Source organism: Columba livia, unplaced genomic scaffold (assembly GCF_036013475.1).
Source record: "Columba livia isolate bColLiv1 breed racing homer unplaced genomic scaffold, bColLiv1.pat.W.v2 Scaffold_140, whole genome shotgun sequence".
NCBI classification, from domain to species: Eukaryota; Metazoa; Chordata; class Aves; order Columbiformes; family Columbidae; genus Columba; species Columba livia.
The window spans coordinates 442,243-512,528 of NW_027043036.1; the positions used below are offsets into that span (position 1 = coordinate 442,243).

At 50.5% G+C, this 70,286-nt stretch overlaps 6 protein-coding genes across 6 annotated transcripts; 3 read left to right on the top strand and 3 right to left on the bottom strand.

Annotated features, from left to right (window-relative positions):
- Positions 1-3,183: 3,183 nt before the first annotated feature.
- LOC135577814 (olfactory receptor 14J1-like) lies at positions 3,184-4,019 on the bottom strand (the record flags this gene model as incomplete). The annotated part of the gene is made up of 1 exon (XM_065047935.1): positions 3,184-4,019. A coding segment is annotated over one exon (561 nt), but the record flags the coding sequence as incomplete, so codon positions are not given.
- Positions 4,020-15,581: 11,562 nt separating this feature from the next.
- LOC135577786 (olfactory receptor 14J1-like) lies at positions 15,582-16,505 on the top strand. Its single transcript, XM_065047908.1, has one exon. The coding sequence runs from the start codon at positions 15,582-15,584 to the stop codon at positions 16,503-16,505; it is 924 nt and encodes a 307-aa protein (XP_064903980.1).
- Positions 16,506-28,579: 12,074 nt separating this feature from the next.
- Positions 28,580-29,512, bottom strand: LOC135577787 (olfactory receptor 14A16-like). The gene has a single exon (XM_065047909.1). The coding sequence runs from the start codon at positions 29,510-29,512 to the stop codon at positions 28,580-28,582; it is 933 nt and encodes a 310-aa protein (XP_064903981.1).
- A 12,050-nt stretch (positions 29,513-41,562) lies between these two features.
- LOC135577788 (olfactory receptor 14C36-like) lies at positions 41,563-42,515 on the top strand. The gene has a single exon (XM_065047910.1). The coding sequence runs from the start codon at positions 41,583-41,585 to the stop codon at positions 42,513-42,515; it is 933 nt and encodes a 310-aa protein (XP_064903982.1). The 5' UTR covers positions 41,563-41,582.
- A 4,368-nt stretch (positions 42,516-46,883) lies between these two features.
- On the top strand, positions 46,884-47,534 carry LOC135577789 (olfactory receptor 14A16-like). The gene has a single exon (XM_065047911.1). It carries the CDS (start codon positions 46,884-46,886, stop codon positions 47,532-47,534), a length of 651 nt encoding a protein of 216 aa, XP_064903983.1.
- A 21,450-nt stretch (positions 47,535-68,984) lies between these two features.
- On the bottom strand, positions 68,985-69,539 carry LOC135577790 (olfactory receptor 14J1-like; the record flags this gene model as incomplete). Its single annotated transcript, XM_065047912.1, has 1 exon — positions 68,985-69,539. A coding segment is annotated over one exon (555 nt), but the record flags the coding sequence as incomplete, so codon positions are not given.
- Positions 69,540-70,286: the final 747 nt, after the last annotated feature.

The window sequence follows — 70,286 nt, forward strand, 5'->3', positions numbered from 1 at the left end:
CTTCTAAATCCCATGAGTGCTGCTGGCCTTTCAGCATCTCTGACAGACACGACCATGTCCCTGCCCATGTCCCGTCATGTTCTCTGGTGGGATGGACATGACAACCCATCTCCAAGGTCTCTTCCTGGGTAGGGCCTGTGGGTACCTTGGCAGAGGTTCTTTCCCAGCCATGTCCCTGCTGCTGGGCTGTCACCTCCAGAGACAGAACTGACCCCACTGTCCCCTTCACAGCCACAGGATTCTGACTGGATTATGAGTGTCTGAGACTCAGCTGACCTCATAATACCGAACCCATTAATCCCCCTCCCATTCATCCCATAGCCCAGTGCCTGACCAGATAATAGTATGCTTGTTGTACCAAATTAAACAAATGTATTTCCCTCTAAATGTTTGAGTGGAGAAACTTTCTCTGCAGTAACTGTTTTTTCTATGTTGACATCATTTCTATCTCCTCTTCTGCCTCTTTTTTTCTTTTTTTTTCTTTTCTGCAGATATTCTATATTCAAAAACGTGTCCAGGGGAAAGATTTGTTGAATCATAGAGTCAGTCAGGTTTGAAGAGAGCCCTGAACATCTTGTTTCACTCTCCTTCCCAAAGCAGGGTGACCAGGTAAGGTTGTTCAAGGTCTTTGCTGAGCTTTGCATCATCTCCATCACAGCACAGAAGGGAGAATAAAGACCTTCAGCAGTTTTGGCCCAAATGCTGGTCACTGGGGGATGACACACTAACTGCACAGAGGACACTGCATCGCAGATGATATTTGGGCTTGATGTTTCAGTGAACTTCCCACCAAGCATCGACTTCTTCAGCCCAAACAGCATCAATTGGGCTGTAAGGACACCACTGGAGACCATGTCCAAGGCCTGGCACAATTGTATACACACAACGTGCCTGTCTTTCCCCTGCCCAGTTTGGTTCACAAGTCTCTTTCTTGTCCTTCAAGTGCCTGCAGATGGCTGCAGGACGACTTGTCCCGTCACCTTCCCAGGGACACAGACAAGCTGACCAGCCTGTGATTCTCCCCATTCTCCTTCCTGCCTTTCTTGAAGATGGGTTTGACGGATGCCAGGGCCTCCTCGGTTGCACTGTCATTTTGAAAACACAATCCAGAATCACAGGGCAACTGCGGTGAATCTCACTGGGTCAGTGGGGTTTGTTCCCAGAGTTACACACAGAAATGTCAGGGTTGTGCCAGGTGTCCATAACTGAGTTGGCTTTGTGGACCCTCATCTGAGGCAGAATCATAGAATCATAGAATACTCTGATAGGAAGAGAGCCTTGGGATCATTGAGTCCAACCACAGCCCAGCTCTCGCACTAAACCATGTCCCTGAGAACCTCGTCTAAACACCTTTAAACCCCTCCAGGGGTGGTGACTCCCCCACTGCCCTGGGCAGCCTGTTCCAATGCCTGACAACCCTTTCCGGGAAATACTTTTTTCCTAATATCCAATCTAAACCTCCCCTGGTGCAAATTGCAGCCAATTCCTCTTGTCCTATCACTTGCTACTTGGGAGAAGAGACCAAGACCCGCCATATTGCAACCTCCTGTCAGGCAGCTGTGGACAGTGAGAAGGTCTCCCCTCAACCTCCTGTTCTCCAGGCTGAACAGCCCCAGCTCCTCATCACACTTGTGCTCCAGCAACTCAGCAGCTTCGTCACCTCATCTGCACTCTCTCTAGTACCTCAATGTCCTTCTTGAGATGAGGGGCCCCAAACTGAACACAGGATTCAAGGTGCGGCCTCACCAGTGCCAAGAGCAGTGGCACAATCACTTCTCTAGTCCTGCTGGCCACACTATTCCTGATACGAGCCAAGATGCTGGTGGCCTTTTTGGCCACCTGGAAACATTCTGGCTCATATTCAGCCAGCTATCACTCAACACCCGCACATCCCTTTCCACCAGGCAGCTTTACAGACACTCCTCCCTGAGCCTCTAGCGCTGCCTGGGGTTGTTGTGACCCAAGTGCAGGACCCAGCACTTGGCCTTGTTAAGCCTCAGCCAATAGGCCTCAGCCCCATGATCCAGGATGTCCACATCCTTAGGCATGGCCATCCTCATGTCCCACGTCATGAGGAATGGACATGGGGACCTCAGTTCAAGGCAGCACATCCTAGTGCTGCATTCAGGCCTTCATGGAACATGCAAGAATAGCTGATGGTGTCTGTACTGAGTCGGGTTCATCTTATGTACATGATATGCATGCTCATATCTCGTCCATGCGGTGGAAGCATTGGCTTCTGACTTACTCATTCAGTGTCCTTGTGTCGAGGGATGAACAACCTCTCTAAGAGGGGGTGAAGGGCCAGTGCAGGAAAAGGTGGTTATGAGGGGCTGGTCTGTGGTGACTGTGCTGGGCCAGTTTCCCCAGGTTGTCCCATGAACATGGGCACACACCAGCCCTGCTCTGCTGGTGCTTCAGGGCTCTCCCAGGAGGCCTGGCTGGGAGAGGGCACTGCTGTGTGCCAGCCCTGCACACTCACACACTTCAGCCGTTCACTGGTATTTTCTGCTCTGGGGCATTTGCCAGTTCAGCCCTCCCACCCCCTCCTGAATTGTGCCACCCCCCTGCCCTCTCCCCAGCCGAGCCCGCAGAGCAGCCACACTGGAACTGGAACTGGTCCCACAGCAGTGGGGACCAGTGGGAATGAAGGACAGTGAGAATGTTCATCCAGCCAGCAAGCTGAGTGGGTCTCCAGCACAGGCAGCTCCAGACCCAGGTCCAGACTGGCTCCCTAGGACAGCATGAGACATTTGGCCTAGGGGATCCTCAGGAAGGTCCTGCTGCCACAGTGCCAGGGCCACCTGCCCCAAGCTGCCACCTGCAGCAAAGGGTTTCTCGTTCCATGTCTTTCCTGCACACATACAGTGCCCCACTCTTCTCCTGGAACATCCCGTCTCCCCACAGAGCCCTTTCCCAAGAGAGCTGAGCTATGCTGACCTGGCCAGCTGTTCCTGCCCCCCCTCCCATGCTCCATACAGCCCCAACCTGGTGGTGCTGCTCTGCAGAGCAAGTGGGCTGTGGTGCCCAGGGCCATGGGGTGAGTCCGCAGATTCACGTTGGTCAGGGTGGGAGGAAGACCCAGCTCAGGGTGGCTCCTGCTCACTCCCCCTCAGCACACAGACATGGCTCCTGCAGCCCCAGAGATCCCAGAGAGAGGATTCTGGGCAAACAAGACAGTGCAGCGTCCTTTATTTCACTTTATACACATGGAGAGTATGGGTTCTTATTTACACAAAGACTATGGGACACAAAAGACAGGTAAATATGGACACAGCCATAAGAAGACAAATAATTTTGCCTATGGATAGCATTAATACAACCAAGAAAAACAAACACCAAAGAGAAAAAACAAAACAAAACAAAACAAAAACCCAAAACACAAAAGCTACAGAACTCAGGTTGAACTAGCAATGTAGCAATGCGTTATATTACAACTGACATGCAGAAGCAGGACGTCACTTCATTACAGCTTTTGAAAATCGAACAGTCATCACTTTCCTTATTGACTCCTTGAGTTCCCTGTTCCTCATGCTGTAGATGAGGGGGTTCACTGCTGGAGGCATCACCGAGTACAGAACAGACACCACCAGGTCCAGGGATGGGGAGGAAATGGATGAGGGTTTCAGGTAGGCAAACAAGCCAGTGCTGATGAACAGAGAGACCACGGCCAGGTGAGGGAGGCAGGTGGAAAAGGCTTTGTGCCGACCCTGCTCAGAGGGGATCCTCAGCACGGCCCTAAAGATCTGCACATAGGACACCACAATGAACACAAAACATCCCTCAAAAAAAAAAGCACTAAACATGAGAAGCCCAAGTTCCCTGAGGTAGGAGTGTGAGCAGGAGAGCTTGAGGATGTGGGGGATTTCACAGAAGAACTGGCCCAGGGCATTGCCCTTGCACAGGGGCAGTGAAAATGTATTGGCTGTTTGCAGCAGAGCATTGAGAAACCCAGTGGCCCAGGCAGCTGCTGCCATGTGGACACAAGCTCTGCTGCCCAGGAGGGTCCCGTAGTGCAGGGGTTTGCAGATGGCAACGTAGCGGTCATAGGACATGATGGTGAGAAGGTAAAACTCTGCTGAAGCTAAAAAGACAAACAGAAAGAGTTGTGTAGCACACCCTCCATAGGAAATGACCTTGGTGTCCCACAGAGAGTTGGCCATGGACTTGGGGACAATGGTGGAGATGGAGCCCAGGTCGAGGAGGGCGAGGTTGAGCAGGAAGAAGTACATGGGGGTGTGGAGGTGCTGGTCCCAGGCTATGGTGGTGATGATGAGGCCGTTGCCCAGGAGGGCAGCCAGGTAGATGCCCAGGAAGAGCCAGAAGTGCAAGAGCTGCAGCTCCCGTGTGTCTGTGAACGGCAGGAGGAGGAACTGGGTGATAGAGCTGCTGTTGGACATTGGCTGCCTGAGGGCATGAGGACCTGTGCAAGGAGGAAAAGGCAGCGATAAGTTAGAGGGACTTCTCTGAGGAAAGTAAACATGCTGTTTCTCAGTGAAAACCTTTTCCCTGATAGAAGGATGTTTCAGCTCATTCTCTCTTTCTACCAGCTGAGAAAAACAGCTCATCACATTTTAAAATGCAGCTTGGGCATCTGGTTTCCATGGACGCAAGTCTGGGGCAAGAGCCCCTGAGTTGGTATCAGAAAAAGAAGTGACCCACACTCCCACCCCAGCCCCAGAGAGCAAGAGCACCAGGGACAGGTGGAGAAACAGGGAAGGACACTGCAGTGCTACCAGAAAATAAAGCAAGGACAGAAAGGCAGACGGGCATGCTGTAGAACCTTCTCCTGACCCGGCTGTGCTGCTGCCACTCACATAGTGACACTGGAGAGCAAGTACTTTTAGCACCTTTTTTGAGTACCACGTTCCAGGAACCCTTCACCTGGAGGTCCAGCTGCGAGGTGGAGACTCGTGACCTGGACCCCATGGCTTTGGGGCAGAGGGTCTGCTGGGGAGGAGAGGAGACCAGGGGTTGCACTGGGAAATGTGTCTGCAACCGAGAGCATATGAGAGAGGTTCCTAAATCCCATCCCCAGCATTTCTGGTAGCAGTTAACTCTCCCTGCCCATGTCTGTGCTGCCTGCAGCTGTGTCTCTGTCCCTGGTCTGCTCCCTGTCAGTGTCACAGACCCCGTCCCACCCGCTGTGTGCTCAGCTCTGTCCTGCTCACACCTCCTGGCACTGCCCAGGGGCAGCTCTGTGTGTGCAGGGGCTCAGGAGCAGCTTAGACCAGTCCTATTGAGAACTGGGGTCTCAGTGTCTGCTCCAAAGACAGAAATAAATCTCCATCTCCCACTGCACACCCAGACGAGCAAGAGTGGAAAACTGAAAGCACAGACTCCTTCCCGTGCAGCTGTTCCTGTGTTGATGTTGTTGTTCAGAAGGCCCCTCTGCCATGTCTGTGGGGGGATCTGGAGCTCTGAGCAGCCCTGACCCACACAGCCCCCTTCAACCCCACAAGCTCCCTGCCTGCCCTGCCGGGGGTCGCTCCTTCCCCCCACAGCTGCTGCCATGGGCTCTCCCGGGCAGGCTGAGCGCTGACCCTGGCAGGCGGCAGAGTCCCTGCCCGGCACAGCCCTGGGGTGCAGGGACCCTGCTCTGCAGGACAGCCCTGGGCACCCCTGGGTGCTCCCCCTGCAATCACCCTCAGCAGAAGCTGCCATCATGCCCTGTCCCTCTGACAGTGCAGCAGGGATGTGCTGGTCTGGAGTGTGTTCTTCTCTACAACAGAGATACTGTGAGAAAGACCTTAGAGATCCTGCAAACTGTGTCTTGTGGCGGCTTTAGGAGATCCCTCCAGGAAATGCAGCTGCCTTGTCCTACAGCGAAAGTCTTACTGTGTCAGGATTCTGAAGATTTGTGTCTCATTGAGTCCATAGCAACCAACCACCTACATTGCCTTTCCCAGGAGAACAGCCCAGCTCAGCAGCTCAGGAGCAGCCCCAGGCACTTTAATGACCCCTCTGGTGGGTTTGGTGCTGAGTCCATGAACCTCAGACCCTGAGGGGAAGCTGAAGAAACTTCTCAAGAAGTCAAAGTCAGATGTAAACTCCAAAGTTTCTTGTAATGTTAATTGGTCACACTGAGGGACACAACTGAGAAACTGTTCCCAGGATCTGGTTAGAGAAGTAACTGGAGGCAATTATGACAGGTCAGGAAAAGCAAAGTAAAGGTCTCTCTGATGCTGCGTAAACCTGGATGTGTTTCACTAACCAAAGAACTAAGCCCTGACCCCCAACCCTGGGGAGTCAGATCCTGTCCCTTCCACGTTGCCCAGGGCCCTTCCTGGGACAGTGTGATGTGGGGCTGTGCAAGGCCAAGGGCAGGACTATGGTCCCACACCTCCCAGGTTCCTGGCTGGGGACAAGGAGGCCATGAGGCCCCTGTGCTGCAAGGACAAGGTGTCTCCTCACAGGCATCAGAGGTGCAGACAACAGCCACAGCCAAGGGGAGAAGGAGCTCATGTCTGGTGGGGCTTTCAGCCTCTTTCCATCCCTTGGTCATCCCCACGACAGCCTGTCCTGTGCTGTGGCATCCCCTGCACCTCTGTCCCTGCAGGCTGGAGACATCCCCGCTGCTGCCCCACCTTGCTCTTGTCTGAGCATCTTCCTTCCTTTACTGAGATCTCTCCATCCTCCCCAGCTGGTCCTTGAAGCACAAAGCCTTGGGCTGATGCAGACTCCCTCTGCTGACCTGCTCCCCCACAGCACTGCCCTTCCATCACATTCCTTTCTGCTCATGTCCAGCCTGGACCTCCCCAGCTGCACTTTGGCCATTATTTCTTTCTTATGCTCTTTCCCACTGTGGAGAAACATCCTCCATCTCTGAAACCGCCCTTCAAGCACTCTCAGGCTACTCCTGCACTGCTGCAGCCTCCCCAGCGCTGCTGGGCCAAAGCAGCCCAGGTCCCTCAGCACCCCACACCATGTGCACAAGGTGCTGAACCTGCCTTGGCACAGCCCTGCACTCTCCAGTTCCTCGCTGCTGCTCCAAACTGGGAAGCCGTGCACTGGCACACACCCGTGTGTGTGGGTCACACCAGTGCTGAACCGAATGGGATGAGAACTGCAGGTGTCTGGGTCCCCACGCTCCTCCTCATGCAGCCCCGTGTGCAGCTGCCTTGTTCATGGTGAGCGTGCACCACGGGCTGGTGTGGGGACCTTGTAGTGCCCAGGCCCTTCTCCTCAGGGTCACTGCTCAGCGTGTCAGGTCCTGCTCTGTCCTGATGGATGGGGTTGTTCTCCTGCCCCGATACAGAACTGGTCACTGACTCACTGTCTCACTGGTCATGAAGAGGAATGAGATGAGGCCTCCTTCAGACAAATGAAAGAAGCCTCATGCTTCCAGGCTGTGTCCTCGTGGCAAATCTGAGATATCCCAATATCTGCAAGGAACCAGCCATCCAGGAGGGTTTGGAGCCCATTGACAACATTTCCTGACATGGGTGACTGAGGAGTCAGTGGGCTGAGGTGCCCTGTGGGACTTCACACTTACAAACCAGAAAGAGTTGGTCAGGATGGCACAGTCAGGGATGGAAAGTGGAGCTGAGGCTCCTGGGAGATGAGAACAAGGCCAAGAGCAGGATTTCAGGAGAGCAAGCTTTGGCCTGCTGAGGGACCTGCTTGGGTCCTGTGGGATATGACCTTGGTGTCTGCAGTGCTTTTCTCTCCCATCTCCTCCCTCCTCTCTCCCACCTGCTGTTGTGCAGCATTTTTTACCCTTTCTCATATAAATTATCCTAGAGGTGCTGCCAGCATCACTGAGTGGCTCAGATTTGGCAAGGAGTGGGTCCATCTTGGAGCAGCTGAAATCGGCTCTTTCTGACATTGGTCAAACTCCTGTTGTTTTCCCAGAGAGGTGACAACTGTAGCACACCCACACTCACCCCCAGTCCCAAGAGTTTGTCATGTAAACCCAATAGAGAGTGACAATGTGTTGGGTGTTACAAACTACATGATTATGTAGAAGAAATGGACAAGATCTTATGTCAGCAACTCAAGGAGGAAGTCACCAGTCAATGAGCAGGTTCCTATGGGGAACTGTAATTGCTCTGACATTAACTGGCCTGGCAAAGTGGCAAGTGCCAACAGTCCAAAGGATCTTGGGCCAACTGCTTAATGTGTCTGCATTGTGGGCCAATGAGAGTGATGCTCAACTGGATCTGGAACTGGGAAACAAGGAATAGCTGGTGAGGGATGTGAACATCAGTGTCCACCTTGGCTGTCATGAGCAGGACACAGTGGGGTCCCAGGCACCAGAGGGGAGGGAGGAAGGCCAGCAGCAGAGCACAGGCTGGTAGAATCCAGAGGAGAAGACTTTGTCAAACTGGGGGATGGTGGGTAACATGGTGCCATGGAAGTAGATCTGCAGGGTGAAGGAGCTCAGGAAATCTGATAATCCTTACAGGACATCCTGCTCCAAGCACAAAAATGATCTCTCCAAGTACCCCTGAACAGAAGCATTTATCTTGTGAGGCTGCTCCTCTGCACTGATGGAGCTCCAGGGCAAAAGGCAGCACACAGGAGGTGGGAGCAGGGGAAGCTGCAAAGGAGGAATTTAGAAACCTTGTCCATGGATGTGGGGATGATGACAAAGCTGCCCTGGACTTGATACCTGTACCTAAAGGGCAGCAAGATGAGCTGACAGAGCTTCACTTGCAGTAAGAGAATAGACAGGGTGAACGTGGGCCTGCTGATGAACTTCGTAAGAGTAGAATCACACAGGACTGAGGTTCTTCATGGCTTCTTTGCCTCCATCTTCACCAGCAAGGTCTCCTGGGCCTTTGTTCCTGAAGGCAGGAGTCTGGAGAACACCCAGCAGTGGATGGGGCTCAAGTCAGGGGTGACCTGAGCAAACTCAGACACCGTTACAGAACAGGAGATGGGTCACTTGACCAGCTCCTGAACACAAGTATCGCTGTGCACAGCACCTGAGATTGCCAGGAACACCCACCTCTTGGTCCAGAGGAGTGTGACTCCTCTTGAGGTGTCCTGGTTTGTCTCCTCACTCATATGGTGATTTAGTTACACACTTTTCTGACATATTCAGTCTTTATCATGAGTTGCAACACATTAATATGGACTGGAGGCTGCTGATACCACCTGTTCTGGAAAGGGAGGGAAGGGCAAGCAGGGATGGAAATAGAAGAAATTTGGCTTTATTGCTATTTATCATGCAAATGCTCTCTGTTTGGCTATTCCTGAAATTTCTCTAATCATCCACACCAGACTTGAAGACTTAGGAAAACGAAGCACAGAACCTTGGCAGTTAAGAGCATTTTCGATGTTAGTGAGCCCTCTGCTGCCATGATCCTGAACTGCAGCTACTGAAACTGAACAAACCTCCAATGAAGTGAAAGGCAGAAGCAAACCCCAAGATTCTGAGGGTGTTTGGACCCCATGAAGGGCCATCACTGACACAGCTGTGAAGGAAACAACCAGTCCAGGTCCCTGTCCCTGGAGGCTGCTGAAGGAAAGACTTGGAGACACTGGTTCCAGGTGGTGAGGGCCATGTGGAGGTGGCTCTGGTGCCATGTCAGCCCTTGATGCCTGTTCATCACCAGATGGCTGAGCCCTGACCCCTGGGACCTGGTAGATTATTCTCCAATGTTTTTCAAGGCTTTTCCTGTGGTCAGTATGAGTGTTTTGTGTTTTGGGGGTGGGTTTTATGTCAAGTGCTGTTGCTTTAACTGCAAGGCTCTGGTTTTCTGTGGAGTTGGAAATGCCTGTGAGCAAAGCACAACTCATCCAGCTTCTTTCATACACCTGGCAATGGTCACCAGTCACCTCAATGTCCCAGTCCCACACTTGCTTGAATCCTCTGTTTGGATCCATACCCATCACTGCAGGAGGTTCATGGATCCACCAGGCTCAGGATGATTCCTGAGGACCATCCAAGTGTGGGCAGTGTAAGAGAGGAGCAGAGCAGGGTCAGCTCATGGGCCATGACTGAGCACAGCCACCCCAGCAGCAGCCGTTCCCCATCTCCCAGGCACAGCCATGCCCACAGCATGCAAATGGCACTGCCATACATGATTAGCCCAAGAGAGGCCTTTCTTCCTTCCGTATTCCCAGGAAAATCTTCCTCCTGTTCCTCCTCCACCTGCAGACATCAACTGCTTTCCATTTCTGGGCTCAGACATGGCTGGAAGGGTTCACTGAAGCCATCAGCCATCCCATTGCTTCTCCCTGACATGCCCTGACCCTCTCCCACACCTACAGTGGCCAATCACGGCTGCTCAGGCCTCCCGCTCTTCAGAAGAGGCCTTAAGCTTCTTGGTTCTTCCTGGTGTTTATTATAAACTTCCTCACTCTCTCCAGATTTCATGATGAGCTTTCTTGTCCATAACAGCCCCTTTATGACCATGTCTTACTAAATGGTTGTGTTTGTATGATCATTTGTGCAGAAAGGGCAGTCACAGGACAGCACCCAATATGTCAAAACTGATGCCGAGTGAAATGCCGTAAAGCCCTGATGAGTTCCCCCTGTGTCTGTGTCTCTCCTGGAAGGAGTCTGTCCCGAGAAGGGGATCCAGCTCCTGCCACTCTCTGCAGAGGCACATGAGCAGTGTCCATCACCTGGGGACACAAAGGGTGACGTTTGCCAGACACCCTTCATCTGAACCACTTAGATGTGTGCTTGTGGATGAGGTATGGAGCCTTATAGTGCAAATACCTATTTAATTGTCATTGCCTGAGGGGCGACCACAGATGCAGAGTACTATTTTATGAATATAAGCATATACGACTGATATTCCTAGACATATTACACAAACACTTGAAGGATTATTGATGCCTTTAACATGATTATCCTCAGAAGCCCCACCAGCTTTGCATCTCAGGAAATGGGATCCAGAGTCCAAGGGCAGGATGGTTTGGGCTCTGTGCTGGGATCTGGAAACTGAAACGTGCTCCCATCTCCCAGCCCCCTGCCCTCCTCAGTGAGGGTGTGAGACATTCTGCCAGCGAGGGCTGAACTCACAGCCATGACCAGTATCTTATGTCCAACTGCAGCCAGTGGTGTCCTGCCAGCTCAGGATTGGAGCTTCCATTGCGGGAGGTATTTAAAAGACGTGGACATGTGGCACTTTGGGGCATGGTTTAGTGGTGGACTGGGCAGTGTTTGATTTATGGTTGGAATCCATGTTCTTAAGGGTCTTTTCCAGCCTAAATGATTCTATGATGCTATGATTTGGGTTGAAACCATTTCAATTCCATCACCTCCAGGTTCCCTCAGAGGCTGCTGTTGTGTGGCACAACTGTCCTGGCTCTCCAGGCAGGTTGGGCACTGGGTTGGTGTCTGCATTGGCAGTTTTCCCCTTCCTGGGGTAAAAGGCTGTTGAGCAGAGACAGTTGTAGAGATTTGGGTCACAGGGGTTTGCAGCAATCCTGTCAAACTCTGAGCAGGATGAGCTTTGGAGCCCAGGAAAAATGGAGATGCTCTGAAGGATGTTTGTGAACAGAGATACTGTCACGGATAACAGTAACAGGGAACTCCTTCTTCTCACTGGTGATTATGATGATGAACTAAACCTCTTTAATTTCATTCCTAACAGTCATTCTTACTTTTCAAAACATCTCCTATATCTCAGTAGCTGTGTCTTGCAAGAAGTTCTTAGAACAAGGATTTTTCTCTCACTTTTTTTTAAAAATCATTTAAAGACTACAACTCTTGGACAGAATTACCCCAAAATCAACCTTCTTTCATAACTTTTCTCCTTTTTTTATCCTGGTGTGCAGTGGAGGTGGTGTAGGGGAATAGTTTCTTTTTGAGACAAAGAAGGCCAAGGAACAGATCCCAGGTCAGTGCAAAGGCCCAAAGGAAGCCAGAATCTTTATGTGTGTGCACTGACACACACTGTCACCTGCATTTCCAGTCTCTGCAGTCCCAACCGTGCAGCAGATTCTGGAGTTCTGAGCTCCCTTCATCTGCCCTGTGTGACACGTGTAAAATGGAACTACCCCAGTGCAATGGCTGGTTTTGATTCTCTTCACAACCTGAAGCACCACATGGGTCAGGAGACAAGCCAGGATACCCAACCAGGACTCACGTGCTCTGCTCTTACAGTTCAGGTGTTCCCAGGAGTCTCAGCAGACATGTCACGCTGATATCTGGGTGCAAGGAGCTGGTCAAGTGTCTCATCTCCATTTCTGTAACGGTGGCTTTGCTGCCTGGCTGATGTGCAGACTCTGTACATGGATGCTGACACCTCTTGAAAAACATGCTCTAAAATCATTAACAAGGTGGGTTGTTCTTTCTGCAAGGGCATTAGGAGAGCAAAAAAGACCCTGGATTGGGGCAAATGAAAAGGAATGCAAAAGTTGTGGTCAGGACTGTTTAGGGGCACTTGTAAAGCAGCCCTGCACATGTAAATTATTCCTTTGGTCAGGGAGAACCTGAGAGCTGTCCCTAAATTGAAAACATGAAGGGGAAGGAAGGACAGTGTCCTTCAGGCTCAAAGGGACCTCGGGAGGTGTCTTGACCAACCTCCTGCTCACAGCAGGGTCAGACCAGATTGCTCAGGGCTTTATCCAAACACGTCTTGGTCACTTTCTGGGACAGAGTGGGTGCGCACTCCTGGGAAACAGCTTCCAGTGCTGGACTGTCCTCAGGACTGGAAAGTTTCTCCCTTTCTACAGCACCTTGCCAAGCCCAACCATCCAGATTGGTTTTACTCATCTACTTGCACACTAACACAGACCATAATATCCTACCTTGGACACAAGAATATTGCAGGGGATGACACTGAATGTCTTGCTGACTTCCAGGTAACAGACCACCAATGTTCTCTCCCCATCCACAACCCTGTCCTTTCCTCAGAGAAAGCAAAGAGGATGGACAGGCACAACCTGTCCTGGGTAAACCCCATCACCTTTTCTTCCAGACACCCAGAAATGGGGTCCCAGTGGACATGCTCTGGGGCACAGCCCTTAGTTCCCCTGCTCACCCATTGGCCATTTTGAAAAGTGCACACACTGTGTGAGAGCTGCCAGTGGTCAGGGAGTCCCCCCAGTCTCCATGAGCTTTCCAAGATGGTGGAGAGTGGCTTCACTGTGACATCGTCCTGCTGTCCCAGCTCCTGGGATGCTGCCCCTGCTGTCCCATAGACTGGAAAGGATTGTGTTAGGTCCAGTGACCCCTGCCTTGATCCCCATGCACTGCTGGTTGTTCTGACTCCAGCCACAGAGATCTCAGAGACCTTGCTGGTGAAGAGGGAGAACGAGAGGACACAGGGATTCTCACCTCTTATTATATTCATTAGTGTCCACACAGTGTCTTTGTTTTTCCTTTAACTGTTCCTGCAGTAGGAACAGCTCATTATGGGGCCCTTCAATTGCCTTACAGGTCTAGACTGAGTTCTGATCTGGACTGTTGCTGTGCTTGGAGGCTGCTGTCCTGGCAGACCAGATGAACTCACTCCTGCCACCCTGCCTGGCAGTTCATTCCATCCGTGTCACAGCTCTGTCTGCAGCACTGACAGCTCCAGCTCCCCCAGTCAGGTCCCTGGCTGAGGACATTGCCTCACATCTGGGCTGAGCCAACCCAGCTGTGGCACCAGCCCAGCTCTGACCTGCCACAAGAAACCTGGTACCGAGTGTCCAAGAGCCCATGTGTGCAAAGGCTTTGAATCAGAGCACAGACATGACATGGCCAAAGACTGATGAATGTCTCTCTAGGACTAGGAGTGTAAAACCAGAACAAAATGCCTAAGTTCATTCAACTGAAGATATTCCTCCCCTAGCTTGGAGAAATTAGATATTTTGCTGTAATATTTCTGGTGTCCTGTCTAATGATGGGACAAGAAAATATGATTTACCGATTTATTTTTTAAAATGAAAAAAACAATGCTGGAAAGAAGTGTCTTTTCAGAGGAGAGAGAATCAACATCACTGATTACTTCAACTTTGAAGCTGTGCCATTGGAGCCCCAGAAACACCTGGAGGAGCCCAGAGGGGACAGAGAAAGGGACATCATGGGCTGCTCCTGTGCTGCTGAGCTGGGCTGGGCTCCTGGGACACAGGGAGCTCATGGCAGCGGCAGCGCTGCAGAGAGACAGCTCTGCCCAGGAGCAGCTCCTCTGCACACGCAGCAGGGCTGAGGGCTCTGCCTGGGGATCTCAGGAGACGAGCAAGGCAGAGAGAGATTAAAGGTGGTCAGGACTGGGAGGATGACTGAGAGCTCACTGGAGGAGAAACCTTTGCAGCCCTTGCCATGGTAAGTCCCTGGGTGCAGGGCAGTGCAGCTGTAGCTCCTGGAGGCATCTCCTGAAACTGGCACAGGCACAGCTTGTGGGATCTGTAAGGACGGGGCTCTTGTCAGGCCATGTTGAACAGCTGTGAAGCCGGGTGAGCACCCAGGGGTGCCCAGGGCTGTCCTGCAGAGCAGGGTCCCTGCACCCCAGGGCTGTGCCGGGCAGGGACTCTGCCGCCTGCCAGGGTCAGCGCTCAGCCTGCCCGGGAGATCCCATGGCAGCAGCTGTGGGGGGAAGGAGCGACCCCGGGCAGGGCAGGCAGGGAGCTTGTGGGGTTGAAGGGGGCTGTGTGGGTCAGGGCTGCTCAGAGCTCCAGATCCCCCCACAGACATGGCAGAGGGTCCTTCAGAACAACAACATCGAGAGAGAAACAGCTGCAAGGGAAGGAGTCTGTGCTTTCAGTTTTCCACTCTTGCTCGTCTGGGTGTGCAGTGGGAGATGGGGATTTATTTCTCTCTTTGGAGCAGACACTGAGACCCCAGTTCTCGTTAGGACTGGTCTGAGCTGCTCCTGAGCCCCTGCACACACAGAGCTGCCCCTGGGCAGTGTCAGGAGGTGTGAGCAGGACAGAGCTGAGCACACAGCGGGTGGGACGGGGTCTGTGACACTGACAGGGAGCAGACCAGGGACAGAGACACAGCTGCAGGCAGCACAGACATGGGCAGGGAGAGTTAACTGCTACCAGAAATGCTGGGGATGGGATTTAGGAACCTCTCTCATATGCTCTCGGTTGCAGACACATTTCGAAGTGCAACCCCTGGTCTCCTCTCCTCCCCAGCAGACCCTCTGCCCCAAAGCCATGGGGTCCAGGTCACGAGTCTCCACCTCAGCAGCTGGACCTCCAGGTGAAGGGTTCCTGGAACGTGGTACACAAATAAGGTGCTAAAAGTGCTTGCTCTACAGTGTCATTATGTGAGTGGCAGCAGCACAGCCGGGTCAGGAGAAGGTTCCACAGCATGCCCGTCTGCCTTTCTGTCCTTGCTTTATTTTCTGGTAGCACTGCAGTGTCCTTCCCTGTTTCTCCACCTGTCCCTGGTGCTCTTGCTCTCTGAGGTTGGGGTAGGAGTGTGGGTCACTCCTTGTTCTGACATCAACTCAGTGGGTCTTGCCCCAGGGGTATGTTCATGGAAACCAGATGCCCAAGCTGCATTTTGAACTGTGATGAACAGTTTTTAATCCCATGGTAGAAAGAGAGAATGAGCTGAAACATCCCTCCATCGGGGAGGGGGTTTTCCATGAGAAACAGCATGTTTGTTTTCCTCAGAGAAGTCTCCTCTAACTGTCACTGTCTTTCCTCCTATGACAGGTCGTCATGCCCACAGGCAGCCAATGTCCAACAGCAGCTCCATCACCCAGTTCCTCCTCCTGCCGTTCACAGACACACGGGAGCTGCAGCTCTTGCACTTCTGGCTCTTCCTGGGCATCTACCTGGCTGCCCTCCTGGGCAACGGCCTCATCATCACCACCATAGCCTGGGACCAGCACCTCCACACCCCCATGTACTTCTTCCTGCTCAACCTCGCCCTCATTGACCTGGGCTCCATCTCCACCACTGTGCCCAAATCCATGGCCAATTCCTTCTGGGACACCAGGGCCATCTCATACTCAGGATGTGTTACACAGCTCTTTTCGTTTTCCTTCTTGATAGTAGCAGAGTATTCTATGCTCACCATCATGTCCTACGACCGCTATGTTGCCATCTGCAAACCCCTGCACTACGGGACCCTCCTGGGCAGCAGAGCTTGTGTCCACATGGCAGCAGCTGCCTGGGCCACTGGGTTTCTCAGTGCTCTGCTGCACACGGCCAATACATTTTCACTGCCCCTGTGCAAGGGCAATGCCCTGGGCCAGTTCTTCTGTGAAATCCCCCAGATCCTCAAGCTCTCCTGCTCACACTCCTACCTCAGGGAACTTGGGCTTATTGTGGTTAGTGCCTGTTTGGTTTTTATGTGCTGCATTTTCATCGTGGTGTCCTATGTGCAGATCTTGAGGGCCGTGCTGAGGATCCCCTCTGAGCAGGGACGGCACAAAGCCTTTTCCACCTGCCTCCCTCACCTGGCTGACATCTCTCTGTTTGCCAGCACCTCCTTTTTTGCCTACCTGAAGCCCCCCTCCATCTCTTCCCCATCCTTGGACCTGCTGGTGTCTGTTCTATACTCGCTGATACCTCCAGCATTGAACCCCCTCATCTACAGCATGAGGAACAGGGAACTCAAGGATGCCCTGAGGAAACTAATGGAGGGATGCATTTGAAAAATAATAAAGTGTTCATCATCTTCTCTTTAACAAATAACAGTTTTAATGTAACTCATTAGAGGCCCAGACTTGTGTGTGTGTGTTGGTGGTGTTTATTTTTTAATAAATCATGATATTTTTGTCATCCCCTTTCTAATTCATTGTCAGCTTTTTTTCAAACCCACTGGCTGTATAAATATGGACCCATGCTCTCTGTGTATTAAAACAAAATAAAGGGCTCTGCAGTGATTTTTTTTTCACTGATATTCTTCCTGCAAGGCCTGTTTGGAGCTGCAGGGACAGGTCCTGTGTGCATGGGAGGAGGGAAAAGAGTCCATCCTGGCAGCCCTGCCAGGGATCAGCAGCGCTTGTTCTTCCAGAGCTGTTCTGGTTCCACTCCCACACTCTCCTTCTCATCCCTGGTGTTGGTGCAAGGCCTGAGTGCTCTGGCAGCTTGGTCACCGTCCTGCTGTGTGTCAGTGCTGTGAGCGCAGGCAGGGACAGGCAATGGGTACTGCTGTGACAGAGCTGGCCTCACAACAGCCTTTCCAGATAGAAACGTGATCTCCTATGGGCAGTGCCAAAAGGCTTATGTCTTCTTCAAGTTTCTTTCAAGAACTCTCACAAGAAAGCAGCCTGGAGGTTGAAACATCAGAGTACAGCTGAACGGTGTGTGGCTGGCACCCAGCAGTGTCCTCTCACAGCCAGGCTCCTGCCAGAGACCTGCAGGACCAGCAGAGCAGGGGCTGGGCTGTGCCCCTGTGCACTGGACACCCCACAGAAGCTGCCCCAGGGCATTGTCATGGACTGGCCCTTCACAACCACCATTTCCATCACTGGCCTCTCACCCCAGCTCAGAGTTCTTTGTCTCTTCATGGAATTACACTGAATGAGTAGGTGAGAGGTTCATGTTTGCATTGTACAGATGAGATGTGAGCATGCACATCACGTACGTGAGGTGACACAAACCCAAGTCTGAACAAACACCATCAGCTATTCCTTGTTGTTCCATGAAGGCCTGTGAGACAGACAGTTTATTGAGGTCACGTCATGTTGGGACTAATATCCCATAGGAAACCACCAGAATGCAGCACTGGGATGTGCTTCCTTGAGCCAATGTCCATTCCTAATGATGAGGGACATCAAAGATGAATGCAGAACATGGGAACACACCGTGCAGCTGAGGAGCCTCCCAATCTCTAGGAACAGAAGGCCAGAGAGACACTGTGACTTCTGCCTCTGTGTGTATAAGGGAAAGTGTCTGACCCTGAATGTTTCAATGTGTTTCACAGTCCACGAGGCCAGCTCAGATTTGGACACCTGACAGAACCCTGATATTTCTGTGTGTGACTCCACGGACAAACCCCAGTGGCCCAGTGAGATTCATCTCAGCTTACTTGGACAGGCTCACCGCAAGTGTCCCTGTTTGCTCCATTTCCTTTGCCATCTCCATCACATGCTGTTCTACACAGTCCTGCATCTGCTCCTCTTTCCCTGTGGGAAATTCTGGATTGTGGTCTCAAAAGTGCCACAGTAATCAGAGAGGTGCAGTGGTCCTTCAAAACGGCAGAGGACAAAGGCCATCTTCAAGAATAGCAGGAAGGAGAACTGGGAGAATTATGGTCTGGTCAACCTACCTCTGTCCCTGGGAGAGAGATGGGAGAGGGCCACATTCTCCTGCAGCCATGACCAGGCTGTCAAAGGACAAGGAAGGGATTGCTGAACCCAAATGGGCAGGGGAAAGAAAGGCGTGTTGTATACATGTAGTTTTGCAAGGCCCCAGACATGGTCTCCTGTGGTGCCTTAGAGCAGGTTGGGGAGATCTGGGATAAAGATGTGGATGTTGTGATGGGTGGGGAGTTGGCTGGATGACCAAGCCCAAATATCATCAGTGGTACAAAGTCCTCTGTTTAGCTGGTTTCCAGCAGCATCCCTCAGTGATGAGTACTTGGGCCAACACTGTTGAACGGCTTTATTCTGCCCCTTCATCCTGCCATGGAGCACATTTTCAGCTCCTTTGTGGATGATGCAAAGCTGGGCAGAGGCCTAGAACAACCTCACCTGGTGGACCCTGCCTTGAGCAGGAGATTGAGACAAGATGATGTTCAGGGCTCTCTTCAAACCTGAGTTATTCTATGAGTCAATGAATCTTTACCTTGGAGAGGTGTTTGAAAACAGAAGATGTAGCCCTTACAGTTAAAAGAATGAATCCTGCCTGCAATTGCAAACCTAAAACATGTAAATCCACTCAGTTTTGGTCAGTCTGCTGCTCTAACAAAGATAAAAGTGACATTTAAAACACCTAATCAGAACCTGCAAAGAATACTGTCCTTGCAGCGCAGACACTCTGGAGCCTGCACAATTAGCTGAGTCTTGTTTTAACATCTGTCTCAAGACGGTTACATAAAGTGTCCTTTAGCTGAACTGTGCTCCTTATGCGCTCATTATAGTACTAAACCACACATCCCCAGGAGGGGAGCCCCAGGCTCAGCCCGGGACCCTCTCTCAACAAGCATGTGTAGTGGTAAAATGATTATGTAACCAATATGCCAATGTGTAAGCACTTGGCTCTTTAGGACTGCCGGGAGGGTGTGAATGTAGGGATTTGTATATAATAGATGTTCCTTCTCTATCTGTTGTGCTGGTTTCATTCCAGCATCCAGACTTGCACAGCTCTGGAATAAACAAGATCTCATCTCTGGGGGTGGGATTGGCTTTGCACTTCAGGTAGCGAATTCACCATGAGCAACCAGGAAGAAGGAAAACAATAAGAAATAAAAGAGGTAGGAGAGGACATAGAAAAGGTTTCAACATTTCACATTCCTGTCAAGAATGCTTCTCCTCTCAGATCTTTAGCAGGAAATAGATTTGATCAGTTTGATAAAACAAGCATAGTTTTATTTAGTCAGGTCGCGGCCCATAAGGAGGGGGATGGATGGGTGTGGGATTATGATGTCAGTTGAGCCTCTGAAACTCATAACTGAGTGGAAAGACTTTGGCTGTGAAGGGGACAGTGGGGTCAGTTCTGTGTCTGGAGGTGACAGCCCAGCAGCAGGGACATGGCTGGGAAAGAACCTCTGCCCAAGGGCCCACAGGTCTTACCCAGGAAGAGAGACGGGTTGTCATGTCCATCCCACCTGAGAACATGATGGGACATCGGCAGGGACATGGTCGTGTCTGTCAGAGAAGCTGAAAGGCCAGCAGCAGTGCTGGGATTTGGAAGATCATGGTGAGGTTACTTGTCTTCTGTCAGGTAAAAAAACACAAGAAGCCTTGTGGTGATTGGATTCCCTGTTTGAAGGGCAGTTTCTGAGATGGTCAAACTTTCCTTGATAGTGGGAAGAACCAGGAAAGAGAGTGCAACGTGGAAGGTGAGGAATGGATATCAGGAGGAAGAAATGTCACTGGAAGGGCAGTCCTCTGGTCAGGAGATCACCCAACGGGGGCTGGATCAGCCCACAGCTTTGTGGACCGTGTAGAACAGCCTGTGGTGGAGATGGCAAAGGGCGCTGTAAGGCTGGAAGGGACCCACAGAACCCAGGTCTGTGTCCCCTTGGCCAGGGCAGTTGTCTCTGCCACTGAGGCCCAGGAGAAGACATGTTGTCCTCATGGCACTGGGGCCTCGGTGCCTCCTTGCAGCCCCATGGGGAAGCTGGAAGTTGTTGTGCCAGTGTTGTCCTTCCCTGGGCCTTGCACACCCACATCCCACGGTCCCAGGAAGAGCCCTGAGCCGTGTGTGAGGGACAGGATCCCCCTTCCCATTGCCTGGAGGTCATGGCTCCTCCTTTCTGCTTCAGAAAGCAAAGCAAGGGGTTTCCGAGCATCAGAGCTGAAGAAAAGACTCAAAGGAGACCTCATGGTGGCTACAGCTTCCTCACAAGGGGAGAAGGAGGGGAAGGTACTGATCTGTTCTCTGTGGTGACCAATGACAATACCCAATGGAATGGAAGAAGGGTCTGCCAGGGGAGGGTCAGTGGGACATGAGGAAGAGGTTCTTCACCCACACGGTGCTGGACACTGAACAGGCTCCCCAGGAAGGTGTCACAGCCCCAACCTGACAGTGTTCAAGAAGAGATTGAACAACGTCCTCAGACACACGGGGTGACCTGTGGGGTGTCCTGTGCAGGGACAGCAGTTGGACTCCATGATAATTTGGGTCCGTCCAACTCAGGACATTCCATGATTCTATGAAATACTAGGTCAAAAGTTTTCATTGTACAGATGAGATGTAAACATACACATCATGTGCATGTCCACTGTGTGCATGTGGTGAGATGAACCCAAGTGAGCACAAATGCTGTCAGCTGTTCCTTGGGCTGCCATAAATGTCAGTGGGGCAGAGATGGTGTTCAGGGGTCTCTTCCAACCTGCGTTATTGTAGGATTCCATGAATCTTTTCCTTGGAGAGCTCTTTCACATCAGAATAGACAGAGGAAGGAGAAGAAAAAATCAGAAGCAGAAGCAGAGATGTAAAATGCCCCAGAGTAAATACAGCAGCTCCTCTGAGGAACATTTCTCCACTCAAACCCTTGATAGGAAATCTATTGGATACATTTTATGAAAGCAGCTTAGTTTGATCTGCTCACACACTGGACCACAAGGAGGGTGATGGTGGGTACGATGTCATGTGGTCACATGTGTCTCAGGAACTCATAGTCCAGTAGGAACCAATGGGTGTGGAGGGGATTGTGAGGTCACTTCTGCCTCTGCAGGGGATTGGCCAACAGCAGGAACAGGGCTGGGAAAGGACTGTGAGGTCACACACACGAGACGAGCAATCGGGCCCAATCAGCATGGCTGGATGAAAGGCAGGTCCTGCTTGACCACCCTGATCTCCTTCCATGACAAGGTGACCGGCTGAGCAGATGAGGGAAAGTCTGTCGTGGGGAGTGAATCCGCCACACGGGCTGTGGGCGTTGTGTCCTTAGACTGCAGTAAAGCCTTTGACACCGTATCCCACAGCATCTCCTGGAGAAGCTGCAGCTCATGGCCTGGATGGTGTATGTGCGATGGGTAAAGCACTGGCTGGAAGGCATTTTGTCCCCTGGAGCCATTTGTCCCCTTCCTGTTCACATGGACATCCCATGAATGCATCACTGCTCTCTGCCCCAGTGTAGACAGGCACAAGGCCTTCTCCTCCTGGACCTCTCACCTCACCTGTGCCACTGGTTTCTACAGCACCCTCATCCTGGACTGTGGGATGCCCAGAACAGCCCTCCCGAGACAGTTTGACAAAGCCTTTTTTCTACTCCTTCCCCACATCCCTGCTCAATCCCCTCATGTACAGCTCAAGGACCAGAAAGGTTGGGTACAAGTGAGGCATTGAGAAAAATGGTCAGGAAAGCTTTGAGGTGCACAGAGAGCCCATCAACATGTTGGCAAGCTGCTCTCTCTGAACAAGCCCAGAAGATCAGCACAGCATTTGCTGCGTCCCAGAAACTCGCCTGGAAGGTTGGGATATGGAGAAAAGGTTTGGTCTGGGAAGGGACAGACAGGCGCTGGTGGAACTCGCTGGTGTGACCGTGAGACGTCTCTCCAACACCTCAGAAACGTCCTGGCTCTCAGGGAGGCTGCATGGTCCTCTGAGAAAGAAAATAGCAAAAATGACTTATCATGGAATCATAGAATAATTGTGGCTAGAAGAGACCCTTAGGATCACCGAGTCCAACTACAACCTAATTCTGGCACTAAACCATGTCCCTAGAGCCTCATCTGTATGTCTTTTGAACACCTTTCAGTGACAGGGACTCCACAACCTCACTGGGCAGTCTGCTCCATTGCTTCAAAACCCTTTCCCTGAAGAATTTCTTTCTAATATCCAATCTAAACCTCCCCATGTGCAACTTGAGGCCATTTCCTCTTGTCCTATCACTTGCTACTTGGGACAAGAGACCAACACCTTCCATGATAAAACCTCCTTTCAGGCAGCTGTAGAGAGTAATAAGGTCTCTCCTCAGCCTCCTGTTCTCAAGTCTGAACAGCCCCAGCTCCCTCAACCGCTCCTCGTCAGACTGGTGCTCCAGACCCTTCACCAGCCTTGTCACCTCCTCTGAACTCTCTCCAGCACCTCAATGTCTTCCTTGCCATGAGGGGCCTAAAACTGACCCCAGGATTCAAGGTGCAGCCTCACCAGTGCCCAGTACAAAGGGATGATCACTTCTCTAGTCCTGCTAAAGCTCTGATTGAATCAAGGCTTGAACACCTTGGTGTGACCCAGTTGGTGACAGGTTGGACTGCAGACTCCTGAGGTCCCTTCAACCTCAGTTCTCTCATGATCCCATTGTGATGTTGGGCTCTGTTTCAGACTGGAGCAGAGCAGGCGATGATGGGGCAGGATCCACCTGTGCTGTAGGTGACCATCTAAACCAACATCTCAGCCCGTGAACCAGCCAACCCCTCAGTGTGACTCGCTCTGGGCAATGGATATTAAAATAAGAAGAACTGAAGACAAAGATCCAAAGCAAAGGAACGTGTCAACCTTCTTTTTCTTTCTTTGTTTCTTTCTTTGTTTACTTGTTTCTTTGTTTCTTTCTTTGTTTCTTTGTTTGTTTCTTTGTTTCTTTCTTTCTTTCTATTTATTCATGTATGTATTTATGTATTTATGTATTTTAGTATTTATTTACTTATTTACTTACTTATTTACATATTTATTTACTTATTTAGTTACTTACTTACTTACTTACTGATTTATTTATTTATTTACTGATTTACTTATTTACTTATGTATTTATTTATTCATTTTAAAGTCTTTGTAGGGGAGTTTCTTTTCTTCGGAAAGGTAAGAGTTTTCCAGAACTGGGCATGGGTTTAGGACACAAATGTCTTCAGCTCCAGGGACACAAACACCTGGTGCCAGTGTAGATGCCCCGGGAACCCCTGCCCAGGCTCCACCTGCACTGCAAGGTGCTCTGGTCTCCCCAGGTCCTGTGTGAGAGATGCCAATCCCAGGCCAGCACCTCAGGTACACTGGGCCCCTAAAATGGCCCTGGCTGTTTATGGTGAGACAGCTGATGAAAGATGTACTAAGGGAAGGAGAAGAAATATTGGTCTTCCCCTGTACTTCTATTACCAACACTCTATGATTTCATCTCCCTCATCAATCAGGAGTTCCCACCTCTCCTGATTAAATGTCCCTGTCCAAGGACAACTTTCCAGCACTGTCTGGACGTTTGCCCTTCCCAGTGCTCTCAGGTTTCTCCTCCACTTGCTCTTTGGTCGTTCAGTGGCCTCTCAACTGTCTGGTTTCTGCTTTGAGCTTCAGGGAGTTACAAACTTGCCCCATTCTTCAGAGCTCTAATTAACATGGCAGTCAACATGTTCATTGTGTTTATTTCTATCCTCTCCTGTCTCTCTGTCTAAACCAGTTCTTGTGTGGGTGTCCCTTGTGGATGCTGGACCTCATCAGATCCAGCTTACACACACAGCTGAGGAAAGTGTTTTGCTGTTTATTAAACTGATGTAGGAAAAGTGATGCAATCTGTGGTGGCCAATGAGGGAACCGGCAGACTGGGGGTGGGGGTGAGGAGCCAGGTTGTCCATACAGTGTCCAGCCTCAAGGACTGTTCTCCTGCCTGTCCAGATGTCTTCAGGAGACCCTCGGGATCAATGTCCAGTGTAGAATGCTGCTGTCACTTCTTCCATACACTGAAAAATGACAGAAAACACCCTGAAAAGAAAAAACCCTCCTTTATGAAATCTTCTTTGAAGTCTTCATCAGCAAGTGTCCCATTGAAACCTCTCCAGTTAGTTCTACAAGTCTGGAAGGTTTAAAGAAAATTACAGAAAGAAACATCGCTCGTTAGGGCTTTCTGTGTTTTAATGAGCCCCGTGGCGTATTTGGTGCTGAGTCCATGAACCTCAGATACCAAGGACAGGCTGAAGAATCTGCTCAAGAAGTCCAAGTCAGAACAAACTCCAAAGTACCTTGAAGCATTAATGGGCCCACTGAGGGCTGTTACTGACAAAGCCTCCCCAGGGACTCCTTAGAGCAGATAATTGGAGGCAGTGATTGCATCAGGCAAAGGCAAAGTGCAGCAGCTCTGATGCTGAGAAAGCCCTTGGTTTGTCTGATGAAGGACAATGGCCAAGCCTTGAGCCCCTGCCCCTGGGAAGGGAGATCCTGTCCCTCACAGGTGGCTCAGGGCTCTTCCTGGGGATGTGGGGAGTGCGATGCCCAGTGCAGGGCAATGGTGTGACACCTCCTGGCCTGCATGGGGGTGCAAGGAGGCAATGGGGAGCCATGGCCATGACAATGATGTGTCTCTTCTTAGGCCTCGGTGGCAGGGACATCAGCCATAGCCAAGGGGACAAAGACCTTGGCTCTTGCAGGGACATCCAGTGTCACCCTTGGCCATCTCCACGACAGTCCATCCTACACTGTCCCATGCCTGTGGCTGTTTCCCCACAGGCTGCAGACACCCCATGTGCTTCCCCACCTTGTTCTCAGCCCAGTGTGTCCCCACCTGTGCTGCTGTCTCTCCATCCTCACCAGCTGTTCCTGGAAACACAAAGTCATGGCTGATCCAGAGTCCCTCTGAATGACCACAGCACTGCGCTCAGAATGACATTTCTTTATCCTGAGCTCCACTCTGGACATCCAGAGCTGCAGTTTCTGATGGTTTTCCTTTCTCATGCTGTTTCCCACTACAAAAAAAAAAAAGTGCCATCATCTTGGAAAGTGATTTTCAAGAGTTCTTGAGCCACTACTGTCCTTCCCTCTCAATGTTCTACCCCAGCCAGCAACTAAGACCACAACAGCTGCTCACGTAGTCCTCCAACCTATTAAGTGCTATATGGAAGATAACCGAAGGGAATGGGTTATCTGAACCCGTGGGTTCAGAAACAGCATTTTAATAAGACAATAAAAATAGTATAATATACTACTACTATGTATATAATTAAATGAAATGAAACTTAAAAATTAAAATGATTCTATGAAACACTAGGTCAAAACTCTATGTTTTCATTGTACAGATGAGATGTAAACACACGGCTCAGGGCTCTTCCTGGGACCGTGGGATGTGGGTGTGCAAGGCCCAGGGAAGGACAACACTGGGACAACAACTTCCAGCTTCCCCATGGGGCTGCAAGGAGGCACCGAGGCCCCAGTGCCATGAGGACAACATGTCTTCTGCTGGGTCTCAGTGGCAGAGACAACTGCCCTGACCAAGGGGACAGAGACCTGGGTTCAGTGGGTCCCTTCCAGCCTTACAGCGCCCTTTGCCATCTCCACCACAGGCTGTTCTACACGGTGCTACCCCTGCCCCTCTTTCCCTGCAGGCTGCAGACACCCATCTCGCTTCCCCACCTGCTCTCACCCCAGCATTTCTGCACCTTCACTGCTGTGTCTGCACCCTCACTGGCTGCTCTTTAGAACACAACCCATGGGCTGATCCAGCTCCCTCTGGGTCACCTCTTGCCCCACAGCACTGCTCTTACAGTGACATTTCTTCCTCCTGATAACCAGTCTCCACTTCCCCATCTGCACTTAGTGGCTTTGTTTTTTTTTTCTCTGCTGCTTTTTCCCACTACTTGAGAAAGCTTCACCACCTCAGAAACTGCCCCTCAAGCAGAGATCCCAACCTGTTATTCTTCTAGTCGTCTTGCAGTTGACCAGAGAGAAGTAACCTCACCATGATTTCCTAAATCCCATGAGTGCTGCTGGCCTTTCAGCTCTGATACACACGACCATGTCCCTGCTGCTGTCCCACCATGTTCTCAGGTGGGATGGATGTGACAACCTGTCTCCAAGATCTCTTCCTGAGTAGGATCTGTCATACTTAGACTGAGGTTCTTTCCCAGCCGTGTCCCTGCTGCTGGGCTGTCACCACCAGAGACAGAACTGACCTCACTGTCCCCTTTACAGCCACAGGATTCTGACTGGGTTATGAGTGTCTGAGACACAAGTGAACTCATAATAGGGTAACTATCCATCACCTTTTTTATGGCCCAGGCCCTGATCAGATAAAAGTATACTTGTTTTATCAAATTTATCAAATATATTCCCTACTAGAGATTTGAGTTGAAAAACACTCTTCAGAGCAACTGCTGTTTTTTTGTTGACAACATTTAGAACTCCTTTTCTGTCTTTTATTCTTTTTATTCTTCCTCTGCCTATTCTACCTTCAAAATCCTCTCCAAGGGAAAGACTCATTGAATCTCAGAATAACTTGAGGTTTGAAGAAAGCCCTTATCTCACTTGTCTCACTGTCCTGCTCCAGGCAGGGTGAACCAGGCGAGGTTGTTCAAGGGTTCCTCACAACTATGTCTCATCCACAGAGAAGCTGAATGTGCACTCGTCACATCATAGAGAGGGAGAATAAAGACGTTTAACAGTGTTGGTCCAAGTGCTGGTCACTAAGGGATGATACTAGTAACTGGCGGCACGGAGGGCTTTGTACCGCTGATGACATTTGGCTTGATTGTCCAGCCAACTTCCCACCCAGCTTCCAATTCTCCAGCCCAGAGATCACTGATCTGGTTACTAGGACACCAAGGAACACCATGTCTGTGACCCTGCAAAATTCCGGGTATGGTGGCAGGTTGACCAGCTGTTAATTCTCCTTCATGCTTTTCATGCAGATGGGTTTGATATCTGCCTTTCCAAAGACCTCGGAAACCCTCTTACCACTTTGTCTTGCTTTTGAGAGCACAACCCAGAATCACAGGCAAGGGTGACGGAGCAGACAGGAGCACTTGCAATGAGCCTGTCCCAGCAGCTGAGATGAATCTCACTGGGACACTGAGGTTTGTTCCTGGAGTCACACACAGAAATGCCAGGGTTCCATCAGGCATCCAGATCTGAGTTTGTCTCAGGACCCCTTCTGCACCCAGGGATGCTCAGAGACAGTCTGTCCCTTTTACACACAGAGGTAGGAGTCACATTGTCCCTCTGGCCTCCCGTTGCCACTCCAGAGGGGTGGGAGACACCTCAGCTCTGGTGTTTCACCTGCTCTGCACTAATCTGAGATGTCCCACGTCATGAGGAATGGACACGGGGAGCTCAATTAAGGAAGCACAACCCAGTGCTGCATTCAGGCAGTTTCCCATGGGGTGTTACTTCCAACAGGAAGTGACCTCAGGACCTTGTGTGTGCCACAGGTTTTCATGGAACCCCAAGGAACAGTTGATGGTGTTTGTGTTCACTCATGTTCATGTCACCTCACATACATGATGTGCGTGCTCACATCTCATCTGTACAAAGCAACACAGACTGCTGAACTATTCATTGAGTGTCCATCCATGGATGGAAGAAAAACCTCTGTGGGTGAGAAGCGAGTGCTGGAAATAGTGGTTGTGAGGGGCCAGTCCATGATGATTGACCTGGGGCTCCTTCTATAGGGTGTCCAGTGCACAGGGGCACAGCCCAGCCCCTGCTCTGCTGGTCCTGCAGATCTCTGGCAGGAGCCTGGCTGTGAGAGGACACTGCTGTGTGCCAGCCCCGCACACACACACTGTTCAGCTGCACACTGGTGTTTAATCTGTGGGTGACTTTTGTAGGAATATGACTGAGAGAAACTTTGCAAGAAGATATGAACTATCATGCCCTGCCCATAGGAGATCACCTTTCTTTATGGAAAGGCTGTTGTGAGGCCAGCTCTGTCACAGCAGTGCCCATTGCCTGTCCCTGCCTGCGCCCACAGCACTGACACACAGCAGGACGGTGACCAAGCTGCCAGAGCACTCAGGCCTTGCACCAACACCAGGGATGAGAAGGAGAGTGTGGGAGTGGAACCAGAACAGCTCTGGAAGAACAAGCGCTGCTGCTCCCTGGCAGGGCTGCCACGATGGACTCTTTTCCTCCTCCCATGAACACAAGAACTGTCCCTGCAGCTCCATAAGACTTTTCAGGAAGGATATAGTGAAAAACAAGTCACTAAAGAACCCTTTATTTTGTTTAGAGACAAGGAGAGCACGGCTCCTCATTTACACAGCCAGTGGTTATAACAGAAAAGCAGACAGTGAATTAAGAAATGGGATGACAACAACATTATCACAATAGAAAAACTACCAACAACAACAGAAAATCCAGATGACAGGCTGGGCCTGTAATTAGTTACTCTAAAACACCTATGTAGAAGCAGATGGGTAGTTTAATACTTCAGGAAATTGTAAGATATGAGTTTCCACAAGGCATCCTTGAGCTCCTGGTTCCTCATGCTGTAGATGAGGGGGTTCACTGCTGGAGGAACCACTGAGTACAGAACAGACACAACCAGATCCAGGGATGGGGAGGAGATGGAGGGGGGCTTCAGGTGGGCAAATATGGCAGTGCTGACAAACAGGGAGACCACAACCAGGTGAGGGAGGCAGGTGGAAAAGGCTTTGTGCCGTCCCTGCTCAGAGGGGATCCTCAGCACGGCCCTCAAGATCTGCACATAGGACACCACAATGAGCACAAAACACATGAAAAATAAACACACGTTGACCACAATAAGCCCAAGTTCCCTGAGGTAGGAGTGTGAGCAGGAGAGCTTGAGGATCTGGGGGATTTCACAGAAGAACTGGCCCAGGGCATTGCCCTTGCACAGGGGCAGTGAAAATGTATTGGCCGTGTGCAGCAGAGCATTGAGAAACCCAGTGGCCCAGGCAGCTGCTGCCATGTGGACACAAGCTCTGCTGCCCAGGAGGGTCCCGTAGTGCAGGGGTTTGCAGATGGCAACGTAGCGGTCGTACGACATGATGGTGAGAAGATAAATCTCTGCTGAAGCTAAAAAGACAAACAGAAAGATCTGTGCAGCACATCCTGCATAGGAAATGTCCCTGGAATCCCACAGAGAGTTGGCCATGGACTTGGGGACAATGGTGGAGATGGAGCCCAGGTCGAGGAGGGCGAGGTTGAGCAGGAAGAAGTACATGGGGGTGTGGAGGTGCTGGTCCCAGGCTATGGTGGTGATGATGAGGCCGTTGCCCAGGAGGGCAGCCAGGTAGATGCCCAGGAAGAGCCAGAAGTGCAAGAGCTGCAGCTCCCGTGTGTCTGTGAACGGCAGGAGGAGGAACTGGGTGATGGAGCTGCTGTTGGACATTGGCTGCCTGTGGGCATGAGGACCTGTGCAAGGAGGAAAGACAGTGACAAGTTAGGGGAGACTTCTCTGGAGAAAATATGTTGTTTCTCATGGAAAACCCCCTCCCTGAGGGAGGGATGTTTCAGCTCATTCTCTCTGTCTACGAAGTGGGAAAAACATTTCATCACAGTTTAAAATGCAGCTTGGGCATCTGGTTTCCATCAACACAGCTCTGGGGCAAGACCCCCTGAGTTGGTGTCAGAACAATAAGTGACCGACACTCGCACACCAACCCCAGAGAGCAAGAGCACCAGAAACAGGTGGAGAAACAGGGAAGGACACTGCAGTGCTACCAGAAGATAAAGCAAGGACAGAAAGGCAGACGGGCATGCTGTGGAACCTTCTCCTGACCTGGCTGTGCTGCTGCCACTCACATGACACTGGAGAGCAAGTACTTTTAGCACCTTTTTTGAGTACCACTTTGCAGGAACCCTTCACCTGGAGGTCCAGCTGCTGAGGTGGAGACTCGTGACCTGGACCCCATGGCTTTGGGGCAGAGGGTCTGCTGGGGAGGAGAGGAGACCAGGGGTTGCACTGGGAAATGTGTCTGCACTGCAGGGCATTGCGGGGGGGTTCCTAAATCCCGTCCCTGGCATATCTGGTAGGAGCTCCCTCTCCCTCTCCCTCTCCCTCTCCCTCTCCCTCTCCCTCTACCTCTCCCTCTCCCTCTCTCAGTGTCTTCTCCAAAGAGAGAAATAAATCCCCATCTCCCACTGCACACCCAGACAACCAAGAGTGGAAAACTGACAGCACAGACTCCTTCCCTTGCAGAGGTTCCTGTACTGAAGTCGTTGTTCAGAAGGACCCTCTGCCATGTCTGTGGGGGGATCTGGAGCTCTGAGCAGCCCTGACCCACACAGCCCCCTTCAACCCCACAAGCTCCCTGCCTGCCCTGCCGGGGGTCGCTCCTTCCACCCACAGCTGCTGCCATGGGATCTCCGGGGCAGGCTGAGCGCTGACCCTGGCAGGCGGCAGAGTCCCTGCCCGGCACAGCCCTGGGGTGCAGGGACCCTGCTCTGCAGGACAGCCCTGGGCACCCCTGGGTGCTCACCCGGCTTCACAGCTGTTCAACATGGCCTGACAAGAGCCCCGTCCTTACAGACCCCACAAGCTGTGCCTGTGCCAGTTTCAGGAGTTGCCTCCAGGAGCTACAGCTGCACTGCCCTGCACCCAGAGACTTACCATGGCAAGGGCTGCAAAGGTTTCTCCTCCAGTGAGCTCTCAGTCATCCTCCCAGTCCTGACCACCTTTAATCTCTCTCTGCCTTGCTCGTCTCCTGAGATCCCCAGGCAGACCCCTCAGCCCTGCTGCGTGTGCAGAGGAGCTGCTCCTGGGCAGAGCTGTCTCTCTGCAGCGCTGCCGCTGCCATGAGCTCCCTGTGTCCCAGGAGCCCAGCCCAGCTCAGCAGCACAGGAGCAGCCCAAGGCGCTTTAATGACCCCTCTGGTGGGTTTGGTGCTGAGTCCATGGACCTCAGACCCTGAGGGGAAGCTGAAGAAACTTCTCAGGAAGTCAAAGTCAGATGTAAACTCCAAAGTTTCTTGTAATGTTAATTGGTCACACTGAGGGACACAACTGAGAAACTGTTCCCAGGATCTGGTTAGAGAAGTAACTGGAGGCAATTATGACAGGTCAGGAAAAGCAAAGTAAAGGTCTCTCTGATGCTGCGTAAACCTGGATGTGTTTCATTAACCAAAGAACTAAGCCCTGACCCCCAACCCTGGGAAGTCAGATCCTGTCCCTCCCACGTTGCCCAGGGCCCTTCCTGGGACAGTGTGATGTGGGGCTGTGCAAGGCCAAGGGCAGGACTATGGTCCCACCCCTCCCAGGTTCCTGGCTGGGGACAAGGAGGCCGTGAGGCCCCTGTGCTGGAAGGACAAGGTGTCTCCTCACAGGCATCAGAGGTGCAGACAACAGCCACAGCCAAGGGGAGAAGGAGCTCATGTCTGGTGGGGCTTTCAGCCTCTTTCCATCCCTTGATCATCCCCACGACAGCCTGTCCTGTGCTGTGGCATCCCCTGCACCTCTGTCCCTGCAGGCTGGAGACATCCCCCCTGCTGCCCCACCTTGCTCTTGTCTGAGCATCTTCCTTCCTTTGCTGAGATCTCTCCATCCTCCCCAGCTGGTCCTTGAAGCACAAAGCCTTGGGCTGGTGCAGACTCCCTCTGCTGACCTGCTCCCCCACAGCACTGCCCTTCCATCACATTCCTTTCTGCTCATGTCCAGCCTGGACCTCCCCAGCTGCACTTTGGCCATTATTTCTTTCTCAAGCTCTTTCCCACTATGAAGAAACCTCCACCACCTCTGAAACCGCCCTTCAAGCACTCTCAGGCTACTCCTGCACTGCTGCAGCCTCCCCAGCGCTGCTGGGCCAAAGCAGCCCAGGTCCCTCAGCACCCCACACCATGTGCACAAGGTGCTGAACCTGCCTTGGCACAGCCCTGCATTCTCCAGTTCCTCCCTGCTGCTCCAAACTGGGAAGCCGCACACTGGCACACACCCGTGTGTGTGGGTCACACCAGTGCTGAACCGAATGGGATGAGAACTGCAGGTGTCTGGGTCCCCACGCTCCTCCTCATGCAGCCCCGTGTGCAGCTGCCTTGTTCATGGTGAGCGTGCACCACGGGCTGGTGTGGTGTCCTTGATGTTGCCAAGAGAACCCAAGTCTTTGTCTCCTTGGCTATGGCGATCATCTCTGCCAACAAGGCCTGTGAAGAAACATGTTGTCCTCAGACACCGGGGGCAGCTCAAGGCCTCCTTGCACACCCCCAGTAAGGGTGGGAACTGTCACACCATTGTCCTTCACGCAGCATCACACACCCCACATCACCATGCACCAGCAAGGGCCCCGAGCAATGAGTGAGGCAGAGGATCTGCCTCTCCAGGGGCTCATGTGGCAGCCCTTGTAGTGCCCAGGCCCTTCTCCTCAGGGCCACTGCTCAGCATGTCAGGTCCTGCTCTGTCCTGATGGATGAGGTTATTGTCCTGCCCTGATACAGAACTGGAGACTTCAACTTGTCAAGCTTCAGAGCTTCCTGATGGGCAAATACCAGATATTCGCAAGGTCTGGACTCTCCCCTGGCTGAAGCTCCATTTGCTCAGCTGTTAATGTTTGCATGGAGATGGTTTATCCTGATGAGGGTGTGTCTCCCAAGAGAACAGCGTGAGGAGTTACAGGACACTACAAATACCACCTCCTGGAGGAAAAACGGGGTCTTGGGTGTCTGATACTCATAATGTCAGAGCTCTGGAGTCACGGGGGTTGATTCCTTTCATGTGGGAGAGCAGCAGGAATGCGCGGAGCTCTGTCTGGGGACAGACAATGTCAGCTGAAGGTTGAGGAGTCAGCATGAGAGGGCAGAACAACATGGGCTGTGTTTTGGTGGGTGGACATCAGCTACAGACTCACTGATGAGGAAGAGGAATGAGATGAGGCCTCCTCCAGACACATGAAAGAAGCCTCATGTTTCCAGGGCCATGTCCTCATGTCAGACCTGAGATATCCCAATATCTGCAAGGTACCGGCCATCCAGGAGGGTTTGGAGCTCATTGACAACATCTTCCTGACATGGGTGACTGAGGAGTCAGTGGGGTGAGGTGCCCTGTGGGACTTCACACTTACAAACCAGAAAGAGTTGGTCAGGATGGAACAGTCAGGGATGGAAAGTGGAGCTGAGGCTCCTGGGAGATGAGAACAAGGTCAAGAGCAGGATTTCAGGAGAGCAGGATTTGGCCTGCTGAGGGACCTGCTTGGGTCCTATGGGATATGACCTTGGTGTCTGCAGAGCTTTTCTCTCACATCTCCTCCCTCCTCTCTCCCACCTGCTGTTGTGCAGCGTTTTTTACCCTTTCTCAAATACAATATCCCAGAGGTGCTGCCAGCATCACTGAGTGGCTCAGATTTGGCAAGAAGTGGGTCCATCTTGGAGCAGCTGAAATCGGCTCTGTCTGACATTGGTCAAACTCCTGTTGTCTTCCCGGAGAGGTGACACCTGTAGCACACCCACACCTACCCCCAGTTCCAAGAGTTTGTCATGTAAACCCAATAGAGAGTGACAATGTGTTGGGTGTTACAAACTACATGATCATGTAGAAGAAATGGACAAGATCTTCTGTCAGCAACTCAAGGAGGAAGTCACCAGTCAATGAGCAGGTTCCTATGGGGAACTGTAATTGCTCTGACATTAACTGGCCTGGCAAAGTGGCAAGTGCCATCAGTCCAAAGGATCTTGGGCCAACTGCTTAACGTGTCTGCATTGTGGGCCAATGAGAGTGATGCTCAACTGGATCTGGAACTGGGAAACAAGGAATAGCTGGTGAGGGATGTGAACATCAGTGTCCACCTTGGCTGTTGTGACCAGGACACAGTGGGGTCCCAGGCACCAGAGGGGAGGGAGGAAGGCCAGCAGCAGAGCACAGGCTGGTGGGCTCCAGAGGACAAGACTTTGACATACTGGGGGATGGTGGGCAAAGTGGTGACATGGAAGTAGATCTGAAGGGTGAAGGAGCTCAGGAAATCTGATAATCCTTACAGGACAGGCTGCTCCAAGCACAAGAATGATCTCTCCAAGTACCCATGAACAGAAGCATTTATCTCATGAGGCTGCTCCTCTGCACTGATGGAGCTCCAGGGCAAAAGGCCACACACGGGAGGTGGGAGCAGGGGAAGCTGCAAAGGAGGAATTGAAAAACCTTGTCCATGGATGTGGGGATGATGACAAAGCTGCCCTGGACTTGATACCTGCACGGGAAGGGCAGCAAGATGAGCTGACAGAGCTTAACTTGCAGTAAGTGAATAGACAGGGTGAACGTGGGCCTGCTGCTGAACTTCATAAGAGTAGAATCAGAAGGGACTGAGGTTCTTCATGGCTTCTTTGCCTCCATCTTCACCAGCAAGGTCTCCTGGGACTTTGTTCTTGAAGGCAGGAGTCTGGAGAACACCCAGCAGTGGATGGGGCTCAAGTCAGGGGTGACCTGAGCAAACTCAGACACCATTACAGAACAGGAGATGGGTCATTTGACCAGCTCCTGAACACAAGTATCACTGCGCTGTGGCACCTGAGATTGCCAGGAACACCCACCTCTTGGTCCAGAGGAGTGTGACTCCTCTTGAGGTGTCCTGGCCTTTCCCCTTGCTCATATGATGATTTAGTTACGTACTTTTCTGACATATTCAGTCTTTTCTAGGAGACATTCCACATCAATATGAACTGGAGTCTGCTGATACCACTTGTTCTGGAAATGGAGGTAAGGGCGAGCAGGGAAGGGAATAGAAAAAATTCGGCTTTATTGCTATTTATTATGGAAATGCTCTGTGTTTGGTTATTCCTGAAATCCCCCTAATCATCCACACCAGACTTGAAGCCTTTAGGATAATGATGCACAGAGCCTTGGCTTGTAAGAGCATTTTAGATGTTCATGAGCCCTCTGCTGCCATGATCCTGAACTGCAGCTACTGAGAGAATGAACAAAATTCTAATAAAGTGAAATGCAGAAGCAAACCCCAAGTTTCTGAGGGTGTTTGGACCCCATGAAGGGCCATCACTGACACAGCTGAGAAGGAAACAACCAGTGCAGGTCCCTGTCCCTGGAAGCTGGTGAAGGAAAGACTTGGAGACACTGGTTCCAGGTGGTGAGGGCCATGTGGAGGTGGCTCTGGTGCCATGTCAGCCCTTGATGCTTGTTCATCACCAGAATGGCTGAGCCCTGACCCCTGGGACCTGGTAGATTTTTCTCCAATGTTTTTCAAGGCTTTTCCTGTGGTCAGTGTGAGTGTTTTGTGTTTTGGGGTGGGTTTTATGTCAAGTGCTGTTGCTTTAACTGCAAGGCTCTGGTTTTCTGTGGAGTTGGAAATGCCTGTGAGCAAATCACAACTCACCCAGCTTCTTTCATACACCTGGCAATGGTCACCAGTCACCTCAATGTCCCAGTACCACACTTGCTTGAATCCCCTGTTTGGATCCATACCCATCACTCCAGGAGGTTCATGGATCCACCAGGGTTATGGATGACTCCTGAGGACCATCCAAGTGTGGGCAGTGTAAGAGAGGAGCAGAGCAGGGTCAGCTCATGGGCCATGACTGAGCACAGCCACCCCAGCAGCAGCCGTTCCCCATCTCCCAGGCACAGCCATGCCCGCAGCATGCAAATGGCACTGCCATACATGATTAGCCCAAGAGAGGCCTTTCTTCCTTCCGTATTCCCAGGAAAATCTTCCTCCTGTTCCTCCTCCACCTGCAGACATCAACTGCTTTCCATTTCTGGGCTCAGACGTGGCTGGAAGGGTTCACTGAAGCCATCAGCCATCTCATTGCTCCTCCCTGACATGCCCTGACCCTCTCCCACACCTACAATGGCCAATCACGGCTGCTCAGGGCCTCCCGCTCTTCAGAAGAGACCTCGAGCTTCTTGGTTCTTCCTGGTGCTTATTATAAACTTCCTCACTCTCTCCAGAGTTCATGGTGAGCTTTCTTGTCCATAACAGCCCCTTTATGACCATGTCTCACTAAATGGTTGTGTTTGTATGATCATTTGTGCAGAAAGGGCAGTCACAGGACAGCACCCAATATGTCAAACTGATGCCCAGTGAAATGCCATAAAGCCCTGATGAGTTCCCCCTGTGTCTGTGTCTCTCCTGGAAGGAGTCTGTCCCGAGAAGGGGATCCAGCTCCTGCCACTCTCTGCAGAGGCACATGAGCAGTGTCCATCGCCTGGGGACACAAAGGGTGACGTTTGCCAGACCACCCGTCATCTGAACCACTTAGATGTGTGCTTGTGGATGAGGTATGGAGCCTTATAGTGCAAATACCTGTTTCATTGTCATTGCCAGAGGGGCTACCACAGATGCAGTGTACTATTTTACAGATATTTAAATATAAGCATATTAATTTTCTTTTTTTTTTTCTTTAAAAACTGACATTCCTAGATAAATTACACAAACACTTGAAGGATTATTCATGCCTTTTAACATGATTATCCACAGAAGCCCCACCAGCTTTGCGTCTCAGGAAATGGGATCCAGAGTCCAAGGGCAGGATGGTTTGGGCTCTGTGCTGGGATCTGGAAACTGAAACGTGCTCCCATCTCCCAGCCCCCTGCCCTCCTCAGTGAGGGTGTGAGACATTCTGCCAGCGAGGGCTGAGCTCACAGCCATGACCAGTATCTTATGTCCAATGCAACCAGTGGTGTCCTGCCAGCTCAGGATTGGAGCTTCCATTGCTGGAGGTGTTTAAAAGATGTGGAGTTGTGGCGCTTTGGGACATGGTTTAGTGTTGGACTTGGCAGTGTTTGATTTACGGTTGGACCCCATGTTCTTAAGGGTCTTTTCCAGCCTAAATGATTCTCTGATTCTGTGATTTGGGTGGACACCATTTCAGTTCCACCACCTCCAGCTTCCCTCAGAGGCGGCTGTTGTGTGGCACAACTGTCCTGGCTCTCCAGGCAGGTTGGGCACTGGGTTGGTGTCTGCATTGGCAGTTTTCCCCTTCCTGGGGTAAAAGGCTGTTGAGCAGAGACAGTTGTAGAGATTTGGGTCACAGGGGTTTGCAGCAATCCTGTCAAACTCTGAGCAGGATGAGCTTTGGAGCCCAGGAAAAATGGAGATGCTCTGAAGATGTTTGTGAACAGTGGTGCTGTCACTAGTAACAGTAACAGGGAACTCCTCATTCTCACTGATGATCATGATGAACTAAATCTCTTTAATTTCAGTCCGAACAGTCATGATTTAAATCTCTTTAATTTCAGTCCGAACAGTCATTCTTGCTTTTCCAAGCATCTACTACACCTCAGCAGTTGTGCTGCCTGGCTGATGTGCAGACTCTGTACATGGATGCTGACACCTCTTGAACAACCTGCTATGTAAGGATGAACAAGGTGGGCTGTTCTTTCCAGAAGGGTATTAGGACAGCAAAAAGAAGACCCTGGTTGGGGCAAATGAAAAGGGATGCAAAAGTTGCAGTCAGGACTGTTCGGGGGCACTTGTAAAGCAGCCCTGCACCTCATGTGAATTATTCTTGTAGTCAGAGAGAAAAAGAGAATTTTCTCTGAATTGAAAACCAGAAAGGTGATGAAAGGACAGCATCATTCAGGCTGGATAAGATGACAGGAGGTGTCTTGACCTGCCCACAGCAGGGTCAGACCAGATTGCTCAGGGCTTTATCCAAACACATCTTGGTCACTTTCTGGGACAGAGTGGGTGCACACTCCTGGGAAACAGCTTCCAGTGCTTGACTGTCCTTGTGACTGGAAAGTTTCTCCCTTTCTACAGCACCTTTCCAAGCCCAACCATCCAGATTGATTTTTACTCATCTACTTGCACACTGACACAGACCATAATATCCTACCTTGGACACAAGAATATTGTGGGGGATGATGCCGGATTCCTTGCTGACTTCCAGGTAACAGACCACCACTGCTCTGCCCACGTCCACAACCCTGTCCTTTCCTCAGAGAAAGCAAAGAGGATGGACAGGCACAACCTGCCCTGGGCAAACCCCATCACCTTCTCTTCCAGACACCCAGAAATGGGGTCCCAGTGGACATGCTCTGGGGCACAGCCCTTAGTTCCCCTGCTCACCCATTGGCCAATTTGAAAAGTGCACACACTGTGTGAGAGCTGCCAGTGGTCAGGGAGTCCCCCCAGTCTCCATGAGCTTTCACAGATGGTGGAGAGTGGCCTCACTGTGACATCGTCCTGCTGTCCCAGCTCCTGGGATGCTGCCCCTGCTGTCCCATAGACTGGAGAGGATTGTGTTAGTTCCAGTGACCCCTGACTTGATCCACATCCACTGCTGGTTGTTCTGCCTCCAGTCACAGAGGCCTGGGAGACCTTGCTGGTGAAGATGGAGGACAAGAGATACAGAGAATATCAGTTGTTTCACATATTAAATTCATAAGTGTCCACACAGTGTCTTTGTTTCTCCTTTAACTGTTCCTGCAGTAGTAACAGCTCATTATGGGGCCCTTGAATTGCCTTACAGGTCTAGACTGAGTTCTGATCTGGACTGTTGCTGTGCTTGGAGGCTGCTGTCCTTGAGACCAGATGAACTCACTCCTGCCACCCTGCCTGGCAGTTCATCCCATCCGTGTCACAGCTCTGTCTGCAGCACTGACAGCTCCAGCTCCCCCAGTCAGGTCCCTGGCTGAGGACATTGCCTCACATCTGGGCTGAAACACCCCAGCTGTGGCACCAGCCCAGCTCTGACCTGCCACAGGAAACCTGGTACCAAGTGTCCAAGAGCCCATGTGTGCAAAGGCTTTGCTGCAGAGCACAGACATGACATGGCCAGAGACTGATGAATGTCTCTCTAGACCTAGGAGTGTAAAACCAGAACAAAATGCCTAAGGTCATTCAACTGAAGATATTCCTTCCCCAGTTTGCAGAAATCAGATGCTTTGCTGTAACATTCCTGGTGTCCTGTCTAATGATGGGACAAGAAAAGATTATTCTCATACCGATTCATTTTTTAAAATAAAAAATACAATGATGGAAAGAAATGTCTCTGAAGAGGAGAGAGAATCAACGTCACTGATTACTTCAACTTCGAAGCTGTGCCATTGGAGCCCCAGGGAGACCTGGATGTGCCCAGAGGGGACAGAGAAAGGGACATCAAGGGCTGCTCCTGTGCTGCTGAGCTGGGCTGGGCTCCTGGGACACAGGGAGCTCATGGCAGCGGCAGCGCTGCAGAGAGACAGCTCTGCCCAGGAGCAGCTCCTCTGCACACGCAGCAGGGCTGAGGGCTCTGCCTGCAGCACCGAGGGCACGGGAGCCGGGCAGAGAGAGGGAAACGCAGTCTGGGCTGGGAGGATGCTGAGAGTTCACTGGAAATGAAATCCTCTCAGATATGAAGCCTGTGGCTGCAGGGCATTGAACCTGCAAATCTTGGCAGGATCTCATAAAGCTGTCACATTGCAGAGCCTGCGAGAGATGTAAGTACAGCTCTCAGAGATTCTCTGATCAGAGGAGAGGATGTGCTGCAGAGCAGGGATTGCCTTCTGCACTGTCAGTGACAAGACGTGAATGCTGCGTTCTTCCCAGGGTGGCTGTGGGGTGTAAATGTAAATGTGCAGGCAGGGGTGCCCAGGGCTGTCCTGCAGAGCAGGGTCCCTGCACCCCAGGGCTGTGCCGGGCAGGGACTCTGCCGCCTGCCAGGGTCAGCGCTCAGCCTGCCCGGGAGATCCCAACAACACTGAGGGGAGAAGATGTGGGGGGAAGGAGTGACACCCAAAATGAGAGGGTCCTTCTGCTGTGGAGAGGGTGCTGTGTGGGTCAGGGCTGCTCACAGCTCCAGATCACCTGCAGGATTTTTCCAAGCAGATGCCTCAAGGAGAAGATCAATGCAAGGATTGCCAGACAGATAAGGAGCTTTCCTGAGCCTGTCTTTTCAGTTTCCTCTCCCAAGGGGTGGGGGGTGCAGAAAAGGATAAAATGAAAATGAGCTCTCATGCTTAAACACGTCACTGAGACGCCTGAACTGCAACTCTGAGTGATCAGCACATCTGCCAGAAGGCTCATGACATCCCTTCCCCACCCCTCTGCCTGTGCACAGCACCTGCATCACCTTGGCTGGACCCGTCAGCCTTAGTCTGACCTGTCCTGTTTTCCAGCCTGCAAACAGGAAGATGCCCCCAGGCAGTGCCCTGTGAACAGGCAGGATCTGTAGGGCCAGGGGGAGGGCACAGAGGGTGGGATGGTCTGTGAGCACTGACAGGGAAGAGACATGGACAGGGAAACACCTCCCAGGGGAGAATCTCCAGGCAGCTGGGAAATGATCAGAAAGTAGAGGAAACCAAACCCGCAATGGTTATGGGAAGGAGAAGAGAGAAAAGCCCCTGTGATCCCCTGCAGGGCAGATCCTCCTGTGAGCAGCCCCCTGGGCTCCTGTCCCACCCAGCAAAGCCTCTGCCCTCAGGGCCGGGGGCTCCAAGGCATGAAGCAGCTCCTGTGCAGCCAGAGCTCCAGTTCCTCTGCAGAGCACAGGGGCTGAGAGCAGCTGCCCGGCAGTGTTGGTGTCTGGGAGGTGCTGCACAGCTGGGGAAGGGTGACGCTGTCTGAGTGCCCGGCTGCCTCTGCCCTGGCCTCTCTCACACCCACCCTCACCGCATTGTCCTTCTTGCTCCCCTGCTCTGGGTCACTGCTGTTGGGATCTTGTTCTTGCTGTCAGGCTCTCTGGGGATGGCAGTTTCAGCTGCAGAGTCACAGCCTGATCTTGTGGGTCCTTTCCTGCAGGTGTGTCCATGGGCACACGTGTCCCAGCTTTGCTCTGACCTGTGGGCTGTGGGCAATGCAGTCTGTGGGGCTGGGGAATGAGCTGTGTGTCTTGGGCTAAACGTTGGGTGCTGAGACCTTAAGAAAGTGTGATACATGTCGTGGTCTGAGGTGGATCCCTCTGCCCTCAGCAGTGCCTGGTGGCTTTTCAGGGTAACATGGGAGTGTGATCAGCCCCCATCTCAGAAAGGTGCCAGCCCAGGGCAGCTGGAGCAAGACAGAGGGACAGAGCAGCTGCCCTCACTCTGCACTGACCCACAGGCATCCTCTGGTCTCGCAGGACTCGCTCTGTTCTCCCTGAGTGCAGCAGAAATGCTGATGGTTTCTGACATCCAAGAACACTCCCCAGGGTGAGAGGGGAGAAGTAGCTGTAAAAAACCCCAAACCTTTCAAAATGCCTTCTGCCATCTCATTTCTTTATCCCTGGGAGTGCAGATGCTGACAGGTATTTCTGGACCAGGAGCAGCTTCATGTGACAAAGCTGAACCCCAGGACTGGCCCCTGCCCCCCGTTCCCATGACCCCACTGCTGCAGAGCAGGGCTGACTCCTCAGCATCAGCGGGCACAGGCCCTGCTCCTCACGGCACCTCCAGCCAGCACCACCCAGGGCTCAGACACCGATCTGAGGGAAGGTCTGGAAAAGGACAAGGGGTGTGGAGCAGGGGCGGGTGTGTGAGAAATTATTTTGACTCTGCTCAGAGAAGCCTCCCCTAACGTCTCACTGTCTTTTCCTTCTGTAACAGTGCCCTATGCTTGGAGGTAGCAAATGTCCAACAGCAGCTCCATCACCCAGTTCCTCCTCCTGCCGTTCACAGACACACGGGAGCTGCAGCTCTTGCACTTCTGGCTCTTCCTGGGCATCTACCTGGCTGCCCTCCTGGGCAATGGCCTCATCATCACCACCATAGCCTGGGACCAGCACCTCCACACCCCCATGTACTTCTTCCTGCTCAACCTCTCTGTCATTGACCTGGGCTACATCTCAACCACTGTCCCCAAGTCCATGGACAATTCCCTCTGGGACACCAGGGCCATCTCCTACACAGGATGTGCTGCCCAAGTCTTTCTGTTTGTCTTTTTAGCTTCAGCAGAGTATTGGCTCCTCACCATCATGTCCTATGACCGCTACGTTGCCATCTGCAAACCCCTGCACTACGGGACCCTCCTGGGCAGCAGAGCTTGTGTCCACATGGCAGCAGCTGCCTGGGCCACTGGGTTTCTCTATTCTCTGCTGCACACGGCCAATACATTTTCACTGCCCCTGTGCAAGGGCAATGCCCTGGGCCAGTTCTTCTGTGAAATCCCCCAGATCCTCAAGCTCTCCTGCTCAGACGCCTACCTCAGGGAAGTCTGGGTTCTTGTGATTTCTTTCTCGGTGGCATTTGGCTGTTTTGTTTTCATTTTTTTCTCCTATGTGCAGATCTTCAGGGCCGTGCTGAGGATCCCCTCTGAGCAGGGTCGGCACAAAGCCTTTTCCACCTGCCTCCCTCACCTGGCCGTGGTCTCCCTGTTTGTCAGCACTATCATATTTTCCCACCTGAAGCCCCCCTCCATCTCCTCCCCACCCCTGGACCTGGTGGTGTCAGTTCTTTACTCAGTGGTGCCTCCAGCAGTGAACCCCCTCATCTACAGCATGAGGAACAAGGAGATCAAGGACTCAGTGTGGCAGCTAATGAATGGCTGTCTTATTAAGCAATAAACTGCCCATAATCTTCTGCATAGCATATATAATGTAAATCATGAGTGGTTGTGCCCATGTCCACTGGACACCCTAGAGAACCTGCTGCAGGTCAATCGTCACGGACCAGCCCTCACAACCACCATTTCCAGCACTGGCTTCTCACTTCAGCTTGAAGAGGCTCTTTGTCCCTCCCTAGCAGCACAACTAATGAGTAGGTCAGATGTCCATGTTTGCATTGTGTAGACAAGATGTAAACAAACGCATAAAGTGCTTCTGAGGTGATGAATCCGAGTGAGCAGAAACACCATCAGCTATTCCTTGGGGTTCCATGAAGGTCAGTGGGACAGACAGTGTCTTGATGTGTTTTCATGGTGAGAGTAACATCCCTTGAGGAACCACCTGAAAGTAGCACTGGGATGTGCTTCCTGGAACAGAAGTTCCCATGTCCATTCTTCATGCCATGAGGCATCTCATGTAAGTGCAGAGGAGGGTGACAAATGGCAGGGCTGAGATGCCTCCCAGCCTCCTGGAGTGGCAGCAGGAGGTCAGAGAGACACAGTGACTCCTGCATCTGTGTGTACAAGGGAAACACTCTGTCTCTCAACATCCATGGGTGCATAAGGAGTCCATGTTGAGGTTACTTCTCTCTGGTCAGGCTAAAGACCACAAGAAGCCTGATGGGTTGGGGTCCCTGACTGCAGAGCAGTTTCTGAGATAGTTGAGCTTTCCATGGTAGTGGGAAGAGGCTGGAGAGAGGAAAAAAAATGACTGAAAAGTACAACTTGGGAGGTGCATTCTGGATATCAGGAGGAAGAAATGTCAGTGGAAGGGCAGTGCTGCGGTGCAGGAGGTCACCCAGAGGCAGTCGGGATCAGCCCATGGCTTTGTGTTTCAACAAACAGCCAGTGAGGGTGCAGTGAATGAGGCACGGACTCTCGGGAAGGTGCAATGAGAGACATTTATTACAAACTCAGGCTTGCATTTATACTTGCTATGATTCTTGCTCAAGCATTTGCTGATTTGCCAAGTGAGTCATTACATAAACGATATATTTTGTGTTCCCACCAATGTTACCACCACAAACACAAGTTTTGTCTGTCATAAGCTATCCCGCCGTCCTTGATGTATAAATCCTGTATCAGTCCCTCTGTCCTTGATGTGTCACATAGCATACGGTACTTGCTTCTTGTATTTTTCCACTAGTGCTCGTTCTCACACTGTCGACTCTTGCAGTTTCTCACAGGTCCAATCTTAGCACACTGCCACATCTTCCCTGTGTGTTTAATAAGTGCATAGCCATAGCAGTAAGTAATTGCATAGCTATTACCTGATTAAACCTTTTTACAATAATTTGTTGTAACTAGATGTCTCTTTAAGATGGTTTAAAAACCCAGTTGGAGATTCCTTACAATCCTGTTTAATCTCAAAAAGTTTTGGCTTTTTTATAGCTTTAGGCATAGTGTGTCTAATCCTGTATAAAATCCGCTGTCAATAACAACTCAGCCTGTCACTAGATTTAAGAACGTTATGATCCCACCCTGGATCAACCAAGGGACAATTTTGGTCTAAGTTCCCTGTATATTCCCTGCCAATATCTGCCCTATACAACAGTGTTTCAATCTCTTTCCCTGATTATCCTGTTCAAGGATCAAAACAAATGGATCTGAAGGGGATAAATATAATGTCTATTTATCCTTATTTATTGTGTAATGTGCATTATGCAATAGGCAATATATGATTTAAAATACACTTCTTATGATATATTACATGTAATGCATTACTATACTACACATCACAAAGTATACCCACCTAGATCTGTGCAGCATATTCATATTATTGACAGTGGCCTCCATTAATTACAAAATCCAGTCAGATTCTCCCCGTTTGCTGTTCCCCAGGGAGTCAAACAATCTCTTTCCAGCGTCACAAAATGCAACCCAGGGTGGGGAGGGGATTCCTTCCGAATCCCTCCTGTCGATTATCCACTACCTATTTCACAATCACAATAACAGACAATTGGTTAACCATAAGTATTGGACTGGGAAATCACCGAAGACACAAGTAACAGCAGCAACAAATCACTAAAGATGCAAACAACAATGCAATTACTAAGGCATGAACAACAAAATCACTAAATCTACCTTTACAAATTAGTCTTTTCTTGTTTTTCTCCTTTATTTAATGTTTTCCCATTTTTCTCTAACTTCCTCATTTTTCTTTTTTATTTTTCCTTTCTTTTTCCTTTTTTTTTTTAAAGTTACCCAAGTTACCAAAGCTTTCAAAATGCAAAGGCCCAATGCGCTGGTGTCCCTCCGAAAGACAGACAAGTTCCACATGTGTTACTTGGGTCACCAAAGTATCAATAACCAAAATGCAAAGACTCAATGCGCTGGCAATGAAACCACAATAGCCACTCACTCTCCCCCTTCCCTCGAAATGGAAAGAAGAAACTTGGATTGAGACAAACACAGTTTAAGAAAATAACAAAATACTAATACACTGCTAATAAGTATATATATAATACAGCGATAAAAGCTACACAATGCAGTTCCTCACAAACTCTGTCTGCACACAGCCAGTCCCAGGAAGCAGCACCCTGGTCCCAACAGCTGATCCCAAAGAGAGAAAAAATGCAGAAAAGCGCAGAGGCCTCTCCAAAATGGCAAAAGGCCAAAGTAAACGTCCCGAACTGAACTCCCCTGGCTCCCATAAAAAAACTAAGGAAGAACTCACAAGAAAAATAAAAGAGCCCAAGAGTAAGAACACCCAAGAGAGAGAGGCCGGAAGAGCCCAACTCTCCTAAAGATGAAGCGTGAGGCTAATGGGATGGAACACTCTCATTGGTCAGCCTGGATGTCAGTCAAGCTCTGCCCCATCCCTCCCCCCTTCCTCGCTGCTTCACACCTGCGGGCAGAGCACTCAGAGTGTCCTTGGCTCTCAGACCAGGGCAATTGCAAACATCAGCTCCGTCCTGGGGTGTTATCTCTTGTTCTCACACTAAATCCAAATAATGACCGTGCCAGCTATGAAAAAGTAAGGTTTCTAACTGCATGAGGAAAATTAACTCATTTTCAGTCAAACCAGCACAGACCTGAAGCTCTCCCATGCCAGACCAACAAAGCTAGAGAAGTAGCAAAGAAATTATTGAATAAAATCATACCGTTTGGCTGTTCCCCTTTTTATAGCAGAAATAATATGGACTATTTTTACTCTTCTGGGGTCAAGATGGGATAAATCTAGTGAAAAGATAGAAAGAAAGAATGAATCAATCAATCTATAAAAAGACAATTAGCTTAAATGTGACAGGAAATTAATGTAAAATGTATAAATGTATTGCTAATTAATTTACTGAGAATTCACATTACTTAAAGAATGAAAAAGTAAGCCCTTTTGAAATATTGTATGGGAGACTCTATTCAGTAAACTTGACTGAAAAAATGAATCAAATGCATATTTTGGGGAACCAAATGCTCACTGAATACATGTTGTCTTTGGGAAAAAGAAACCACCTGTGGCACTGGCTGTGCCTGTGCCTTCCTTCTGACCTGGAGATCCAGTCTGTCCTTGGACCTGAAAGGACAAACCCTGAAAGAGCAGTGGAGAGGCCTCTGTGTGGGACTTTTGGTAACTAACACTGTGAAACATAAAGGAATCTATTCCGGGAAACATCACATTAGATTAAAGAAAAGTACAGAGACTGGGTAGAAATCAGAAAAGATCACTCCTTTTACACTAAAACTTAGAAAAACGTAATGAACTGCACTTGGACTGAAATAGAATCTTATACATAATTTGATCGTATTCAAAGAGGTCTGTTAATATTCATTGTAGCATTAATCTTAGCCTATTTTCTTTGTAGAAATTTGTTTAAACATGTATGACAGTTACATAAAACTTTGCCTGTTATATAGTATAGCAAGTTCGCTTTTAAATGAGGAGACTCCATGGACCCAAAATGTACATTTTATAATGATCTGGAAAACCATGCAGATAGCTGAAAAGACAAGTTGTTGAGTTTGCGTGTGTTACCTAGAGAAGAGAATTCAAATAAAGGGGTTCTTACGATAGCAATACCTCTCTTTATTAATGTATCCTGGGAAAACACTTCCTTTGAAGGTTAATCAACCTCAAAGATTCATAACTGAATTAGAAGAGATTTGGAAGCCTACAACAGTCTTGCATGAGGCACGCTGTCTTTTCCTCTGTGAACAGGTGCACATGTACACAGGCAGCAAATGTCCAACAACAGCTCCATCACCCAGTTCCTCCACATGGGAGCTGCAGCTCTTGCACTTCTGGCTCTTCCTGGGCATCTACCTGGCTGCCCTCCTGGGCAACGGCCTCATCATCACCACCATAGCCTGGGACCAGCACCTCCACACCCCCATGTGCTTCTTCCTGCTCAACGTCTCTGTCATTGACCTGGGCTACATCTCCACCACTGTCCCTAAAGCCATGGGCAACTCCCTCTGGGAGACCAGGGCCCTCTCATATGAAGGATGTGCTACACAGATCTTTCTGTTTATCTCTCTTCTTGCAGCAGAGTTTGAATTTCTCACAGTCATGGCCTATGACCGCTACGTTGCCATCTGCAAACCCCTGCACTATGGGACCCTCCTGGGCAGCAGAGCTTGTGTCCACATGGCAGCAGCTGCCTGGGGCAGCTGTTTTTTCTATGCTCTTCTGAACACAGCCAATACATTTTCAATACCACTTTGCCAAAGTAATTCCCTGGGCCAGTTCTTTTGTGAAATCCCCCAGATCCTCGAGCTCTCCTGCACACATTCCTATCTCAGGGAATTGGGGATTATTGTGGTTGGTGTATTAGTAGCGTTTTGCTGTTTTGTGTTCATCGTGGTGTCCTATGTGCAGATCTTGAGGGCCGTGCTGAGGATCCCCTCTGAGCAGGGACGGCACAAAGCCTTTTCCACCTGCCTCCCTCACCTGGCCGTGGTCTCTCTCTTTATCAGCATTGGTGCATTAGCTTACCTGAAACCTTCTTCCATCTCATCCCCATCCCTGGACCTGGCAGTATAATTTCTGTATTCAGTGGTTCCTCCAACAGTGAACCCCCTCATCTACAGCGTGAGGAACCAGGAGCTCAAGGATGCCCTGTGGAAACTAATGGCTGAATGCATTTCAAAAGCAATAAACTTCCTGTCTTCTGCACATCGCTCGTGATACAGAACTCATTACAGGCTCAGACTCTCTTTTGTATATCTTATAGTTTTTGATGGGTTTTGGAGTTGGGGGAGGCTTACTTGTTTTTGCTTTTTTTAACTGTGATAATATTGCCCACAAAGTAATGCCTTTTTTCATTCCACTTCTAATTCACTGTCTACATTTATAGTTTGAGTCACAGACTGTGTAAATGAGAAGACATGCTCTCTGTGTATTTAAACAAAATAAAGGACCTTGCACTGAATTGTTTGTCTGAGATCCTTCGAGACCTTTGTGAAGCTGAATACAAAGTGTCTGTGTGCAGGGGTGGAGGGAAACGGTCTCAGCACAGCAGCTCTGCCAGGGAGCACCAGCCTTGTCCTTTCCAGAGCTGTTCTCCTTCCGCTTCCCCCCTCTCCTATGAGCCCTCGTATTGGTGTAAGATCTGAGTACTCCTGACCCTTGGTTACAGTCCTGCTGTGTGCCAGTCCTGTGACCACAGGCAGGGACAGGCAATGGGCACTTCTGTGACAGTTGTGACCTCCAGAACAGCATCTCCATCAGCAAGGGGATCTCCTTAGCACAGTGCTCGAAGGCTTAGGGCTTTTTCCATAGTCTCTCTCAAGAATATGTGTAAGGAACAGACCCTCAAAAGGCTTTGTTTTCTGTGTTTTCTGTGGGATCAGTGGGATAAGATCAGGGTCCCAGTTTGGCTTTCAAGGGATTTGGAGTTGGTGGTTCAGGTTATGGTTGTTGGTGGCCAGCACCCAGGCAGATGGTGGATAAGGCAGGGCAGCTCTGAGCACCCTCCATGGACATCTCAGAGCTCGTGTGGGAGGCCGTCACAGTGACAGTGACCAGCATCAGCTGGGTCTGTCTCTCAGCCTGACCACTATGTCCCTGCAGAGTCACCACAGCCTGGGCATCACAGCTCACTCACTGCACAGAGCAAAAGCCCCAGCTCGGGGGCTGTGGGGAGTGTGGGAACAGGGTGCAGGAACACCTGGCCAGGCCAGTGCAGATGTGCTCTCCTTGGGGAAAGGCTCTGTGGGGAGATGGGATGTCCCAGGAGAAGAGCAGGGCACTGTGTGTGTGCAGGTACAAAAAGAGAAACCCTTTTATGCCGTGGGTGCCAGTTTGGGGCAGGCTGCCCTGTCCATGGTGCAGCAGGAGCTGCCTGAAGAGCCCCGGGGCCAGGACTCGGTGCTGTCCTGGGGAGCGGGGCTGGCACAGAGACCTTTAGGATTCCTGGTATTGGGATATCCTGAGCGTGGTACCCAGAGAGACACTGTCACTGATCTGTTTCTTCCATCTCACTCTACAGGGCCTGCCCAGACTGGGCTTTCCTGCTGGGCTGAGCTGGGCTGGAGTGAGAGCAGGATGTGGGGAGAGCTGGAGAGGAGCTGGGCTAGAAAGTGCCCCAGAGAGGAAACCACCCGTGAAAAGATGAAGTGTGTGAGTGTGCATGGTGGGGGCACACAGCAATGTTCTCACACAGCCAGGCCTCCTGGGAGAGACATGAAAGACCAGCAGAGCAGGGTCTGGTCTGTGCCCAAGCTCCTGGACAAATCGGGTTTTTCTTTGCTCGAAGACAGAAGAGACTGCTCCGTGGAGAGCAACTCTTGCTCGTCAGGATTAGCCCAGGTGCTTTGTTTTCTTTGTGTCTTATGTTCTCAGGACTCACCTCAAGTGTTTTGATCTATAGAAAGTTCCTAGAGAAAGTGATTTGCTTGCTTGTGAGAGGCACTTATCTCAGCAAGTGCAAATCTCCTCCTCATAGAGGGTGGTGAATCGCGGCTGGGGCGTCTCCTATACAGACCAGCTGAGGGGCTGTTGAAGCTCTAAACCAGGCTGCTCAGGGGGAGGTGGGTTAATGTCCTCCTTTGGCCTGGGGAGGGGAAAATAGGTCTATTAAAAGTCAGATCTAGTGCAAGCACAGGGCAGTTTTCATTGGAAAAAAAGGACACTTTGCAGGCAGACACAGCAGAGGGTGTAACCCCAAGTTTTGTGCTATTGCTGAAAATTTTTTCCAGCACCTGATCAGCACATCAAGGTGAGTCCATATCTGTCATTAGTGAATGCACTAAAGGAGGAGCTTAAAAAATCATCACCTGAAGTTAAAAATAAGACATATAAGAAACGCAGTTCGTTTTCATTTTCCCACTCACTTAAAAAAATTAAAGTGTTACACTTGCAAGTTCTCTCGGTACGTATGGAAGCAACATATTTGTAAGGAAAACAGAGATGCTTAGTTTTGTAATGATATGAACTGGAGGGAAATCACAAGTTATGTCGCGATGCATGATAGTATTGCAAGAACTGACCACACCATCTCAATTTTGGTTGGGAATTAGTCAATTCTGGACATCACTAAGTGAGAATGTAAACTGGGAATCAGTTTGGCAGCAATTTGGGAAGAGGATTTGTAAGGTTCACACTGTTCTCCTGCTTCTGTTCCCAGTGCTGGGGACAAAAATGTCCTTGTTGTCAATAACACTCAATAAATGGCATGTGATAGAAAAATAACCAACAGGATGAGCAGCTGCCCATGTTCTGGTTTTGGAGATTCATCTGCCTGGGGACTTTTAGGACAGCGGAACTGGCTGAGTAGACTGGGTAGGTTCTTACTTTGTTTCTAGGGAGAATTAAGCTAAGTCTAATTAGAGTCACTTTAATCCAGAATGTGAGGGCACAGGTTCACGGTGAGACCAAAGGATGTGAAGACCCTTTGCAGCAGAGGATCTGCCCATGGGCATGTCTTTACTCTTCTGCAGTTAATGAAGCGCTTCCAACACGGCACCACCTTGCATTACCCCGAGTGCTTGAATTAGGGATAATTACCATGTCTGAGCTGTCATGCAGCCATTTGCCAGCCCACAGAACCTGGTGCCTGAGCCCAGAGGCTAGGTCTATGCTTTCACACCTATGCTTTCCATAGCAGGTGCCCTGGGGTTTAGCTGAGACCTGCTCCCCCGCCTGTTTTCCTACCTGGACATCTAGGAGGTGAGAGAGGCCACATGCCAAACACATGGAGCCGGCACCAAAATGTTGAGATTCTTTAATGGAATAGACGTAGGCTGGCAGGTTCCTGCACCCATGGCAGCACTTTCGCAGAGCAACTCATTACCATCACGTACTAGAGGATTGTTTTTCATAGTTTCTTTTAGTAACTTTAAAGGCAAAGAGAAGTTCCTTTGTATGTGAATAACCTCCTCAGTAATTTCATGCCACCGCCATTCCCAGGTGGTTTCAGCCATGCCCAGTGCGTGACCACCAAGAGCAGGGACAGCCCCCTGTGCCTCCTGGGCACAAGGACAGCCTCGGGGCCAGCAGCACCCCGAAGTCCTTCCTCCAAGGAGTGCTGGGTGCATGGGCAGTGGGTGGGGTGGGACACTGGGGGCCCATGTCACCTCCATGTCACAATGCGACCACGGGGCAATGCTGAGGTCACAATGCCCCGGGACAGTATAAAAGGGAGCAGCGTCCCGTGTCTGCTGCCAGAGCTGGCCTGGAGGCAGCCTGAAGACATCGGAGAGGAAGTCCTTGAGGAGCCGGTGGAATCCCTTGGCAGGGGCTGAAGGAGGAAGACCTGGACGAGGCAGCTGGAGTTTCTCCGCTGCAAGGCCATCTCCCAGCAGGGCAACCTTCCAGGTTCATCTGATGGATGAACATCCTTTTCAGCTGGATAGCAGTAGCCAAATGAAGGGAATGCCTTCTTGAGGAGCACTGCAGAGCTCACCGTCCTGATGGAGTGGGGAGCTAGGGTCAGCAGCTGTAGGAAGTGGAATGCAGAGTGGTTTGAAGGGGGCCCGGTGCTCTCCTGGCCACCAGAAGGTACATGCGTCCTTTGCACAAGGTTATGGAGCGAATGGATAAGTTGGGCAAGGTTAATAAGTGTTTGTCAGCAATTTCTTCAGCATGTACTGCTAGTGAAAGGAGGGAGAAGGAAAAGAAGGAGAGAAAAGAGGGAGAGGGCAGTGGAGAGGAGAAGCGGAGAGGAGAGGAGAGGAGAGGAGAGGAGAGGAGAGGAGAGGAGAGGAGAGGAGAGGAGAGGAGAGGAGAGGAGAGGAGAGGAGAGGAGAGGAGAGGAGAGGAGAGGAGAGGAGAGGAGAGGAGAGGAGAGGAGAGGAGAGGAGAAGAGAAGAGAAGAGAAGAGAAGAGAAGAGAAGAGAAGAGAAGAGAAGAGAAGAGAAGAGAAGAGAAGAGAAGAGAAGAGAAGAGAAGAGAAGAGAAGAGAAGAGAAGAGAAGAGAAGAGAAGAGAAGAGAAGAGAAGAGAAGAGAAGAGAAGAGAAGAGAAGAGAAGAGAAGAGAAGAGAAGAGAAGAGAAGAGAAGAGAAGAGAAGAGAAGAGAGAAGACATCATCATCCTATCATTCTATCCTTCTGTTATTCTGTGGTCTTCTGGGAAGCATGACCAGCCTGTGGGCCGAGGAGCCAGGTCTTGCTCAAATGCTCAGGGAACAGCCGATCGCCAGTGTTGGGGTCAGGAAGGAATTTTCCCCCGGGGCAGACTGGCCCTGGTCCCCGGGGTTTTTTTGCCTTCCTCTGCAACATTGAGCATGACCACCTGTCAGAGCTCCTCTGGGCCCTCTTGGCTCGGTTCATGCCCACTGCTCTTGCCCTCCAAGGCACCACTCGTGCCCTGGCTTTCTCGGGTTCTTTCTCCCAGGGCAAGTTTGCAGCAGGAGCCAGCTCTCCTCCTTCTCCTTCTTCTTTTAAAATTTGTAATTTTAATAAAATAAATATAAATATTAAAAAAAAAAAAAAAAACTGTTTCCAGTTGTATCCTTTGTGTATGTGTCCCTGAAACTGTTTTTGGATCTAAAACCTGTCTGGCATTTCAGTCGAACAGTCCCATCTTTATTGGACTCCTTGTGAGCGTACAGAATAGAGCAGCACAGCACAGCACAGCACAGCATGGTTGTGCTCAGTAGCTGTGCCTGGAGCACGATGAGCTCTGAGCCAGGCCTGAGGACTCCATCCAGGAGAGCCGCTCTCTGCAGGGCAGGGCCCAGGCCCGTCCAGGAGATGGGGCAGAGACAGGCACACACACCTACAACATGGCTCAGGCAGGCACCAGAGGTCCCAGGCTGAGCTGAGACACGGCCCCTGGGCCCCTGCAGGAGATGGTCCCCAGGGAGGCCGGTCCCAGCCACTGAGGCCTTTGAGCACCCCAAGACCCTGTAGACACGGATGGCTGGCAGCTTTGGAGACTGAGTCTTGGCCCAGATGGACCTTCTCTCTGATCAGGACTTTTGTTCTCAGATTCTTTTGTTTAGGTATGTTTTTTCCAACGTGAAGATCTCGGCATTAATAAAAACGAGAACAAGGAGAAAAAGAAATCCATGTCACACACCACACACTATCCCATGTGTGTATGAGTTTTGACGCAAATGTCCAAAATGGCAGCAGCTTCCTTACTCTTTCAGTACTCCAAAGAGTATCTCTTAAAGGCTTTCCATAAGTTCTGAACCTCTTCCCACCAATCAAGGTAGGCAAATAACTCCGAGAAAGGTGCAAGTCACACAGGAGGTGTGGAAGGTTTACCCTGCGGCTGAAGTGCATTTTGCATCCCCTGTACAGATGGCCAACTGTGGATCTTGGTTTGGGTAGAAAAGGAAACATGACTGCAGTAGCAGCAATGGACTCTTTTTGCTCATTTGGGAAGAGTCATCAGTTGCCTGGCTGTGCTTTGGGAATGGATTCAAAGCGAGTCTTATTTCCATGGCGGTCTGTTGGCACTGTCCAGCGCAGCCTATGGCTCTGGTCACACTGGGGATTTTCTCCACGCTGCAGTGGTTGAAACCATCCTGTTATCCCCTCAGAAAAGGCTTTGTGAGCCTGGTCCTCCTCGCTGTGGGGCCTCATGGACATCAGCTCTGGTGCAGAGAGGGGACAGCTACCAGGGCTCTTCTCTTGGTTGCAGGGCTGGTTTCTGCCATGACTGGAGAGAAGAGCAGGAGCTTTGTCCTGGAGAGCCAAAGGGCAGAGAAGGCATCAGGGACAGCCAGCAGCTGTGCCCAGCACGTGGCCACCAAGGGCAGGGACAGGCCCCTAGAACTCCTGGCAGTAAGTGCATTGTCCAAATGCCTCTTGAATGCTGAGGCTTGGGGCATCAACCAGCTGTCACAGAATCACAGAATGGCTGGGCTTGAAAGGGACCTCTGGAGATCATCTAGCCCACCCACCTGCTAAAGCAGGTTCGCCCAGAGCAGATCGCACAGGAAGGTGTCCAGCCGGGTTGTGAATGTCTCCAGAGGAGGACACTCCACAGCCTCTCTGGACAGCCTGTTCCAGTGCTCAGGCACCCTCACGGTAAAGAGGTTTTTCCTAATATTCAGATGGGACCTCCTATGCTGTGCCCGTTGCCCCTCATCCTATCGTTCAGAAGGCTGTTCCAGTATCTGACCACACTCTCAGTAGAGGGTCAAGTCTGAACTTCCTCTGACCCAGGTTTGCACCATTCACACATGTCCTGTCACTGGATACCAGGGACAAGAGACCAGCACTTCCCTATACACTTCCCTCCTCAGGAACTTTTAGAGGCCAATGAGCTTGCTCATCAGCTTCCTTCTCTCCAAACTAGAGAAATCCAGATTGCTCAGCCGCTCCTCAGAGGACATGCCTTCCGGTCGGTCACCAGCTTTGTTGCTCTCTGGACACATTGGAATACTTCAACATCCTTGTCAAATTGTGGGGCCCAGAACTGCACACAGCACTCAAGGTGAGGCCACAGCAACTCTGAATACAGCAGGATAATCACCTCCTTTGAGCGGTTGGTTCTGCTCTGTCTGATGTACCCCAGGATGGGATTTGCACTCTTGGCTGCCAGGGCACACACTGCTGACTCTTGTTGAGCCTCCTGTCAACCAGCACCCCAAGGCTCCTTTCTGCAGGGCTGCTCTCCAGCCAATCCTCTCCCCATTTAGACTTGTGCTTGGCATTACTTTATCCTAGGTGCAGAATCTGGCATGTGGACTTGTTAGATTTTATGCCGTTGATCATTGCCTAATGCTCCAATCTATCTAGATCATTCCGCAAGCCTCCTTGTCCCTCGGGATAGTCATCAGCACCTCCGAGGATGGTATTATCAGAAAATTTGCTAATGGTGCATTAAATTCCTGCATCCAGATTATTGATACAAATATTGGACAGACCTGGCCCTAGGACTGAGTCCCGAGGAACATCCCTGGTCACTTGTCTCTAGCCAGATGTAGCACCATCCACTGCAACATTTTGGGCCCTGCCATTCACCCAGCTCTCCACCCAGCACACTGCGTATCTGCTCATCTCACAGCTGGACAACTTGTCCAGAAGTGTGCTGGGAGGGACAGTATCAAAGGCTTTACTAAAATCCAGACAAACTACATCTACTGCCTTCCCTTCATCCACTAGGCAGCTGAAATTCCAAACCTTATAAACTTGCTGAAACTTCAAAACACTTAAGAGGGAAATATTCAACAAGAATTCTGAGAAAAGAATGCACATTAGTATATTTGTGGTGTACTTTCTTCCCACTCCTCCTGACTTCAATTTAACACAGTGAGGCACAGAGACAATCTACATGATTTTTTTTCTAATGCGATTGCTAAAGATTTCAAAGTAAGAACAGATTTTTAGCAGATACAGTTAAATTAGAGAACATTTCACAAACGACACATCTGTGATCCTTTAAACTGACTCAGCTGAGTTGCTGGTTGCTGCTGGCTACCCATGTGAAATCACAGTTTCTGCTATCACAAGTGTCATTTACCATTACCACACTACCCATCTCTTCTGCAAAAGCACTGATCATATCATGCACACCAACTTAATTCGCTGAATGAAACACATAATCCTGCTTCCTAGAAATCAGGTTTGGCCCTGCCAAACATTTTGATAAATAAAGTTATTAAAGTATATGTTTATCTAGGATGGTCTGATACAGTTTAAAATGGAGAAGTCTAAATACATTATTTCAAGTCCATGAAGTACATGGCTAAGTACTTCTTTCAGAATTCGAGAAAATGACAGTGCATCCCATCTAGAAAACCACATTCTACCCCCAAAGGAAGATCTAGTCCATCTAAAATAAGTGTTTAGTAATCCACAGATATCAGCATCATTAAAAAGGTCAAATATGTCTTTCTCAAAATACCAAGTCAGACAGAGAGACAGACAGACAGACAGACAGACAGACAGGGCTTTGCAACCAAGGCAGCCCGGCTCCCCGCAGGAGCATCCAACCTCGTGTCTGCCGTGGTGACCTTGTGTGACAGCAGGGAGGGACTCAGTCCTCCCTGTGACTTCTGGTTGGCAGTACCTTGTTCTCTGGAGATCCAGTGTGTTACATCTGGGATCAGATTCACAGATCCATTTCCACCCGCAACTGGGTCAGTTTAGGCAAGGAGGGGTGTTATGAAAACACGATACGCCCTCAAAAACCCCACAAAAATCTAAACCAGGCAGGTCTTTCACATCTCAAAATTGACAGTTTAACTTGTGAACATTTTGATCGTTGTCGTGAGTCTGTACAGCTGCTGGAAATGGAAATAGGAATGTCCTTTTGTTTGCTCAGTATGGAAAGCCCCAGGCAACCCTGTGCATAGTCTGCATAAGCAAGTTACCTGACGGAAGTTGCATTATTGGTGGAAGAAGAAATGCTGAAAGGATCTACAGAAGCATGCTTTTGATTGGCAAAGTGTTGGCCAGTGTCTAGGATGAGGCTGATATTATGTAGGGTTTTTCTTTGCTCGAAGACAGAAGAGACTACTGCGTGGAGAGCAACTCTTGCTCGTCAGGATTAGCCCAGGCGCTTTGTCTTGCTTTGTGTCTTATGTTCTCAGGACTCACCTCAAGTGTTTTGATCTATAGAAAGTTCCTAGAGAAAGTGATTTGCTTGCTTGTGAGAGGCACTTATCTCGGCAAGTGCAAATCTCCTCCTCATAGAGGGTGGTGAATCGCGGCTGGGGCGTCTCCTAAACAGACCAGCTGAGGGGTTGTTGAAGCTCTAAACCAGGCTGCTCAGGGGGAGGTGGGTTAATGTCCTCCTTTGGCCTGGGGAGGGGAAAATAGGTCTATTAAAAGTCAGATCTAGTGCAAGCACAGGGCAGTTTTCATTGGAAAAAAAGGACACTTTGCAGGCAGACACAGCAGAGGGTGTAACCCCAAGTTTTGTGCTATTGCTGAAAATTTTTCCAGCACCTGATCAGCACATCAAGGTGAGTCCATATCTGTCATTAGTGAATGCACTGAAGGAGGAGCTTAAAAAATCATCCCCCTGAAGTTAAAAATAAGACACATAAGAAACGCAGTTGGTTTTCATTTTCCCACTCACTTAAAAAAATTAAAGTGTTACACTTGCAAGTTCTCTCGGTGAGCATGGAAGCAACACATTTGTAAGGAAAACAGAGATGCTTAGTTTTGTAATGATACGAACTGAAGGGAAATCACAAGTTATGTCGCGATGCATGATAGTATTGCAAGAACTGACCACACCATCTCAATTTTGGTTGGGAATTAGTCAACTCTGGACATCACTAAGTGAGAATGTAAATTGGGAATCAGTTTGGCAGCAATTTGGGAAGAGGATTTGTAAGGTTCACACTGTTCTCCTGCTTCTGTTCCCACTGCTGGGGGCAAAAATGTCCTTGTTGTCAATAACACTCAATAAATGGCATGTGATAGAAAAATAACCAACAGGATGAGCAGCTGCCCATGTTCTGGTTTTGGAGATTCATCTGCCTGGGGACTTTTAGCACAGTGGAACTGGCTGAGTAGACTGCGTAGGTTATTACTTTGTTTCTAGGGAGAATTAAGCTAAGTCTAATTGGAGTCACTTAAATCCAGAACGTGAGGGCACAGGTTCACGGTGAGACCAAAGGATGTGAAGACCCTTTGCAGCAGAGGATCTGCCCGTGGGCATGTCTTTACTCTTCTGCAGTTAATGAAGCGCTTCCAACACGGCACCACCTTGCATTACCCCGAATGCTTGAATTAGGGATAATTACCATGTCTGAGCTGTCAGGCAGCCATTTGCCAGCCCACAGAACCTGGTGCCTGAGCCCAGAGGCTATGCCTATGCTTTCACACCTATGCTTTCCATAGCAGGTGCCCTGGGGTTTAGCTGAGACCTGCTCCCCTACCTGTTTTCCTACCTGGACATCTAGGAGGTGAGAGAGGCCACATGCCAAACACATGGAGCCGGCACGAAAATGTTGAGATTCTTTAATGGAATGGACGTAGGCTGGCAGGTTCCTGCACCCATGGCAGCACTTTCGCAGAGCAACTCATTACCATCACGTACTAGAGGATTGTTTTTCATAGTTTCTTTTAGTAACTTTAAAGGCAAAGAGAAGAAGTTCCTTTGTATCTGAATAACCTCCTCAGTAATTTCATGCCACCGCCATTCCCAGGTGGTTTCAGCCATGCCCAGTGCGTGACCACCAAGAGCAGGGACAGCACCCTGGGCCTCCTGGACACAAGGACAGCCTCGGGGCCAGCAGCACCCCGAAGTCCTTCCTCCACAGAGTGCTGGGTACATGGGCAGCAGACGGCGTGGGACACTGGAGGCCCATGTCACCTCCGTGTCACAGTGTGACCAGCCAGCAATGCTGATGTCACAATGCCCCGGGGCAGTATAAAAGGGAGCAGCGTCCCGTGTCTGCTGCCAGAGCTGGCCTGGAGGCAGCCTGAAGACATCGGAGAGGAAGTCCTTGAGGAGCCGGTGGAATCTCTTGACAGGGGCTGAAGGAGGAAGAGCTGGACGAGGCAGCTGGAGTTTCTCTGCTGCAAGGCCATCTCCCAGCAGGGCAACCTTCCAGGTTCATCTGATGGATGATCATCCTTTTCAGCTGGATAGCAGTAGCCAAATGAAGGGAATGCCTTCTTGAGGAGCACTGCAGAGCTCACCGTCCTGATGGAGTGGGGAGCTAGGGTCAGCAGCTGTAGGAAGTGGAATGCAGAGTGGTTTGAAGGGGGCCCGGTGCTCTCCCGGCCACCAGAAGGTAGATGCGTGGTTGGCATAAGGTGATGGAGCGAATGGGTAAGCTGGGCAAGGTTCCAAGTGTTTGTCAGGGATTTCCCCAGCATGCACTGGTAGTGAAAAGAGGGGGAAGTAAAAAAGAGGGAGAGAGACAAGAAGAGGGAGATGGAGAGAGAGAGGGAAGAGGTGAAGCAAGAGGAGAAGAGAGAGAAAAGAGAAGAGAGGAAGAGGAGGAAGAGGAAGAGGAGGAGGAGGAGCAGAAGGAGGAAGAGCAGGAGGAAGAGGGAGAGGGAGAGGGAGAGGAAGAAAGAAGAGAAGAGGGGAGGAGAGGAGAGGAGAAGAGGAGAAGAGGAGAAGAGGAGAAGAAGAGAAGAAGAGGAGAAGAGAGAAGACATCATCATCCTATCATTCTATCCTTCTATTATTCTGTGGTCTTCTGGGAGGCATGACCAGCCTGTGGGCCGAGGAGCCAGGTCTCGCTCAAATGCTCAGGGAACAGCCGATTGCCAGTGTTAGGGTCAGGAAGGAATGTTCCCCCGGGGCAGACTGGCCCTGGTCCCTGGGGTTTTTTTGCCTTCCTCTGCAGCATTGAGCATGACCACCTGTCAGAGCTCCTCTGGGCCCTTTTGGCTCGGTTCATGCCCACTGCTCTTGCCCTCCAAGGCACCACTCGTGCCCTGGCTTTCTCGGGTTCTTTCTCCCAGGGCAAGTTTGCAGCAGGAGCCAGCTCTCCTCCTTCTCCTTCTTCTAATAAGATTTGTAATTTTAATAAAATAAATATAAATATTTAAAAATAATTTAAAAAATCTGTTTCCAGTTGTATCCTTTGTGTATGTGTCCCTGAAACTGTTTTTGGATCTAAAACCTGTCTGGCATTTCAGTCGAACAGTCCCATCTTTATTGGACTCCTTGTGAGCGTACAGAATAGAGCAGCACAGCACAGCACAGCACAGCATGGTTGTGCTCAGTAGCTGTGCCTGGAGCACGATGAGCTCTGAGCCAGGCCTGAGGACTCCATCCAGGAGAGCCGCTCTCTGCAGGGCAGGGCCCAGGCCCGTCCAGGAGATGGGGCAGAGACAGGCACACACACCTACAACATGGCTCAGGCAGGCACCAGAGGTCCCAGGCTGAGCTGAGACACGGCCCCTGGGCCCCTGCAGGAGATGGTCCCCAGGGAGGCCGGTCCCAGCCACTGAGGCCTTTGAGCACCCCAAGACCCTGTAGACACGGATGGCTGGCAGCTTTGGAGACTGAATCTTGGCCCAGATGGACCTTCTCTCTGATCAGGACTTTTGTTCTCAGATTCTTTTGTTTAGGTACGTTTTTTCCAAAGCAAAGATCTCAGGCATTACTAAAAAGGAGAACAAGGAGAAAAAGAAATCCATGTCACACACCACACACTATCCCATGTGTGTATGAGTTTTGACGCAAATGTCAAAATGGCAGTAGCTTCCTTACTCTTTCAGTACTCCAAAGAGTATCTCTTAAAGGCTTTCCAGAAGTTCTGAACCTCTTCCCACCAATCAAGGTAGGCAAATAACTCCGAGAAAGGTGCAAGTCACACAGGAGGTGTGGAAGGTTTACCCTGCGGCTGAAGTGCATTTTGCATCCCCTGTACAGATGGCCAACTGTGGATCTTGGTTTGGGTAGAAAAGGAAACATGACTGCAGTAGCAGCAATGGACTCTTTTTGCTCATTTGGGAAGAGTCATCATTTGCCTGGCTGTGCTTTGGGAATGGATTCAAAGCGAGTCTTATTTCCATGGCGGTCTGTTGGCACTGTCCAGCCCAGCCTATGGCTCTGGTCACACTTGGGATTTTCTCCACGCTGCAGTGGTTGAAACCATCCTGCTATCCCCTCAGAAAAGGCTTTGTGAGCCTGGTCCTCCTCGCTGTGGGGCCTCATGGACATCAGCTCTGGTGCAGAGAGGGGACAGCTACCAGGGCTCTTCTCTTGGTTGCAGGGCTGGTTTCTGCCATGACTGGAGAGAAGAGCAGGAGCTTTGTCCTGGAGAGCCAAACGGCAGAGAAGGCATCAGGGACAGCCAGCAGCTGTGCCCAGCACGTGGCCACCAAGGGCAGGGACAGCCCCCTGGAACTCCTGGGCACCGGGACTGCCTTGGGGCCAGCACCTCAAAGGCTTCCTGCAAAGGGTGCTGGGTGGGGCTGTGGTGGGGGGGCTTTGCAGCTTCCCCCTGCTAGGGAAAGGAGGAGAAAGGAAAGAAGGGAAGTGAGGTGTAGTTCAGCTGTAAGGGACCTAGAATGACCATCTAGTCCCACTGCATGACCAATTCAAGGCTGATCTAAAGTTAAAACAGGGTAGTAAGTACATTGGCCAAATGCCTCTTGAATGCTGAGGCTTGGGGCATCAACCAGCTGTCACAGAATCACAGAATGGTTGGGCTTGAAAGGGACCTCTGGAGATCATCTAGCCCAACTCACCTGCTAAAGCAGGTTCGCCCAGAGCAGATCGCACAGGAAGGTGTCCAGGTGGGTTTTGAATGTCTCCGGAGGAGGACACTCCACAACCTCTCTGGATAGCCTGTTCCAGTGCTCAGGCACCCTCACAGTAAAGAGGTTTTTCCTAATATTCAGATGGGACCTCCTATGCTGTGCCCGTTGCCCCTCATCCTATCGTTCAGAAGGCTGTTCCAGTATTTGCCCCCACTCTCAGTAGAGGGTCAAGTCTGAACTTCCTCTGACCCACGTTTGCACCATTCACACATGTCCTGTCACTGGATACCAGGGACAAGAGACCAGCACTTCCCTATACACTTCCCTCCTCGGGAACTTTTAGAGGGCAATGAGCTTGCTCATCATCTTCCTTCTCTCCAAACTAGAGAAATCCAGATTGCTCAGCCGCTCCTCAGAGGACATGACTTCCGGTCGGTCACCAGCTTTGTTGCTCTCTGGACACATTGGAATACTTCAACATCCTTGTCAAATTGTGGGGCCCAGAACTGCACACAGCACTCAAGGTGAGGCCACAGCAACTCTGAATACAGCAGGATAATCACCTCCTTTGAGCGGTTGGTTCTGCTCTGTCTGATGTACCCCAGGATGGGATTTGCACTCTTGGCTGCCAGGGCACACACTGCTGACTCTTGTTGAGCCTCCTGTCAACCAGCGCCCCAAGGCTCCTTTCTGCAGGGCTGCTCTCCAGCCAATCCTCTCCCCATTTAGTCTTGTGCTTGGCATTACTTTATCCTAGGTGCAGAATCCGGCATGTGGACTTGTTAGATTTTATGCCGTTGATCATTGCCTAATGCTCCAATCTATCTAGATCGTTCTGCAAGGCTCCTTGTCCCTCGGGATAGTCATCAGCACCTCTGAGGATGGTATGATCAGAAAATTTGCTAATGGTGCCTTAAATTCCTGCATCCAGATTATTGATAAAGGTATTGGACAGACCTGGCCCTAGGACTGAGTCCTGAGGAACATCACTGGTGGCTTCCCTGAAGAATTTTTTCCTCATATCCAATCTAAACCTCCCCGTGTGCAACTTGAGGCCATTTCCTCTTGTCCTATCACTTGCTACTTGGGACAAGAGACCAACACCCTCCATGATAAAACCTCCTTTCAGGCAGCTGTAGAGAGTAATAAGGTCTCTCCTCAGCCTCCTGTTCTCAAGGCTGAACAGCCCCAGCTCCCTCAACCGCTCCTCGTCAGACTGGTGCTCCAGACCCTTCACCAGCCTTGTCACCCTCCTCTGAACTCTCTCCAGCACCTCAATGTCTTCCTTGCCATGAGGGGCCTAAAACTGACCCCAGGATTCAAGGTGCAGCCTCACCAGTGCCCAGTACAAAGGGATGATCACTTCTCTAGTCCTGCTAAAGCTCTGATTGAATCAAGGCTTGAACACCTTGGTGTGACCAGTTGGTGACAGGTTGGACTGCAGACTCCTGAGGTCCCTTCAACCTCAGTTCTCTCATGATCCCATTGTGATGTTGGGCTCTGTTTCAGACTGGAGCAGAGCAGACGATGATGGGGCAGGATCCACCTGTGCTGTAGGTGACCATCTAAACCAACATCTCAGCCAGTGAACCAGCCAGCACCTCAGTGTGACTCGCTCTGGGCAACGTGTGAGGAGTCCTGGGCAGGGAAGGTTCAGAGGGCATGGGGCGCTGTGCAAGACACAACATGATCTTGGCTTCATGCCTGCAGGCCCATCAGATGTCAGTTGATGTCAATGGATATTAAAATAAGAAGAACTGAAGACAAAGATCCAAAGCAAAGGAACGCGTCAATCTTCTTTTTCTTTCTTTATTTCTTTCTTTATTTATTTGTTTCTTTGTTTCTTTGTTTGTTTCTTTCTTTCTATTTATTCATGTATATATTTATGTATTTATTTATGTATTTAAGTATTTATTTACTTACTTATTTACATACTTATTTATTTACTTATTTATTTATTTAGTTTGTTACTTACTTACTGATTTATTTATTTATTTATTCATTTATTCATTTATTTATTTATTTATTTTAAAGTCTTTGTAGGGGAGTCTCTTTTCTTTGGAAAGGAAAGAGTTCTCCAGAACTGGGCATGGGTTTAGGACACAAATGTCTTCAGCTCCAGGGACACAAGCACCTGGTGCCAGTGTAGATGCCCCGGGAACTCCTGCCCAGGCTCCACCTGCACTGCAAGGTGCTCTGGTCTCCCCTGGTCCTGTGTGATAGATGCCAATCCCAGGCCAGCACCTCAGGTACACTGGGCCCCTAAAATGGCCCTGGCTGTTTATGGTGAGACAGCTGATGACTGATGTACTAAGGGTAGGAGAAGAAATATTGGTCTTCCCCTGTACTTCTATTACCAAAACTCTAGTATTTCATCTCCCTCGTCATTCAGGAGTTCCCACCTCTCCTGATTAAATGTCCCTGACCAAGGACAACTTTACAGCACTGTCTGGACATTTGCCCTTCCCAGTGCTCTCAGGTTTCTCCTCCACTTGCTCTTTGGTCATTCAGTGGCCTCTCAACTGTCTGGTTTCTGCTTTGAGCTTCAGGGAGTTACAAACTTGCCCCATTCTTCAGAGCTCTAATTAACATGGCAGTCAACACGTTCATTGTGTTTACTTCTACCCTCTCCTATCTCTCTGTCTAAACCAGTTCTTGTGTGGGTGTCCCTTGTGGATGCTGGACCTCATCAGATCCAGCTTACACACACAGCTGAGGAAAGTGTTTTGCTGTTTATTGAACTGTGCAGTGTTTGCACAGGAGAGCAGGTGGAGCTGGTGCACAGGAGCTGCAGCATCTCCTGCAGAGCTCAGTGGAGAAGTCTGATGGAGGAAAAGTGATGCAATCTCTGGTGGCCAATGAGGGAACCGGCAGACTGGGGGTGTGGGTGAGGAGCCAGGTTGTCCATACAGTGTCCAGCCTCAAGGACTGTTCTCCTGCCTGTCCAGATGTCTTCAGGAGACCCTTGGGATCCATGTCCAATGTAGAATGCTGCTGTCACTTCTTCTATACACTGAAAAATGACAGAAAACAAGCTTGAAATAATAAACCTCCTTTATGAAATCTTCTTTGAAACCTTCATCAGCAAGTGTCCCATTGAAACCTCTCCAGTTAGTTCTACAAGTCTGGAAGATTTGAATGAAATTAAAGAAAGTAGCATTACTCGTGTCTTTCTGTGTTTTAATGAGCCCCGTGGCGTATTTGGTGCTGAGTCCGTAAACCTCAGATACCAAGGACAGACTGAAGAATCTGCTCAAGAAGTCCAAGTCAGAACAAACTCCAAAGTACCTTGAAGCATTAATGGCCCCACTGAGGGCTGTTACTGACAAAGCCTCCCCAGGGACTCGTTAGAGCAGATAATTGGAGGCAGTGATTGCATCAGGCAAAGGCAAAGTGCAGCAGCTCTGATGCTGAGAAAGCCCTTGGTTTGTCTGATGAAGGACAATGGCCAAGCCTTGAGCCCCTGCCCCTGGGAAGGGAGATCCTGTCCCTCACAGGTGGCTCAGGGCTCTTCCTGGGGCTGTGGGGAGCGCGATGCCCAGTGCAGGACAATGGTGTGACACTCCCTGGGGGTGCAAGGAGGCAATGGGGTGCCATGGCCATGACAACCATGTGTCTCCTCTTAGGCCTCAGTGGCACGGACATCAGCCATAGCCAAGGGGACAAAGACCTTGGCTATTTCAGGGACATTCAGCCTCACCCTTGGCCATGTCCACCACAGTCCATCCTGCACTGTCCCAGGCCTGTGGCTGTTTCCCCACAGGCTGCAGACACCCCATGCGCTTCCCCACCTTGTTCTCAGCACAGTGTGTCCCCACCTGTGCTGCTGTCTCTCCATCCGCACCAGCTCTTCCTGGAAACACAAAGCCATGGCTGATCCAGAGTCCCTCTGAATGACCACAGCACTGCGCTCAGAATGACATTTCTTTATCCTGAGCTCCACTCTGGACCTCCAGAGCTGCAGTTTCTGATCATTTTCCTTTCTCATGCTGTTATCTCTACCAAAAATGGTAGAATAAAATAAAATAAAAGGTGTCATCTTGGAAAGTGATTTTCAAGATTTCTGAAGCTACAACTGCCCTTTCTTGTCATGGTTTTACCACAGCCACCAACCAAGACCATGAGAGCTGCTCACATCCTGCTCCCAGTCCCCAGGTGGGATAAGGGAGAGAAGTGAATAGGAGGGGAGAAACTTGTGGGTTTACACAAAAAATTAAAAAGACAATAAAAATAATACACTACTACTACTAATATACTTATACTAAGATATACATAAACTAAAATATATGACACTCAGTGCCGTATCCCACAGAACTCCAGTTGTGCTGAACAGACAGCCCAAAAGAAGAGAGCACCCTGGTCCTGAACAGCTGCTCCCAGCAAGAGAAAGTACAAGTGCAAAAGGCAGAGAGGCCTAAGGGCCAATTGAAAAACTGCAAAACATCGTAAAACTGAACTAACACTGAACTCCCGATACAATGGAACTTCTGAACAGAGCTAACCAGTGTAGCCGGAAAACCAAAACTAACGGGCTGGAAAAGGCATCTCCAGCTTTATAATGAGCATGACACTAATGGTAGGGAATAAAGGTGCTGTCCTGTCTGTGCCCTCTCCTGACAATTTGATCCTGCAGCTGGACTCCAAAGAAGTCCTTGGTTTCACTGACAATAGTCCAGGTTAATTAAATATCAATAGATAAATTAAATTAAGAAAATATACTCAGTGCAATGCCCCATGTAACTCCAGTTACACGGAGCAGCCAGTCCTGCAGAAGGGAGCACGTTGGTCCTGAACAGCCCATCCCAGCAAGAGAGAGCAAAAGGGCAACAGGCAGAAAGGCCCAAAGGCCAATGGCAAAATGGCAGAACGGCAAAAGGCCGAACTGACATCGAACTCCTGACAGAATTAAACTTCTGAATGGAACTGACCAAACCAGCTGGAAAACCCAAAGTAACGGATGTAACAAGCCCTAAAAGCCGGCTCCAGCTTTAGACTGAGCATGGCGCTAATCATAGGGAATGTTTCATTGATCAGCATGCATGTCAATCCAGGTGCTGTCCTGTCTGTGTCCCCTCCTGCCAATCTGCATCCACAGCTGGATGGCCGAAGGAGTCCTTGGTTTCCCTGACAACAGCCAAGATCTCAGTGAGTTCTGACATTCCTTTCATAGCAAATGGCAAACACTGTAAAGCTGTTAAAAGACAAAATGAACTCAATCCCAGGGAAGAAACAGCGTTATCTCATTATTTTCATAGTAAATCTAAACAAAAGACTGTACTGGCTGTGAAGGAGAGAGGTTCAAAATGCATGAAGAAAATTAACTCAATTTCAGTAAAACCAGCACATTTCCTCAGGCTCCCTTTCACCAGGCTAAAGAAGTTTGGGTCTCTCAACATCTCCACACATGACCCAGACTTTCTCTGGCCACACAACAGCTCCTCTCATTCCTCCAGAATGGGGAACCTCACACTGGGACACACGGCTCCAGATGTGACCACACCAGTGCTGAGTCATGATGGGCAATAACTGCCCTTGTCTGGTGGCCACGCTCCTCCCAGTGCAGCCCAATGTGCTCATGGGCATGTTCCTGTTTAGCACCACTGAGAACTGGCTGAACATCCAGGCTCAGAGGGTTGTGACCAGTGGCACAAAGCCCAGCAGGAGGCACCATGAGGAGCACTGAAGGACACCATATCCCACCCAACATCTTCTCCTACAGGTGTCTCTTGGGTCCCTGGAACCACATCAGTGCCAAGGGGGAGAGCACTGCCTGTATGGGGTGGAGGAGATGGGGTCTGGAATGAGGGTCCTGGGGCAGTTTCTCCTGGTTGTTCAGGCAGCAACAAGCTGGGCTGCATATTTGGAGACAGGAACTCTTCCTAAGGGCCTCCAATGGACTTGGGGATGATCTAGATGCATTCAAGGACCTTTACGTCCTTGTAAAAATATGTGGGGCCCAGAAATGCACACAGAACTCAAGGTGAGGCTGCACCAATGCTGAATACAGCAACATAGTCACCTCTTTTGACCACTTGGCCGTGCTGTGTTTGATGAACCCCAGGATGGGGGTTACTGTCTTGACTGCTGGGGGACAGTGTTGCGTGCTATTGACCCTGTGGCCAACCATCACGCCAGATCCCTTTCTGCAGGGCTGCTTTCCAGCTGCTCTCTCCCAATCTACACTTGCACTCAGTGTTACTCCATCCCAGGTGAACAATCCAACACTTGGACTTGTTCAATTTCATGCCAAGTGCTGGGTCCTGCACTTGGGTCACAACAACCCCAGGCAGCACTACGGGCTCAGGGAAAAGCGGCTGGATATCTGCCCAATGGAAAAGGCCCTGGGGGTGTTGACGGACAATGACTGAACATGAGCCAGCGTGTGTCCAGGTGGCCAAGAAGGCCACCAGCATCCCAGCATGCATCAGGAATAGTGTGGCCAGCAGGACCAGGCAAGTGATCATCCCTCTGTTCTTGGCACTGGTGAGGATGCACCTCAAATCCTGTGTTCAGTTTTGGGCCCCTCACTACAAGAAAGACCTTGAGGTGCTGAAGTGAGTTCAGAGAAGGGCAACAAAGCTGGTGAGGGGTCTGGAGAACAAGTCCGATGGGGAGCAGTGGAGGTAACTGGGGCTGTTTAGCCTGGAGAAAAGAAGGCTGAGGGGAGACCTTATTGCTGTCTACAGCTACCTGAAAGGAGGTTGGAACTTGGAGGGTGTTGGTCTGTTCTCCCATATGGCCATTGCAGAAGCAGAGGAAATGGCCTCAAGTTTCACACAGGAAAATTCAGTTCATATATTAGGAAAAATTTCTTCACGGAAGAGTTTGTGAGGCATTGGAACAGGCTGCCCATGGAGTGGTTGAGTGAACATCCCTGAAGGTGTTTAAAAGACATATAGATGAGGTTCTTAGGGACATGGTTTAGTGCCAGAGTTAGGTTAATAATTGGAATCAATGGTCTTGAGAGTCTCTCCCAACTTAAATTATTACATTATCTCTTTGGGATGAGAAACGTGATGGGGCAGCTCACCCAGATGGAGTACTGATATGGACGGATGGACAGATGGGTGGATAGATAGACAGATGGATTGGGACAGAGAGGAGAATCAGCCTATCAGCCTAAGGCCTGGGGCCAGCCGTGGCATGATGGAAGCAAGGCCAGCCCCCCTTTGTCCCCTGCTCTTGTTTCCAAGAGGTCCTTTACACCCGTTGGTGGCAGCCCTCCTGTGCCAGCCCCTCTCACCAGCACACGACTCCTGGCCAGGAGCTCTTCATGCTGCTCCTGCTACCGCAGTGACAGAGCAGCCTGCCCTGAGCTGGGGAATGCAGAAATAGGGTTCTGTGGGTCATTCATTCTCCTGTTGAAGCACAGAGCACAGGGAGCAGGCTGTGGTGCCTGGAAACCACAGCGAGACAGTCCAAGGCAGGTCACTGAAGGTCCTTCACCATCTCCAGGAACACTGGGCACCCATAGATGGACACTCAAACCAGCACCATGACGTAACATGGTGCCCCATGTCCTCCCCTGAGCCATGAAAAACACAAGTACGGCAGCATGGCCTTGTGGGGGAAATTTATTCAGGCTGACCACAGCTTTGGAAGAAGAGCCCAAGCTCCAAATATTGAGACTGAGGAAATCCCCTTTTGTGGGGTGTTTCAAAAAGATGGCCCCAATTTCAGAAATACAGTGATTTCAAAACGGGTCCACACCTGTATTACAGAGAAGTGACACAGGACATCAGCTGTACCAGGGTCCCAGAAACAGGTAGAGAGGCCTCTGAGTCACTGCTCTGGAGAAGTGCCGTGGGTGAAGAAATTCCTTGACAAACATGGTTATCACAGATGAAATGCTCAATGCACAGGAGGTTCCTGAGATGAACTGGAAATCACTTCTGAAGACACACGGGTAACTTATTGTTGCCGACAGAAAAATGACTGAATCAGCTTCTTCAGGGCCACTTTCAGCTCCTGGTTCCTCATGCTGTAGATGAGGGGGTTCACTGCTGGAGGCACCACCGAGTACAGAACTGACACCAGCAGATCCAGGCTTGGGGAGGACATGGAGGGGGGCTTCAGGTAGGCAAACATGGCAGTGCTGAGGAACAGGGAGACCACGGCCAGGTGAGGGAGGCAGGTGGAAAAGGCTTTGTGCCGTCCCTGCTCAGAGGGGATCCTCAGCACGGCCCTCAAGATCTGCACATAGGACAGCACAATGAACACAAAACACGTAAAACCTAAACAGGCACTGATCACAAGAAGCCCAAGTTCCCTGAGGTAGGAGTGTGAGCAGGAGAGCTTGAGGATCTGGGGGATTTCACAGAAGAACTGGCCCAGGGCATTGCCCTTGCACAGGGGCAGTGAAAATGTATTGGCCGTGTGCAGCAGAGCATTGAGAAACCCAGTGGCCCAGGCAGCTGCTGCCATGTGGACACAAGCTCTGCTGCCCAGGAGGGTCCCGTAGTGCAGGGGTTTGCAGATGGCAACGTAGCGGTCGTACGACATGCTGGTGAGAAGGTAAAACTCTGCACCAAGCAAGAAAAATACAAAGAAGACCTGGGCAGCACATCCTGCATAGGAAATGACCCTGGAATCCCACAGAGAGTTGGCCATGGATTTAGGGACAGTGATGGAGATGGAGCCCAGGTCGAGGAGGGCGAGGTTGAGCAGGAAGAAGTACATGGGGGTGTGGAGGTGCTGGTCCCAGGCTATGGTGGTGATGATGAGGCCGTTGCCCAGGAGGGCAGCCAGGTAGATGCCCAGGAAGAGCCAGAAGTGCAAGAGCTGCAGCTCCCGTGTGTCTGTGAACGGCAGGAGGAGGAACTGGGTGATGGAGCTGCTGTTGGACATTTGCTGCCTGTGGGCATGAGGACCTGTCATAGGAGGAAAAGATAGTGAAGGTTTAGATGAGACTTCTCTGGGAATCATCAAACCTAGTTCCCACAGACCCTCCCACAGTAGCTGCTTCATGCCTTGGAGCCCCCGGCCCTGAGGGCAGAGGCTTTGCTGGGTGGGACAGGAGGCCAGGGGGCTGCTCACAGGAGGGATCTGCACTGCAGGGGATCACAGGGACTTTTCTCTGTTCTCCTTCCCATAACCATTGCGGGTTTGGTTTCCTCTCATTTCTGATCATTTCCCTGCTGCCTGGAGATTCTCCCCTGGGAGGTGTTTCCCTGTCCATGTCTCTTCCCTGTCAGTGCTCACAGACCATCCCAC

Bases quoted from the DNA above. Each gene is read 5' to 3' on its own strand.
- LOC135577786 (XM_065047908.1), top strand. From the start codon at position 15,582: ATGTCCAACAGCAGCTCCATCACCCAGTTCCTCCTCCTGCCGTTCACA.
- LOC135577787 (XM_065047909.1), bottom strand. From the start codon at position 29,512: ATGTCCAACAGCAGCTCCATCACCCAGTTCCTCCTCCTGCCGTTCACA.
- LOC135577788 (XM_065047910.1), top strand. From the start codon at position 41,583: ATGTCCAACAGCAGCTCCATCACCCAGTTCCTCCTCCTGCCGTTCACA.
- LOC135577789 (XM_065047911.1), top strand. From the start codon at position 46,884: ATGTGCTTCTTCCTGCTCAACGTCTCTGTCATTGACCTGGGCTACATC.